This window comes from Cyprinodon tularosa, unplaced genomic scaffold, assembly GCF_016077235.1.
Source record: "Cyprinodon tularosa strain WSP-4 unplaced genomic scaffold, ASM1607723v1 ctg107, whole genome shotgun sequence".
NCBI lineage: Eukaryota > Metazoa > Chordata > Actinopteri > Cyprinodontiformes > Cyprinodontidae > Cyprinodon > Cyprinodon tularosa.
Window position 1 is genome coordinate 2,440,284 of NW_024037860.1, and position 72,089 is coordinate 2,512,372.

Consider the following 72,089-nt stretch of genomic DNA (forward strand, 5'->3'; position numbering starts at 1 on the left):
CCTGCATCAAGATAGGGATGTGGATCATCGCCAGTTTTTAATTAACTGCTCCATGGACTGGGATGCAGCTTGGATAAAAAGTTAATTTAAGTCCGTTCATAACTTTTAAGCTTATCCTGTACACAGGGAGATAATCACACAAACTTGGCTAAGATCATATCCTCCTTGGCGGACGTAATTACAAATTACACATGGTACGTCGATATATAATGACTATCACCAAGGTCGCTTTTACCCGTCCAGACGAAGCCAGTTTGGGTGTATCAGACAAATTTTTCGGTTAGATGGGGGCCTTGTCCAAGTGAAACAGCAAAAAAATGGCAATAACTAAAATTTGCTCCAAGAGTGGAAAGTTTAAACCCGTGCCCTAGGGTGGCTTCATGATGAAATGCCTTGACACATACCCGACTTGTATGTATGAGCCAATGCCAGACGCGCCTCTTTCTCAATCAGATGTGCAAACACAAACAATGTAGTGAATTTTATTGCTGTGGTTGTCCTTTAGAAGCTATTTAATTTGAAAAGGATTTTAAAAACACATATTTCGCTGACCTGCAGCATTTCCATTTGTGCAAAAGAACCACAGGTGAGATGTGTGTGGATATGGGTCCAAAGAAATGCCTTTTTTAATATGGTAGGTTGTTTTTTCAAAAACTTGCAAATAGAATAGTTAAAATACGAAAAAATACTCTCAAGCTTGGAGCAGCACTGTTAATCAAAATGCATTGATGTCACACTGAGTTTCACACAAGCTTATACCTAACACAATCCATGTTATCCAATACAGAGTCATTTGTAGCTAAGGGAGAGCTGGATTTATAATCAGCTAACATTCAGATTATGATTTAATTTTTTTACACCTAAACAAAGACCATGAGTTAAATGAACCTCGTGCCCTGTTGCCTTTGTTGGCACTTCAAACAAACTGAATTGCTGAATGAAAACGAAGATAAGGGTTTTGGTCAATCTTTGTAGTAAAGGGTGTCCAAGTTTAAAAAACTTAAACATAGCGTTTAAACCAAATGTCAATATAATGAAACCAATTATTATTGTTTGTTGTTCAGAAACTAGATTTGGACATTTCCATGCAACCAAAAAAAAAAAGAAAAAGACAGCTTTTTGAAACAGCAGAAATGTAGATTTACTTCATATCTTTCAGAAACAAAAGTCATTGTCTTGGTAGCTAACCATAATATTCACCCCCCACTATCGCGACTCAGAAGTGCAAGATAAATGCAATTTACAGCTTCAAGGAAACAACAAACCCAGCAGAATTTTTAGCGACAGATTATGTTTTTCTGCCATTTTAAGTTTCTGAATGCTGTAACTGTTTTTTTTTTTGCTTTTTTTTTTAAAGAAACAAAGATTCTCTGATATCTTAAACATGCAGGAGAGAATTTTAGAACATTGCCTCTGTTTTACCAATATACATAAATACGTTTAACTTGACAATACTACAACCAGTAATTAAAACATGCTGGGATAAAGCAGTTCTACTGTATAAATTGCATGAAAAAAAAGTGTTTGCTCTTCAGACACAGCAAAGCATTTGAAACTCAATCCTTATATTTCTGTGAAGCAAAAATTGTGCTACTTACATTGATACTAATGAAGTCAGGGGGTTAATTGACCTTATCTTTGAATGTTATAACAACAGAAATGCATTATGATGTGATACTCGATTATCTGCCTTTCTTACTAACTCTTCTCTTGAGTTTTAGACACTGCTGACTTTTCTTGAGACCAAGATTATGATCATCGGTAATAATCATCCGGATCAGAACACACACCAACTCATGTCTGATGACTTAGTCAAAGTGACTTATAGTGAGTTTCAGTGTACTGGCTCGATAAACGTTCATGTCACGCAAAACTGGTCAAACGTTGGTGCAGTTAGTCGACGGCGGAGTATCTGCCTTGCTGCGGATCTCCTTGATGTCGTTGAGGGGACAGTCGCCGTTGCCAATCTGGCATTTAAAGACTTGCTTGTAAGCCTTCCTGAAGTTCTCTGACAAGAAGGCGTAGATGACAGGGTTCACGGAGGAGTTGCTGTACGCCAGGCAGTGTGCGGCCACCCGAAACACGAAGGAGGCCTGGGTCAGCGGAAAGGTCCCGAACTCCACCCAGAGATGAACGACGTGATGAGGGAGCCAGGACAAGCAGAACACCACCACCACCACCAGCACGGTCTGAGCAGTCTGGGAAAATAGATGAGAAGAAATGATTTGTATGAGAAATAAAATTTCCTGTTATTAATTCAGCTTTGAGCCTTTTTTTTTTTATTTGCTGTACACACTGTACTAACTGTTATCAGGTGCTATTTTGTAATATCAAGCTAATATTTCATTTTCAGTAGGATACAATAAACGTTTTATAAAAGTGAAAATATGCTGCAGCGTAATGAGATGAAACCCCTGGAATTCAGATTTTCGGCTCCATTCAACATTCTAAATTGTTCTGACCAGTAATTTTAAAGGCATACAATTGTTTCAAAACAAAAATGTTTGACTTTAAAGTTTTTGCACCAGTTTTTAAACCAGTATCAACAAGACCTGAGGACTGCTGGACATGGGAACTAAAAAGGAAAAAGAAAATCACTAAAACAGACAACTAAAAGATCTCAAACCATACTGTATTGATCTTTTCTGATAAAATTTAATGACAGATGACATAAAAATTAATTGACATTTATCAGTATGTAATGGGGTAAAATTAGCCATCTCCAGCTCTTTGGGACCTCTCAGGGACCAGTTAACAACTCAAATACGGCATATTTGTGCCTCAACTCTACTGTATCTCCGCTCACCCAACAGTCAGCTGTATACTCGCTCAATCTCTGCCTTCAACCAAAAATACCTTAAACATCCTCACAACTGTAAACTGAGGAGACAAAGGTCAAGCTTCTTTCAAGGTGTGTATCCTGTTACATCTGATGTAAAATCTTTCAGCTTTGCTTTAATTACACATAAAACCAAAACAATTCTGCAATGAAGAGTGAGCCGGAATTCCTATCCAGTGATGTAAAGGCTCAGTTATCACGAACATTTGATGGGTTTTGTTTCTGCCAAGTGTGGGAGAGTGGGTTTAAAAATTTAGTAGGAAAACATAGGGTTAGTTTAGATAGCCTATTTCCATTAATACATGAAGTCTTTATTTGAATATGATATAATGTTTATCTAAGTGTGAGGGGAAAAAAAGTGAAAATAGAAGAAATAAGAGACACAGAAGCAAGAAGCCTCTGCCTGAGCCAGTTAAAAAGAAATGCTGGATCTCATTTAAGATTCTTTGTTTTAATTTTTTTTGTGACTTTTGTTTTATTTGAAGTTCCAACATTTTGAAAACTTGTGGCAGATGCAAAGTCCAGCAAACTTAATCTTTATCCTGTAAACAGGAACCGCGACACATTTAAAGCGAGTCCCAGTAGAGGAATCACTGAGGAGCCGGTCTAAAAGTGGCTTCCCTCCCTGGCCCCAAACCAGCTGTTTGTGGAAATGTTGCCTATAAGGCGGTCAGAGAAAGGGGTGTGGGAACAGCACCCACAGCAGTTCGAGTTTGGACCAAACTAATAAATCCTCCTATTAATTTCATTATAACATTTGACCTGAGCTGACAGGTCAAATGTGGCTAGCCTTATATTAGCCACATTTTCCCTCTTGCTCAAGTCGACTGTACATAAAACTCTTTTTTATACTTTAGATTTAGACTTGTGTACCAGACTTGTGTACCCTCTCTGTCAAAAGTAATGATGGTTGTCCAAAGGTGGACGCACAATAACTGGTTATGAAATAAAAACTTGTTTACTTAATCTTTTGAGTATTTGATTCTTAGGCAATTTATTCTTTCCATGTCAAATGAAAAACAACATAAATACGTTGTCTGGGAATTAGTAAAGAATCAAAATAACATCCTATTATAAAACTGTATTTATAAAACTGGAGCTCCTATAAGTAAATATGTTATAATCACATTTAAACTTCACGAATTGGGAACAAAATGTTTTCATCAAGACACCTGAGCTGCTTTGATGAGCTCCAATAGCTCAGTTTGAAAAACAGCTGATCCCAGGCTGTTCTCTACATCCAGTCTGTTCCTCTGCTTGGTTTGGATGTGTGTCACAGCTGAAGGTGAACTCAAAGAAAAACTTTCTTTTTGGTTAATACATGCTTGTTTCATTTTTTAAATTGGGTCCCGACAAAGCAGAACAGATCCCAGCCCTATTTGATCTTACTACCTAAGAATTAAAATGCTTATATATCCCTTGCAATGCACTCGCAGACCACTAGGGATACGAGTACCCCAGCTTGGGAATCACTGTTTTAGGCAATTATATCCTATTATGAGTACACTAAACTTTCATTAGCATGTCTTTTTATGTTTCATGTTTATATTAAAACACAGGAGACAGTTACTGTGATTGCTAATACAATTTTTAGTTCAAGTAAACTTTTTATTTTCAAGCTGTTATCGGGATTCTTAAAATAAATATATGCATAAGCTATACTATATTATATAACTATAAGATATAACCATATTAGGGCTGCAACTACTGATTACTTTACAAATCAAATAATCTGTTGATTATGTTTTTCGATTAATTGCTTAATAATCCAATAGCAAAAAGTCCCTTAAAGAAGAATTTTTGCAAAATTAGGCCAGGTGAAACTAACAGTTTTCCACTTGAGGAGTTCTGGATAGAGCATATTGAAAGACGAAAAAGATTTTTATCATTAATGCAAAATGTTTAAATATTTATTTTACAATTTTGGTATAATTACTGCTCTGAGTGGGTTTCTTTGCTGTCTAAAGGCGTGTTTTAGAGTCTCTATACTCAAGTTAACAATTAATTGATTATTAAATTAGTTGATGATTGTTTCAATAATTAATTAATCTGATTAATATTTTTAGCTCTAAACAATATATCTTTAAATTACAAAATGAATCAAGGCTTTCTCTGTATTTGTCATTGAAAAACATATTTTAGATTTATTAGAGAAATGTAATAATTATGTGATTTTCAAACAATATATGTAAATATATTCAATTCAGGCATTATTGGAATGAGAAGGGAAGGTGGTAGAAAAAAATGAGAAAATCCTCAGATAAATAAAACTAAACCTATATGCAAACATTTATTTTCTTGTTTTGTAGGTATTTCCTGATGTGGTACAGAGACAGCGATTGAGCTTCCACTCAAAGCTTTGCTGAAATATAAAAGCAGGTATCTAAATCCTGTTTTTCTGTATCTTGTTAGCTCTGTTTGGGTCTGCAGCCTTTGTGAAAATCAACTTTCTTGCTCAACATGCCAGCAGTTAGTGACTGCAGTGCTCCTGCTTTGTAATGAGGTTGTAACACAGCTGCTGGCTAGAAATCAAACCATAACAGCAAGCCACACAATAAAAGATGGATTTTAGAGCTGAAAGGGAGCAGACCTCTCGGCGGGTTTCTTCTGACTGCCCCCTTTTAAAACATCCTATAACTCTCAACTGACCAGCACTACAGCTTACACCATCATGTTTTATTCATAACTCATACCACAGATCCAGATCTGTAATTTTCTGAACTGTGGAGGGGAAAAGAGTCTGCTAACAAAAATTCTTATGTTCACATCTTTCCCTGCATGGAACAAAGAGGGTAAAGTTTACATGTTCTGTATGTACTAACAAAATGACACTGAAAAACATCCTCAGATAAATGAATATATCAATATTTTCCCATATGGTTCTAAACACGTAGGTTCGCCTTAGATGGTTTGTATACAGAGGCACTTCTTGCCTCTCACCCCCATCTTTGACACCTGCTTGTTTTTTCCCCATGACCTCATACCTTTTGGCTCTTATCAGCACCATGGGCCTGAAGTTGGGTAAAGAACAGCAAATCTGAAAGACCTCCAGTGCCAAAGAACACATCCCTGAGGGACCTCAGCAGCAATGACTTCACATCTCAAAAAAATCCTTGAGAAGTTGGTCCTCTACCATAAGGTTGGCTGCAGTTTGCCTACCAGCCAGCCATTGAGGTAGATTAGTTAAAGACTAAAATAACCGATAACTGCAGCCCTGGATTGAATAGAGCAGTCAAAGACAAGTCTAAACTAGTTTTTAACTGATTCAAATGAACTTGTTGTTCAGGATCTTTTAAGATCATTGTATCCAACAGTCAAAAGCAGTGTGTCACATCCATGCCAATATGTGCACAGTGTTTATCTGTTCAGTAAAAGGCTGGTTATACTCCCGCAGCAGTGTGTCGCAGTGAGCTTGTCGCAGATATTTCTGATTTATGCCCAATTTTGAAGTATGTTCTGCACTATGTTATTCCAGGCCTCAAAGCAAGAGGGACAATCAGGAACTAGCTGTGGGTCTAGATACGGCCGAGGTGGTAAGGAAGTGGGGGCAAGTTTGTGTGACAACGGAGGGACATGAGGGCGAAAAAGAGTGGGGATCCTGGTGGAAAAAGGGTCTCAGCATTCTTGCGCACCTCCCTCTTCTAGCTGGTCCATCTAAACGATTCGTTTTCCACAATGGCAGTCATACCAAACAGGAAATACGCATAGTGTAGAGCAGATGTAGATTTGACCAATCAGAGGCCTCCTGTGGGGCATATCTGCGTTAACTGCGACACACACACACAGACGGCCTGGTTTCTCAGTATATTCCAGCCTAAAGTGTCTACATCCTAGCTGGTATTTGCACATTTTTTATTTGTTTTAGTGGTGTTTCCAGTGTGCTCTATTTTGGACACTTAATTTAGTTTGCCACACATTTTGTCTTTGTGATTTGGATGTATTTTATTATTCTACAGTCTATTCTTATTTTTTATTTAGATGCGTACAGTCCTTTAACTTGTAAATATATTGTTTTTTGTGATATGGGAACTTATAAACTTTCATTTGTATTTTCCACCTCTAAGACAATAAAGGATATCATTACTCTATTCTGATCTTTTGTAATTATGAGCAACACTGCCAAAACATGGGACCCAGATTATTGCTTTTTATTTAGTTGCATTTTAATAAATAAAACACTATGCTGATTAGTTAATTAGATTCATCTTCAAGATAAAGTTGTTTTTTTTTTTACTTTCTTAATGAACTTCTGTATTAAATCTACTATTGTCTGTCTCTGTTTATAATTTATTACATCTCTCAGTCCTTACTTAAGCCAGTGATCTCTTATCACTTTAACCTCTAACCTCTGTCTCTCCTGAAAGGTAAGCAATAGGGGAAAACAAATAGTGGAAAATAATTCTTATATATTATCTAATATAATGTGACTGGCTTCCCTATTCTGCTATGTGTGTTCAATGCTGTGTCCGACAATGAGAGCCACGAAGAATGATGGACTGACAGGTGGAGAAATAAAGGACTGATACCAAATGGACAGCCTATCCAGTATAAAAAGAGAAGCCAGAGCAACATTTCACATTTTGGTTAATATAGTCTGATCTGTTGAAACGTTGGAGATTAAATGGGCCCATAGACAGACAAGACAGATGGAGGCAGAACAGTGGGTTTTCAGTTTTAATAAAACAAAACTAACTTAAGAAAAAGGCTTTCAAAACAGAGGATGGTTTCTTGCATTGGCAAAGCACGGCATGACGTGGCAGAATGGAGTTACTCAGCATGAAAGCAGTATTCTCCAATAAAGAGTAAAAGAAATCTGACAGCTATTAAAGTGGCTGGACATGAGAAAAACAAAGATGGATCACAGGTGATGTAATTTGGAGAATTAGTGGCAGCAAAGAACAAAAACAGGCAAAACTGAACGTCATTATACTAATGACACAGAAAAAACAAACAAGAAATCCATAAAAAAAAAAACTAGAGCGAAACTGCTGGACAGATCTAACAAATGAAACCAGACATGCGAGAAACTAAACTATGATAAATTAGAGAACAGAGACTAAATAATAAACTAGAGAGTATGAAAAACATCTAACTAATGTAAATTTTAAAAATTAACAATAAGGCAAGACCCAAATAACAAAAATTCTGTTTTGCTATAAATAGGATGCAACTAAAACAACTTAAGGAAACCCCCCCCAAAAAAGAGACAGGACACTCTTAAAGTAAGACTTAAAATCTATTGAGGAAAAACTCCAAACAGAAAAAATATCATAAAATATAAATAAAAACCAATACATGAGGCTCACAATAAAAATAGGAGACAAAAGAGAAAGCTTTGCATGTTTTGATATGAGCACCTTTGTTAGAGATTTAATTCAGTTTGCCACCAAGATCAAAGACATGTTTTTTCCCCCTTAATTTTAAAGGATTACCACTAACCCAAAGTACGGTTAGTGGTAATCCAGAGTAAACTCTGAGGTAAATTGCTGAATATCCTGGTTTTTCCAGTTCAGAAAGTTAGGACTCTGAGAAAAGTTCTGACAACAAATTAGTCCATGAAGTGACTCTGCTCAGTAGCTGCTAATCTGAAGATATCTTTGTCAGAAGAGGAGGATTAAAGCATAATTAGATCCTTTATCTTTCAAAAGAATATATCCCCCCAAAAAATAATTGTAATTATTTTTTTTTCTAGCAAGAACAAAATTAGATCAATTAGAGCGTTTTCGTGGTACTATTATGTGGGCAGTACATGGAAAGTGCGAAGATGGCCTTCTACACATAAAATATTTTTTGGGAATCATATCCTTAATAGCTGTTATGTTGCACCTACACATATATTCAATACTCATGAAAAAAAAAGATGAAAGAATTTAAATGCCCCCTTGTTATCATTACACTCTCTTGAAATGTAGTGATTTTTTCCTCACATTTAACAAACACTAAATATACATGTTAAATCTACATCTATCATATCTATATTTTGTGTAATAATCTATTTCTAAATCCTATATCTATATATAGATGTAATATCTATTTCTAAATTGTTTGTGAGGGATGTTTTTGTGTTTTCTTTTTAGTTTCTCCTCCTACCCACTAGATGGTGCCCTTTCCCCTGTTTGGCCTGGAGGGCCTCTTCCGGTTACCCCCCCCCACACCTGCGGCTCGTTGGGTCATCACCAGAGGAGAATTTGAGCAGCAGACTATCACCACCTCGTTTGCCAGTATTGAGTACTCTAGCCTCACTAAGTTTAGCTAAGTCTAACATTTGAGTCTTTGCCTCTCTGAGTCTAAGGTTTTTTCTAACCTTTTTGTCTCTTTTGTGTTCTCCGGCAGGATAATCCCCCGATCTGCTGGATAAGCCTGGTCCTTCTCCCCTTGGAAGGAATTATTTGTCTCACACTGATAAAGGGGAAACCTGCTCCTCTGGACCCATCATTAGTCTGCATGTCCGCCCTCCAACAAGGAACCATCATCTCTGGACAATTCCCCCACAAACTGGACCCAAGGATCAATCAAGAACCACACTACGTGAGTCACAACTGTTCCATTCATCTCCTTCGATCAATTTCCCTATGGGCCTTGAACTCATCACTGTGATCTCCCCCCTAGAGTTTCTGGTTCCACCTGACCACAGGATTCCCCCCATCTGAGAATAACCTGTTTTCTCTATCTCTCTCTGAGTTTTGTAAACCTCACCAATAAGCTGTTAACTTTTTTCATGCCTCTGAGTGGTTTTCTGCATGTGGGTTAGATCTTTGAGACCAATCATGACACTTTATATCTTAATCCATACATCACCCTTGATAAATATACTTTAAATCTAAATGGATATGTCAAATTTTAAACCTGGAATCCAAGTACATATTTTATATGATAAATGCAAATCTTAAATCTCAGACTGAAATGTACTGTAAAATATACCTATTAACAGTGAAACTTTAACAGCTCAATTTTTCACCACACCTCAAGGGAAAAGGGAACACGGCTGAAAACAGAAGCATCCTTGGAAGGTTCAGCCCATCTTTCCTTTTTATTAAGCTTAGTTACCCGCTTGATATCTCCTGTCCTGAAATAAAAAACTCTGATAGGAGACGAGAGGAGTAGAGCTACTCAGAGTATCTGCTTGCTACTCAGCGTATTTCCTCGAACAGACCCTGAAGTCTGAAGGAGATCTTTCTTCACAAACAACAGTTGTGAGTCTGGATATTCCCTGTTGGCAGCATCAGAGATGGGAATGTGGGAACTGCATCTACTGAGGTCTAAATTTGGTTCCTTGTGAAAGCTGACACCAGCTAATGACAACATGTGATGGACCTGCTTAAATCCCACTCTTTCCTAATGTACCTTAAAGTCAGCCCACATATTTAGAACTTCACATTATGAATTTAAACCTCAAAGTTTCAGTCTGAGAGACAGAGATTTCTATATACTTTATAGAGTTTATTATAATTAGCTGTACTGTAAATTTACTCAATCTTCTTTAGAATTTCTCTTTAAATAGTTGATAGTTTATGTTAATATAAGCTTGTTATTTCTTTGCTATCACATCTTTTAAACTTATTTTCAATATCTTTGGAACTTGCAGATCTAGAGTTTTTGATGTGCATATATGCTGTCACTAATTAATTTCTAAACATAATTGTCCACTTTCTATAACTTAATATTCATTTTCTATGGATGAAAATTCTAGTCTGCTTTCTTAGATTTCATCCCAGATTATTCCTTTATCTGATTCCTTTTTAAAGATTATTTTAAAAGTGAAGCCGTTCTGTGATTGAAACCAAACCAGCTGTGTCTCATAATATTTACTCTTGGTGTTTAACACAGAGGGGCCACCCATTCCTGTTTTACACACTAAGAAACAATACAACGCTTACTCAAGGGGCATCTGGGATATTGTTTCCTTTGTCGAGTGCTTGCAATGAATCCTTCCACACTGCGTCACTGTGGAAGGGGAGCCTTATCAACCAACCAACACAGGTTGAATTTATTTTAACTGCCAGTGTCTAAATATAGCAAAAACCTAAAGTCAAATACAAATGAAAGGAGTCCAGTAAATATTTTTTTAAACCCTCACACATTCAGAAGAAGATCAAGTCATCGTCATTTATATAAAAAGTGTTAAGCGCCTCGATTTGTATAAATATCAGAAAAAGTCAAGGCTAAAACTGAGAAGTGTTCATTAAAATATTATATTGCCTGATCTACCAACGGCCTCCTTGGTTTTTGTAGTTTTTCAATCAGTTTTTTAAAATCTTTTACTTAGCTCGCTGATAGCGTGATTCTTTTTTTTTTTAAAGAAAGGTTCTAAGCAGTGCATACAAAATGGATCAAAGAATTAATGAATTTTTTTGTTGTTATAACAGAACATATTGAAACAAGAAGCTGTTTGTTTGGGATGAAAAACTGCAGGGGAAAGTATAAAACATATTTTTAATTATGTTTAATATAGTCAGTTAAAAGTTCACATGGTGTCCATCAGATGGAGAATTTCACGAATTTGGGTCTTAAATTATCAACCATGAGAGAAGTTGACATTAAAGCTTTAGGGGATCTTAGGATCTGTATTGGATCCTATATAACAAAGGGGAGTGTGATGTAAGAGAAAGTAAGAATCCCATCCATCAGCCCTCACATCCCAATGAAACCGTTCACACAGAACCAGGCAGCAAGAAGTTTCATACCTGAAGTAATATGATCTCTCTTCTTAATGTCGGTCTACGTCGCCAGCACCAGCATTATGCTCAGCCTGTTAAACTATAATGGCTTCTTTTAAGCCTCCCATTTATGGGCTGATTTGTATAGTCTAGAGAAGCAGAAACATTTAGAGAGCAATGTTTCTGAATTTCTCTATGGTATGTCAGAAAGGCTGATTTCTTTGCTCTATTTAATCTAATAGTAAGGCCAAATTCACACAGGGGTCCTCATAGGTGTGCCGACGATGCAACAGTTATCCTTTGCTGAGGCATTACTAGGCAAAGCCTACAGTAGAACTTGCAAGTCATCATTTTCTGCTGTTTTCTGAATCATTGAAACATTCCTCTTTACCTTCCCAATGTCAGAATCACCTTCTAACATGATCTTACCACAGAAGTCAACATTCATTGCTCGCTGTGCACTGGAAAATCTCTCATGGACCAAGTCGGAGCGCAGGGATGCCATAACATTATTCTATCTCAACACACTAGTTTGTTTCTGTAACCTTGTAAATATCTGAATGAGTTCCTAGAGCTATTTCTACTCCTACACCGTCCATTTTTAGTCATTCTGTGCAGAAAGAATTCATTTGATTTTCAAGTTCTTATTCAAAGCATGAGAGGATCAAGATAGATGGGTTTTCAAAGCAGAGTTAAGTGCACTATCCTATAGCATGCATCATAATTGCATTTGTAAACATTGATGCAACCCTGTGTAACATTTGCAAGCATAATTCAACAAATTATCTGCACAAATTTCTATTTTGGGTGTTTGTGCAATACTCATTGTGAGCCAATCACACAAGCTCTGATGGCTTTAAAGTTTCTTTTATTCTTTATGAGACTAACAGGCTGTTATATAGCTCTTTTGTCAGGCTCTTTTCTCCACACTCCCAATCAGGAAGAGTAATGTTAAGGCTTTTTAAACTGACAGATACACGCTGCAATCAAGCCCAAAAAATGTCTTTTTCTGCTAATCTCTACGCCTGGGTACAATTTGCAGGCTCCAGGCCTAACTCAAGTGACAGGCACAGCACAGACTACCTCTTTCCCTGGAAGGACTTTGAGTGAGACTCTTTATTCCTTGGGATGAGGAAAATGTGGACTGGTTGGCAGGCAAGTCATGAGAGCTTGTCGTGATCATTTTGGCAGTAGCAAGAGTGTACTTGGCCCACCATTACTGTTCCTTTAATGATCTATTTAGGGTCCTGCTTGCTGGCTGTGGGCAGAAGAGGGTTATGGCATCATCATGAGGCATGAGGCCATCCTTGCTTTTTACGTTTTTTCCTGAAAAATCTACCGACTTTTATCCAATGTAAAGTATACACTTGCTGCCTCCCCTCTCCACCATCTTGATAAATTTCTCCTACTACAGTATAATAAACCCCCAGACCTCACTAACACGTTATGCACATAGTCCCAAATGGTTATGGAAATGTTTCCACTTTATTAAATGTAATAGGGAGCCATCTGTGGTCCACTGGGCCCTATAAGTACAACCCATGGAGAGAAGACTTTTAACAGCTTACATTTTACATCTTTAGTCCTGCAACATTGTTCTATTTCTAAATACAAATTCCTAAAATCTGACTTTCTAGTAAAGGCAGCTTTAATTACATACAAGAATAGTGCTTTAAAGTGATTGTTTTCCCTAATAATCTCTACATTTTTTAAAAGAGAGAAGAGGGGAACTGAATTTGTAAGCTTTGCATTATTTAAGTAGCAGTTTTATTGTTAAGAGGGTAACCAAAGATACCGAATTCCTGTGCAGAATTTGCAATGAGGAAGTTACATGAAGTTACTGTAATAAAGACCTCTTGAAAAGGTCAACTGGAGTGAAGGGGCTCATGCTAAGACAGAGTTATATAGATTACCCTTTAGCCACTGTGTCAAAGATGGTTGGGAGACTTGGAAAGGAACAGATCAATTCTGAGTAAATTTCACTGATTCTCAGTTGGGTCAAATATGTAATATCTATAATAAAATAGGTGTCATTTGCACATACTTTATAGAACACAAAGAGTTCAGAATTCATTATTAGCTTTAGACTAAAACAATATTTTTAAAGCTTTAAAGCATAGCTCCTCAACAGGGGGTCCGTGACAACTGGGGCATCCATGGAGGTTCTGCATGGGGGTCGCAAAAGTTTTGGTTGATTACACTTTTTTTTGTTATATTCCCCCCCTGCAATTTTTTCCACTAATTGAAATGTCTTTAAATATACATTAACATGAGTACAAAACATTGTAGTAAACAGATAATTGGAGGCAGAAGATGTCTTTCAGTCATCAATGTACACATTCAGCGACACACAGGAGCTCTTTCAAGCTGGGCACCGTTTCATTCACAACACCTGTCCCATCAACGAGGAATCAGAATCAGAAATACTTTAATAATCCCACAGCAAAATTACTTTCATTACATTATTCCATGTGTCATAAAGTGACTATAGGACCAGTTTGATATAACACAATTTCATACAATATGCATAATCCATCTCACCATCAGTTTGGGGGTCCTTGGCCTGGAAAACATTGAAGACCCCTGCTTAACCCTCTTAAAATCCACGTCATTTTGGGTATTCCTCATCTATTTTGCATTCCCAAATGGAAAAGCACATAACTTAAGGACTGTAAGACCAAATTACATGTGCAATACATTATTTGAAAGCTAACACCCTCTAGTTTCTGCTAGATGCTGGATTACTTTGAATCTGTGGACCCTTATGGGCGAATGGAGTATAAATAATTGAAGATTGGATTTATAAAAACGTCTGGATGCCTTCAAAGGTATGTAGTTGTGGCTGCTTTGTTTCTTTACATTTTGACCTGCTGCTGTATCTGTGTTAATTGTGCTTTGGTGCTTGCTGTGTCCATAAAATAATGTTGGTGGTTGAATTGGGGAGAATCTAAGCTTTCCCCTCATGTCTTACATGTCTATATTGGTAAAAATATTACTGGTGTAATTTTATGCATTCTGAGTTATTACCCCCACTTAACATCCACCGGGTTGCCGGTGACCCAGTGGGTTTTGAGAGGTTAAAAGTCTGGACAGCAAGGAATAATCAAAGGATAATTTTCTATACCTAAAACTAATATGTCAGCGGTGATTCAAGGAATTTAGCGTCAATTGGTAAAGAAAAAGAAAAATTTTGGGCCAAATATAGTAACACCTCACTCCTGACTAGGGGTGTAAATCACATCCATCATGGCGATTCGATTCAGTATCGATTTCCTGACCCAACGATTCGATTATTTTCGATATTCAAGAATACACCACGATGTGATTCGATTTGATTCGATTAATCGGTTAATTTTTATTTATTTTTTACACCTTACAGGCTAAAGAAAGTTTCAAGTTTGAAATAAATCAATGAAAGCTGTAATATTGTTATGCTTTTTTTTAAGAAACAACAGCAAATAACAGAAGTAGAAAAGTTCTATCAAAAAATACTGCACAAAATCAGTGCAATGAGTGCAATGCAATACCTCAGCTCCAGACGTCCCCGCCCCCTACACAGACGCTCCGCTGCTCCTCTCCCAAATTGTAGCTGACCGCAAACAGTGCCGCAGACAGGAGGCCGGCTTGTTTTGTTTTTATGACCGAAATTGCGGAAAACAACTCGTGAAGTTTGACCAGCTAGAAGAGCGAGGTGCGCGAGAACGCTGGGATCCTTTTTCCACCTGGATCTCCGCTCTTTTTGGCCCTCATGTCCCTCCGTCGTCGGACTAAACTCGCCCCCAGTTCCTCTCTGCCTCTGCTGTATCTAGACCCACAGTGTGTAGCACAGACCACGCTTCAATACTGAGCATAATTTAAAAATGTCTGTTTCAAGTTTACTGCAACACACTGCTGCAGGAGTATAACCAGGAAGCAAGATAGGAGGGCAAAATAGTTGTAGTGCCACCGCAGCACGGGAGGGAGAATTACGTCCAGGAGCAAATGGATAAAAATAGACCGGAGGAAAAAAAAAACATGAATCGATTCTCTTGCGGACGTGTCGATGCATCGGATCGTCGGCTGTTGGATCGATGCATTGATACACAGTGTTGTGCCTGAACGCGTTCATTGAACGAAAGTTCATGAACTCGTTCATATTTTGGGCGAACGTGAACTGAACGTACTGCATTACTGCCTGATGAACACTATTGTGAACTCGTTCATTCTGGTGTCTGTGAACGGCACGCTCTCTCAGTTCAACTTCGTTCAATAGGTTGCCAAATCTCTATAGAGCCCTCCAGGTGAAACCCCGGCTAAATCACACCATAAACTGGCCTTAATATGTAGCGGGAAAAACACCCAATCTGACAACACCAGCTACCAGTGTCGTGGCCTACAGCCGCGTGCGTCATCAAAACAAAATGCAGCGTGGAAGCCACAGCAGCGTGGAGGCGACCGTGGAGGCGACAAAGCAGCAGTATGGTCACTTAAAACAGGTTTATGACCAGGTGGTCGGTGAGGATGATGGCAACAATCTTATATTTCTCTGCAAACTTTGCCTGCCGGCTTTCAGTAAAAAAATCCGCATGTAGCAGGAGGACATCTCCTCATGCTCCTGGAGGCAGGAGTGTTGGCTGCAGGGGCAGTGTCAGCCAATTGCCTCTGGAGGGCACCCTATAAAAGGGGAGTGGTGGCATTATCGGTTACCCTCTTCCTCTGGTTCCTCCGCTTTGCTTCCGGGTCGCCTCGGCTGCTGGTTAACGGTACAGGTAGGTTGCAGTGGCTGCTAGTGCGCTCAATGGATAATTGTGGTGCTGATGTGCATGTTTGGTGGTTTGTTAGACAAGACGTTCCCGGTTACAGCGCTCGTGATCAGCGCGTCAATCAAACCTGGCCGTAATCGGCAGCTTTGCCTCCGTCCTCTTCCTCAGTGAGATTTCTCTGGTGGCCGGATCGGTATGTATGCTGTATGACAATCTGACACATTCACTTCCTGCTCCTCCACAAAGCAGTAATATTTTGTTGATAGGTCGGTGTGGGGTCTGGTGATCTGGGGAATTCCAGCGGCGTTAACTTGGGAGAAACAACACAGCTTTGACACGTTCCAGCTGCAGCTTTTTGATAGCTCACGGCAGTCGGACGCCTGAGCTGCGGCTCCACCTCGGTTCCAACTGTTGTTTAACCACGGCGGTGCGGTCGGAGACGCTTTAATCAGCCGGTATTGTGGCTGGTTAAACTTGGAGCCCGCCTGCAGCAGAAATTGCCTCTTCCAGCAGCATAGGCTGGGCTGGATTATTCAAAGGGCTGTTTATGTGACAACTGTTCAACCTCTGTTACTGGACTGGTTCTTGATTGTTATTATTTTTCTTATCCTGAGTTTATTCAGTTATCTGGGTTGCCTGAGTCCATGGGGAATTGCATTTTGGGTTCCAATTGTTCCTGTGACTCTTAATGTTTTTTTTGGGTTATTCTTTTTTTTTTTGTTCTCTCCCCTTATAGTGTGTGTGTGCGCGTGTGTGTGTGAAAAGCTATTTATGCCCCTCTTTGTCTTTTCAGTTGCTGAGAGCTGACGTGGTGGATCCTGGTGTCCTGGTGGTGGGGACTTCCCGTTTTGGTGTGCAGTGCCGCCCCCTTCTAGTCCATTGTTTTACAGAGTGCATGTGTGTAGTGGCTGCCACGAGTGATTTGGGGTGCCTTCCTTTTTGTTTTGGTTTATCTAATGGGATCACTCCTCACTTCGCCTCGACCCACTCCATCAGGTAGGCCTCAGCATCTGAATCAGGCTCTCCCCTCGCCTTCCTGTGTGTGTGGGTAGTATATTTTAACAAGATCTGTTATTTTAATCATGTTTAAATAAAGAATTGCTGTTTTTTCTAAATTATAACCACGTCTCTGACTCTCTCTATGGTAGAACGGATTTACGTATCTTACCTTTAAAATTAATTCTTTGGGTGAAATTCCCAAGGTGGCGTTGTTGGTCCATCAGAAATTGCTAGTATCAGGTTCTCTTTCCTGTATACACTACCTGCCTGCCACATTCTGGCGTTGCTGGTAGGACCAACCAAGAGCAGAGACGTGTGTTTCTCCTTTTTTTTTTTTTTTTTCTCTTCCCTTTGCTATTGTGTTTCTTATTGTTAAATATTTGTATTCTCTTGGTCCAGGTTGGGGTTGAACAGTTGTGTGTATTGCTGTGACTTAGACAAAAAAAAAAAAAAAAAAAAATCCAACTAGGTTATTTTTTTTTTTTTTTCCCTTCTCTTAATACGCCGCTGCCCCAGGTAGATTTTTTTTTTTTTTTCTTTTGGTGGGGGTGTGTAGCTATGGATACAGAACTGCAGGATTTAAGGAACTTAGTTGCACAGTTAAAGGCGGATAATGAGAGGCTGCGACAGGAGCAGATGGCGGCCATGCCTGCCCTTGATGCGGCGGCCTCCGGGTCTGCCGTGCCCGCTCCTGCCACCGTTGGTACTGTAACAGAGAGACTTGTTTTTGTGCCCCGAGATAGGAAATGCCCTATGTTCAGAGGAAAGTCAGGGATTGGCATTACTGAATGGATTGAGGAGGTGCAGGCGTGTATTAGAGCGCGTCATTTGGCTGCATCCGACCAGGCTTTTTTCCTCTTAGATCACCTTGAGGGAGAGGCACGTGAGGAAATAAGATTTCGGTCCGATGCAGAACGAACCGACCCAGCTAAAATAATCGCGATATTACAGGAGCTGTATGGTTGCTTTGACTCCTATGTAGGGTTGCAGGAAGCCTTCTTTTCTCGTCGACAGCAAGAAGGCGAGACTCTTCAGGAGTTCTCCCTTGCATTAATGAGCCTTATGGCATCTGTTAAACAGCGCGCCCCTAGTGACATGCCTAATGCTGAGGTCTTACTGCGCGACCAGTTTGTTGAACACGTAACTGATGGTGCTCTTCGTCGCGAATTGAAACAGTTTGTGCGTAGGCAGCCGACCGCTACGTTGCTTGAAGTCCGGGCTGAGGCGATCCAATGGGAGCGGGAGGGTTTGCCAGGAGGAGCCAGGGGCAGAAGTTATTCTGTCCCCTCAGTTCTTGGGTTTCAGTGTGGAGCTACAAGTGGCCCACAGTTGTCCGTCAAGCCACCCCTGGCGTCCGAGCTAAGTGAGATGAAGGAGATGCTTAAACTCCAGCAAGAGCAAATCAACCAACTTACACAAAGCATTTCTCGCTTGCCGGGCCCTCATTCCCGGGGCCGCCCCTCACAGTGGGGCCCAGTTATCTGTAAGCGATGCCACCAACCAGGACATTTTGCTAGGGAATGTGACGGGGTCCGTGTTCCTCGCCCGCAGCAGCCTTTGTCTGCACAGAAGACAAGTGTACAACATAGTCCTTCACGGCCTGCGGAAAACTACCACCCGCCGAGCTGTTGAGTCACAGTTCGGCGGGCAATGATATTGGCTCAAGAACAGGAGGTGGTTCAGAAATGCCCAACCTCATCTCCTCTTGCCCCCATATGTGTATTAATATTGGGGGTATTGCTGTTCCTTGTTTGGTGGATACTGGATCCATGGTATCTACCATCACGGAGAGCTTTTTCCATCAGCATTTTGAGCCGTGGGGCCCGGAGAAACTGCGCTTGTGTGACTGGCTACAGCTCCGTGCAGCCAATGGGTTAGACATCCCTTACCTTGGGTACATGGAACTGGATATTGAACTGTGCGGTAAGCTGATGCCAAAGTGTGGCATTTTGGTGGTTAAGGACTTGCCCAATGGTATGTCTGCACAGGCCCCTGGGGTGCTGGGGATGAATGTGATCCGCCGATGTTATGGCGAACTCTTCGGGCGACATGGTTTGGCCCTCTTTGACTTACCCTCTGTATCAGAGGCTCCCGAGTTAGTTCTGCAAGCTCTGCAAAAGTGCCATCAAGCTAGTATACGGCCCCCTCTGCCCGCCTGTGGAAGAGCCATGGTGCGGGGACGGAAGGCCTGGCGGATTCCAGGTGGTACATTTAAGATTGTGGCTGCTACCTGCTCTGAGCACTTCGCAAATACCACTGTGTTGTTTGAGCCACGAGGCTCTGGCCTTCCAGCCGGGCTACTTGCCTCACCATCTTTGGTCCAAGTGGAAAGGGGGACTGCATACATCCCCATTGTAAATGTGGGTTCCACTGATGTGCTGCTTTACCCGCGCACAGTCGTAGGGAGTTTGGAGGTGGTGAGCGTTGTGAGCCTGCCAGCAGGCGTTACAGAGGTACCCTCCTCTGTTGCCACAGTGGCTTCCCATGTAGTTGCCCCCTCCATTCCGGAGCAGATAGCGGCCATGGATTTGTCTCCCCTTCCTGCTGAGGAGCAGGATCGGCTGAGGTTGCTTCTCAGCAAGTATGAGTCTGTCTTTGCTTGTCATGACAGCGACTTGGGTTGCACTAATCTGATCGCTCATGGCATTCCGCTTCTGGATGATGTCCCAGTCCGTCAGCGGTACAGACGCATTCCTCCGTCGGATTACGACCTAGTTAAAGAGCATATTAACAAGCTGTTGGAAGCACAGATAATTAGGGAGAGCAGTAGCCCCTATGCGTCACCTATCGTGCTCGCCAAGAAGAAAGATGGTAGTCTGCGCATGTGCGTCGACTACAGGCCCTTGAACCGGAAGACCCGGAAAGATGCGTTCCCTCTTCCCCGCATTGAGGAGTCCTTGGACGCTCTGACTGGTGCTTGTTGGTTCTCCACCATGGACCTAGCCAGTGGATACAACCAGGTCCCGGTGGTTGAAGCGGATCGGCCTAAAACGGCATTCTGCACCCCGTTTGGCCTTTTCGAGTGGAATCGCATGCCCTTTGGGCTCTGCAATGCTCCCAGTACTTTCCAACGTCTGATGCAGCGGCTCTTCGGGGACCAACAGGGTCAGTCCTTGTTGATTTACTTGGACGACATTGTTGTGTTCTCTTCCACCATTGAACAGCACTTGGAGAGACTGGAGGTGGTTCTGGGGCGTTTACAACATCAGGGCCTGAAGGCCAAGCTTGCTAAATGTGCCTTTTTCCAGCAGGAGGTGCGGTATTTGGGGCATGTGATCTCGGACCAGGGTGTTTCCACCGACCCCAGTAAGGTGGAAGTGGTAACCGACTGGCAGCCTCCAAGCACCATCTCGGAACTGCGGTCATTCCTTGGCTTTGCCAGTTACTACCGCCGGTTCGTGAAGGGCTTTGCCAAGTTGGCCGCCCCTCTGCACCAGCTGGTAGCCAAGCTGGGGAGCACAAAATCTGGGAAGAGACCAGAGGGTGCAGTGGCAGGGAACTGGTCTGAGGAATGCCAACGCAGTTTTGAGGCCCTTAAGACCAAGCTCACCACAGCTCCTGTGTTGGCATATGCTGATTTTTCCCTCCCTTTCATTTTGGAGGTTGATGCCAGTTTTGGTGGCCTAGGAGCGGTCCTGTCACAGGAGCAGAACGGCAAGGTAAGGCCCATCGCTTATGCGAGTAGGGGCCTAAGGCCCACTGAGCGCAATATGGCCAACTACAGCTCCATGAAGTTGGAGTTTTTGGCTCTTAAATGGGCCATGACCGAAAAATTTAGGGAGTATCTGCTTGGTCAGAAGTGTATTGTTTACACGGACAACAACCCCCTCAGCCACCTGTCATCGGCTAAGCTTGGGGCCACTGAACAACGCTGGGCAGCCCAGCTTGCCACATTTGACTTTGAAATCAAATATAGATCAGGGAGGGTCAATAGGAATGCTGACGCTTTGTCTCGCCAGCAGCCTCCCAGTATGCAGGACATGGAAGCCATGCTCCCGGGTACATCACTCCCGGCCTCTCTGCAGCAAGCTCTGCGGGTTTCCAAAGCAGAGGCAGGACAGGCTACCATCATAGCCCTTCCTCACCATGCCCCTGCAGAGATCTGTAGGCTGCAGCAGACCGACCCTGTTATCCAGCAGTTCCTACAGTTTTGGGAGGAAAAGCGACAACCAACCCCTGCTGAGCGTAAATTGCTCACCCCACCCGCGCTGGCTTTGCTCCGTCAGTGGGATCGTTTGGTGGAAAGGAACGGCACTTTGTACCGCCAGACCCTCCGGCCAGATGGTGCTGAGTCCGTCTGTCAGCTGCTGTTACCAGCGGTACTAAAAGAAGAGGTTTTAACAGAAGCCCATCAGAAACATGGCCATCAGGGCATCGAACGGACCCTGGAGTTGTTGCGGCAGCAGTGTTACTGGCCGGGTATGTCCTCTGATGTGGCACATTGGTGCCAATCCTGTGAGAGGTGCCAGGTGGCCAAAGGCACTAACTCTGCCACCCATAGCTTCATGGGGCATTTGCTGGCTTCTCGGCCTAATGAAATCGTGGCCATAGACTTCACGGTCTTGGAACCAACCCAGGCTGGGGTAGAAGATGTTCTGGTCATGACGGATGTGTTCAGCAAGTACACGCTTGCCGTACCCACTCGTGACCAGCGAGCCTCCACTGTGGCTCAGGCTCTGGTAACTGAATGGTTTTGTAAATTGGGGGTGCCTGCCCGCATCCATTCAGATCAGGGTCGAAATTTTGAGAGCAATTTGATCCAGCAGCTCTGTAATCTTTATGGGATTACAAAATCTAGGACCACTCCTTACCATCCCGCCGGCAATGGACAGTGTGAGCGTTTCAACAGAACGCTGCATAATCTCTTACGAACCTTGCCAGTTTCTCGGAAACGAGACTGGAGCTCCTGTTTGCCTCAGCTCCTGTACTCTTACAACACCACTCCCCACCAGGCAACTGGTGAGTCCCCGTTCTTTTTAATGTTTGGGCAGGAGCCAAGACTCCCACTGGATTTTCTGTTGGGTCAGGTACAGGAGCCGAGAAGTGGAAGCATTCATGAGTGGGTCCAAGAACACCAGGCCCGTTTGCAGGTCGCCTTCGAAGGAGCACGTGAAAGGTTAAGGGTCGTGGCTGAGCGGCGGAAGAACCATCATGACCAGCAGGTCCGCGATGCCCCCTTACAGGAGGGCCAGTTGGTGTACCTCCGTAATATGAGCCACAAGGGACGTCACAAAATTCAAGATTTGTGGGGTTCTGTAGTATACCGGATTTTGAAGGCCCCGAAGGACGGTCACTCGGTGTACACTATTGTCACTGTTAATGATCCCACACAGGTTAAACATGTGCATCGTACGCTGTTGAAAGCCGTGGTTGGAGCTAGCGCTCTAGCCCCCCCTCCTTTAGTTCCTCCTGAGGAGCCACAGGTTGAGGATGAACCATCTGCTGATGGTGATTTGTTTATACTGAGGCAGGAGATTCCTCAGGCCAATGCCAGTCAGGCCCAGGCCACCCCGGAGCTGCCTCTTCTCTCCATAGATCCAACAGTACAAGGAACATCAGACGTTCCTTGTGGTGCGGTAGCTGAGTTGCTACCGGAAGAGCTGGTTCCTCTACCGGTAGTAAACTCGGGCTGTAGTGAAAGGGCTGTTCGCCGGACAACACGGTCTACTGCTGGTCAACATACCAATGTCCACCATCTCCCACGACCAACAATTTTCTCTGGTCCTACGTCTAATGCAATTGCAGGGTTCTTTAGGCCCTGGAACTAGCATGGTGTCTTAATTTGGTGGCATCGTCGGGGCGACGATGCATAAAGGGGGGGAAGACTGTAGCAGGAGGACATCTCCTCATGCTCCTGGAGGCAGGAGTGTTGGCTGCAGGGGCAGTGTCAGCCAATTGCCTCTGGAGGGCACCCTATAAAAGGGGAGTGGTGGCATTATCGGTTACCCTCTTCCTCTGGTTCCTCCGCTTTGCTTCCGGGTCGCCTCGGCTGCTGGTTAACGGTACAGGTAGGTTGCAGTGGCTGCTAGTGCGCTCAATGGATAATTGTGGTGCTGATGTGCATGTTTGGTGGTTTGTTAGACAAGACGTTCCCGGTTACAGCGCTCGTGATCAGCGCGTCAATCAAACCTGGCCGTAATCGGCAGCTTTGCCTCCGTCCTCTTCCTCAGTGAGATTTCTCTGGTGGCCGGATCGGTATGTATGCTGTATGACAATCTGACACATTCACTTCCTGCTCCTCCACAAAGCAGTAATATTTTGTTGATAGGTCGGTGTGGGGTCTGGTGATCTGGGGAATTCCAGCGGCGTTAACTTGGGAGAAACAACACAGCTTTGACACGTTCCAGCTGCAGCTTTTTGATAGCTCACGGCAGTCGGACGCCTGAGCTGCGGCTCCACCTCGGTTCCAACTGTTGTTTAACCACGGCGGTGCGGTCGGAGACGCTTTAATCAGCCGGTATTGTGGCTGGTTAAACTTGGAGCCCGCCTGCAGCAGAAATTGCCTCTTCCAGCAGCATAGGCTGGGCTGGATTATTCAAAGGGCTGTTTATGTGACAACTGTTCAACCTCTGTTACTGGACTGGTTCTTGATTGTTATTATTTTTCTTATCCTGAGTTTATTCAGTTATCTGGGTTGCCTGAGTCCATGGGGAATTGCATTTTGGGTTCCAATTGTTCCTGTGACTCTTAATGTTTTTTTTGGGTTATTCTTTTTTTTTTTGTTCTCTCCCCTTATAGTGTGTGTGTGCGCGTGTGTGTGTGAAAAGCTATTTATGCCCCTCTTTGTCTTTTCAGTTGCTGAGAGCTGACGTGGTGGATCCTGGTGTCCTGGTGGTGGGGACTTCCCGTTTTGGTGTGCAGTGCCGCCCCCTTCTAGTCCATTGTTTTACAGAGTGCATGTGTGTAGTGGCTGCCACGAGTGATTTGGGGTGCCTTCCTTTTTGTTTTGGTTTATCTAATGGGATCACTCCTCACTTCGCCTCGACCCACTCCATCAGGTAGGCCTCAGCATCTGAATCAGGCTCTCCCCTCGCCTTCCTGTGTGTGTGGGTAGTATATTTTAACAAGATCTGTTATTTTAATCATGTTTAAATAAAGAATTGCTGTTTTTTCTAAATTATAACCACGTCTCTGACTCTCTCTATGGTAGAACGGATTTACGTATCTTACCTTTAAAATTAATTCTTTGGGTGAAATTCCCAAGGTGGCGTTGTTGGTCCATCAGAAATTGCTAGTATCAGGTTCTCTTTCCTGTATACACTACCTGCCTGCCACATTCACTTAAACCTGCCTGGTATAATTTTCCAGGATTCCAGTATTCCTTTTTAGTATGTACTGAAATTAAATTTCAAATGGAAAAAATAATTAAAAAAAAAAAAAAAAAAACATTTGCACCTTAAAGACTACTTTCCTGTTTTTCTTTTAATAATTCCTCATAAAATAGACCATTCAAGCAGCACATTTTTCCTTATGTTTTTGAGAATATACTGTAGGGGTGAAAACTGCAGCTGCTACTAGTGTGAAGTGAATGGACAGCAACAAAGCATTAAAGCAACAATGGGGAAATGCTGTCCCCTCAATGCTAATGTAAACCCTGGTTGGATAAGGATTCAAAACTGGATATGAAGATGAAATCTGACGCACAGTTCAGTGTTAGAGTAGGCTATGATGTAGGCTATGATGTAATTGAGCAATATATAAAAAACAAAAAAGAACTATGAACTAGTTCATTTTTTGGAACTGTGAACTTAGTTCAAAATTTTGAATTATGAACTATGAACTGAACTAGTTCATTTTAAAATGTGTGAACTGAACTTTGAACTTTGAACTTTCCCAACACTGTCGATACAAAACGATTATTATTTACACCCCTACTCCTGACATCTTCCGGCAGTGACATCACGGTGTGGTAAGCCTAGCGCCATTTTCCTCTAGGCTTTTTACTTGAAAATCCATGGGAACTACTAGACACCCCTGCAATCAACAAAAATTACTTAACATTTCGAGAGGACTTCACCATTGAAATTTGCAAGAGCTATAGTTGAACTGACAATGCCCACGTGCATGGCAGTTGGATGTTGTAATATATCGGTAAAGTGAAAACAAAAAGTGTTATTTCACCTTTCCGAGTCATGATCACCCACGGATGGGTTCGTCGTTGGATTACCAACTTGAAGAGGGAAGATTTGCCATCTAACTTCTGGCCAGAGAAAAAACACGTAATATGTAGCCAACATTTAGAAGAAGAATGTTTTCAAGATGACTTGGATAATAGCGCGTTGTGACAAACACCAGATACAGCACCGGGACTTGCTCAACCGCCGATACCGCACCGTGACGTCACAAACTGCTGGGTGGCAGTAGTGTTCTTTGACAAACATGGAAGTCTCTGGTAAAGCACATTCAAATGAAATTACTCTTAATTTAAAAACACTTAATAATTGAACAGTATTTAATTATTTAATAGTTAAAGTACTTTCAGAAGTTTGAATTCTGAATATGATGGGACTTCTCTTTTAAAAAAAAACAAACAATCTGCCTCTTAGAGCTACAGACACAGATTGAAGTGAGGAAAAGGTGGAAATGTACCCCACAGTTTTACAGTAACCCTCAACCTCCCTCCCTTGATAAGGTGGGTTAACATTGCTGATAACACTGATGATTAATTTTCTGTATTTAAACTAATTTAATACATGCTGCATTAAGAGCATGACTTTTAAGTGAAACCACTAAACCCATACTTCCCTGTTTCCCCTTGAAAACGTTTTCCTCACAGACTATTTATGCAGTTTTTCCTCTATGTTTATAAGTCACAAACAGAACAGCACAAAAAATAAAGAAATGAATAAACTGTTTCCATTACCACCTTCTGAGTGGCTCACCCTCGTCTCAGGGAATATAAAGGAAGCTGATATTGGAGAATATGCTCTCAAAACGCATATTCTTATTCAAGAATATTATTTTAAGATCCAGTGAGACCCAAGCTTATACAGGTTTGGGCCTAATGGGTTAAAGGGGGGGATGCACGCAGTCTATGCCTGGTCCCTTTAGACAAACATAAAACATACAACAAACATAAAGCATCTGCTCACAGTGCCAGTTTTCCAGCTTTTTATTTAAATGGTCAATACACTGTCACAAGTACAGAGCAACAAAATTAACTCTCTGCATGTAACCCATCCCCTTTGGGAGCAGTGGGCTGCCATTGTGCAGCGCCTGGGGAGCAGTGTGGGGTTAAGTGTCTTTGCTCAGGGACCCAGAGAGGCAGTCCATGGGAGTGGGGCTCGAACTCAGAACCTCAAGTTTCCAAGCTCAACATCCTAACCACTAGGTTGCCACTCCCCATAGGAGGCATGCTGTCCAGGCTCCCAGTCCATCTTAGACAATGACTCACATCCTCTCCATGACACACTGGTCCAACAGACGAGCTCCTTCAGCAGAAGACTCCTCCTACCCAGATGCACCACAGAGCTCCACAGAAAATCATTCTTTTTGCACGCCACATATCACTTTACTTGGATTTTCACTTTACTTGGATTTAGTTTTTACATATCCATATAGATATACATACATACATATACATATATATATATATATATATGTATATATATATATATATATATATATATATATATATATATATATATACAGAAGAGCTATATGTGTATATACTTTATCTCTTTTTTATTTCTATATATAGAAATTTATATTTATATAATTTATATATATATATATATATATATATATATATATATATATATATATATATATATATATATATATATATATATATATATATATATATATATATGATTCTGATTAGCGTAAAGGGTCTTGCCTAAAGAACAACACTGGCAGCTCATGGAACCCAGGCCTCCTGTTTGAAGGACGGTGACTTACCAATTGAGCTAGCCATCCGCTTGTTTGAGTCAGTTTTCCACATGCATCATTACATGCTCAGAAGAACACTGTGCAACTGAGCAATACAGAGAAAAAATAACCTATTTTAAATGGTGACGTCAAAGATTGGAAACTTTAACAGCATAAAAGATCAAGAGAACAGAAGCAAAGGGACAGAAATTAGCAGCTTCATAATTTGTAATGATGTCGCATAACAAGCCCTGCCCTCCTCAAGCTCAACGGCAATTAGAGCTTGAGGAGTTTCAGCCTAGCGACAAATTAATGCAGACTCTGTTTCCCGAGCAGAGGCACCAAACTATAATACCAATAAAGTCAGTTAACAACGTCTTCCAGAAACGCTTCTAGGAGATTCTCTGAAAGTTGGACCTCGACTTTATCTTATTCCTTTGCTCAGGAGCTGGCTTTGGCTGTCAAAATAATCTGTTCAGCTCTGTGCCCTTTGATTGTAGATTTGAGGTATTTGCTGTTTAGAGAAATTTTTTGTTGTCTGCATCTCAGACTGAATCGATGGGGGTTTCTGTAATCTGCAACTTTTCTAAAAATACGGTCATACTCTCACACCAACATGAGGGTATCGTTCCCAGATTGTAAGGCAACATGCCTGTGTAAATTCCCAGTCATCCGGGTTATGGCAATCACACACAGCCTTAAAGTGGACTGCAACCAGACAGAGTTAATGATTATGCTTTATGTATATATACAGTATGTATATATATATATATATATATATATAGCTACTTAAAGAGTGTCTGAGAAGTAACTCTTGGTGATGGTTGACTCATTCATAAGGGATAATAACACTCAGCTTAGGAGATAAAGCATGACCTCTAAAGCATAAGCTGTCCATATCTCAATTTACAGATATTACTTTAAAATTTTGGGCAGACTGGGCCAAATATAAATTTTCCTAATTATCCATATCCATCTGTTTGCTCCATCTGGACGCCTGGATATCTGAGTGCTGATCACAGCTGTTTGTTGAACCCACTTGTACGACACATAAAACATCATAGTTCACCCATTATGTGTGAATCCTTGGACGAGTTTAAGTCTCTTTCGATAAAACACTTTTGTTTCTCTTTGATGTGTGGTTTCCCAATCAGCACTGGGAAAGACCTTGTTCTCTCCAGCTGTCATTCACATACGATTTCACAGAGCTAACAGTGAGCTGACAAGACTTTTTCCATCCACAAACAATGATGACACAATGATTTTTTTTCCCAACCCCCAACTTTAGACTAAGGACTCTACTCTGTGTGGCCCAAGAAACCAAATTATTTGTTTTTTATTGAATTCCTTTGCTTCTTTCCACAAGTCAATTTTTCACTTTGAGATAGAAGAAAAAAAAATTTGGATTTTGTTTCAGTGTAACTTTTCTATACATACCCGGCCTAAAGAAATAATTCAATGCTTTGGATAACTTTTTAACGAGGAGAAGTTGAAGGTTACTGAATCAAACTTGCTTCTTAATAATCTTTTTTATCTGTTACTGCTTAATAGCTTATATGTTCAATTTGCGCAAAAACATTACTTTAGTCTCTTAATAAGGAAATATTTCATGCTTCATGAATTGCTTTCAAGCACATGATAGTTCATTTTAGCTCTGTAAATAGCAAAGGGTGGCAGTTCCCTTACATTTTGATAATGCATGCCAATACAATTATATTTAGTGAAATTTAGTGATCTCAAAGATCTAACTGTCCAAAGGATTAAGTGTGGAAAATGAGAAATGACATTCACCCTGGAGAGTGCATTTGGAAATTATTCACAGTGCTGCAGTTTATCCACATGTTTCAGTTAAATTCATATTTGTCCTCAACATTCTACACACAAAACAGCATAATGGCAATGTGAAAACAATGTCTAAGAATGTTGTCAATTTTATAATAAAGAAAGCTGAGAATTCACACTAACTATACATATATATTCACAGCTTTCACCATCAAGCTCCAAATTGAGTTAAACTGCAGACTGTTTCCAAGGTTTTCTAGGTTTAAATGTAATCCATCTGAGGTCAATTGGATATCATCAAAGGCACAAGTATGTCTCTATAAGGTCCAACAGCTGACAGTGCTTGTCAGAGCACAAAGACCAAGCATAAGGTCATAGGCATTCTATGCAGTTCTCTGAGACAGGATCGTCTTGATGCAAAATTATGGGAAATTATATAGAAATTGTTCTGCACTTTTGAAGGTCCATATGAGCACAGTGGACTCCTTTCTTGGTAAATAGAAGTTTGAAACCATTAGGGCACTTCCAAGAGTGGGCCCACCACATAAGCTTAGCAAACAGAGATTAGCCTTAGTTAGTAAGTTGCTGAAGAACCACATCGTCACTTATTCCGAACTACAGTGTTCCTCTGTTGAGATGCTAAAACCTCAACAGAGATTTCTGTATGGAAGTATTGCCAGAGAAAAGCCAGTCGTTATTAAAATGCACATGGCAGGGCATATAAGTTTGCCAAAGAGTCCCAGAAGGACTCCTAGACCATGAAATCCAGCATTTACAATTTTTTTGTCTTCTCGGGTAAAATCTTAAATATTTGGTATGAATCCCTGGCATTGTGTATGGACGACACCAGGTACACCTCCTCACCAGACCAATATAATCCCTATAGTATGGTGATGGCAGCATCATGAAATGGGGATGGTTTTCACTAGAACACATTGAGGAATAGATGATTGCAACAATGTACAGAGATATTAAGGATAAAAGGCTGCTCCAGACTGCTCTTGGCCTCAGACTGGAATAATAAACCAAAAAGGCCATAGTCAGTATCTTAAAGAAGTGGCTTCAAAATACATATTTGAATGCCCTGGATTGGTCAAGTTGGAATTCAGATTTAAATCTAATAGAGATCTCTGACAGATGGGAAAAATACTCTGCACAGATGTCTTCTATCCAACCTGATGGAGCTTGAGATGCACTCCAAGGAAGATTGGGCCAAATGGCCTTAAGATACACTATATTGCCAAAACTATTTATCAGCCTGCGGTAAATCACATGAGCTTAAGGGACATCCCATTCTTAATCAATAGGTTTAATATGACGTTGGTTCACCTTTTCCAGATAGAACAGCTTAGACGTAGATTTTTTTAAATCAAATATAAGCCATTCTAGCATGATAAATACTACTGTCTGTGTTATGCTACAGCTTTTTTTGTTAATGATCTAAAAACCTTAACTTGGTCAAACGTAAAGGGGGTTATCTAAAATATTCATATATTCTTTAAAACAAAGCCTTTGAACTAAACAAGGATAAAGTATCCCTTATAAGCAAGTTAATCCTGGATTAATAATAGGCATGGACTGTTTTCTAAATTCAAGATATACCTTGATGTGAATAGTCATGGCTTAAAAACCATGGAAGTTTACCATCATATCATTCATGCAGTATACGTGTTGTTTTTTTCAATAACTGTAATAAGAGAGATTGCTCGAGGTTTTGTGCAGTTGCAACCTCACAACCGCTCTCCCTGTGCTCTCCTGTAGCTGCTCAGGTTGTATGATTGAGGAAGGAGGGGAGTGCCCTGCACTTTTGTCAATGTTTTTGGCCCTTACAGAGAGGGCGCAACATGCGCACCACTATGGCTGCACTGTGAAACATTAAAATAATTTATTCTGGAGTACCTCACTGCGGTTCTGCATTTGATTAGTTTAATCTTATCCCTTTGTTGCTGCACTGGTGTACATTTTGTACACTTGTCCACAGGGGTAGAACATGGGGTGGTGCGGTGGCACCCCTAGCCAGTCAGTTGCCTGTCAAATGATTGCTTGACCTATCTTTACATAACTCATCACATGTGAAACAAGTACTCCTATCTGAACCAGGGGGTGGCAGATAATAATTTGGCATATGGATTTTTGTTTTGTTTTTTTCTCCACCTATATTGCCTGCTTGCATTCAAAGCTGGATCCCCTGTCTGCTGATGGGTCTGTAGTGCAATTTCCGAATAATTTTGACAACTTTCAGCGTAACCGGTGTCTGTGCCAAAATGGGTAGGACAGAGCCCTGGAGGATGGAGCCCAGAAGTCAGTCATAGGGACAATACCTTTACTGCATAAGAAATGACCGTAGTGGCCTGAATTTCAGTGTAGCAGGGACAAATTTGAGCATAGTGCCCTGATACGCTGAAATTGGCTACAGAAATGCTGTTGATCTGAGAAAGCTTTGTTATTTTACGTGCATAATAAAAAATGGTTTTAGCCCAAGCTTTCTTAAAGATTTTCTCATCTCTATGAGACAAATAGGAGGTATTTTTACATTCCTAGCGAAATCCAAAGCCATACATGTAGATTGCAAATGAATGCCTCACCCTCAGCCTCACCAAAGCAACTTCACTACATCAGCAACATCAGTTTAAAAGCAAAAACAACAAAAAACATAAAAAGAGAGAGAGAAGAAAAGAAAACATGGTGAATGACCCAGCGGGCTCTTTGGTCAGAGTTGAGGAATGTGGGGAAGTTGTCTTGGTGTTTAGATATAAACTTTAAATCTTTCATCTCTTCTTGTTTTACATAACATATCTTTTCTATTTTAATAAGAAACAAACCGACAGATTAGATTTCTGAAAGGAACCCATCACATTTACTCAGGACCATAATGTGGTATTATTCACTCTTTCATACTGCTTTTACTTACTTACTTTACTACAATTTTTTTCTGCAACTTTCTATTGATTTATAGAGTTCAGCATGAAGATTGACAACATTAGTAGTAGGAGTGAGATTTTAATTGAAGGTGTCCCTGAACATTCAACTTCACAAATATGGCAGTTTGTGCCGCTTTAAATTTGCCATTTAAAAAAAAAAGCTTCTGCTCAAATTAACACAAAATCTGTAACTCTGGAATTTTCATCAGCTGGGTTCTAACCATTGGTAACATCTTCAGAAAGATTTGAACTGACATCTGACTCCACCAAAAAAAACGCATCTACAGGCACACTTTAAATGATACAAATGGGCAAAAGTGGGCATCTGATTTGTTTGCTTCCTGTATGTTCATGATTTGGTTTTCATTGATTCTCCAAAGAGTCTGGGATGCCTCGCTGTGCATTAATCTTCCAGAATGACACACAGGACAAAATATCAGAAGCACATTCTTGGAGACACATTCTGTTAGGAGAAGATACAAATGCATAAAAATAGCTTTTAAAAGGAGGAACACCCCAGTTTGACATATATAAACATCCTCTATTGTTGATACTCTGTGGAAACAGTCCCCTCTGATATTGAAAAGGCTTTAACACTATATCTTATCTCAGGAATGTATTTACTATAGTCAAGGCTTTATGCACCGATGCCAAATATTTCTCGGCAAACCTTCTCATATCCCCTCTGTGTATTCTCCCAACGCCACACTCAACAAGAACAGTAAATCACAAGAATATTTGACATTCCTACCTTTACCTCCCAGTTATTTTAAGCCTTGTGCAGTAAAACATACATGCAAAGAACTATGGGATCACATTAAAGCATATTTACATTCTCATCAACTCCCCCACTCAAGGCACATCTGAAGTCTGTAAACCCTGGCTTTATGGCACTGGGTGGACAGCAAATGCGTGCTGTTAACCCAACCAGCTGTGAAGAGCAACAGCCATACAGAGGAAAAGATCAGCTATCAGGCAGGCAACGGCAAATAACTGTCCCTTGGCAAAGCTGCAGTAATGACCTCCAACTAGAATAAAGAGGGCATGACAGCTAACCACAATGCTAATGATATTCCCTTTTTAAGCTCTAAAGAAAAGAAAAGGTTCTTTTCTCTGCGGGATTAGAGGTATAACAGTACGGTCAGAAGTGGGGCTGGATTAATGAAGAGGCCTGAGCGAGTCCCTCCTGCTGTCTCAATCATTCCCAAAGCTGTTTAAGTTGCTGCTGTTTTTTCTATCAATAAATCTTTCCAAGAGGAAGAGTAATCCATCAGATTTATAACCAGAACAAATATGTTTGATGTCTAATTTAAATGCATTTAAGACTCCTAACAAAAATATCCAAGAATAGCCCTTTACTTTAGCACCAAATCATCAAAGAACCAATCAAGCTCTGACTTTATCAGCCACCTGTGTCGATAACAAGGTATTTTCTTACAGCTATTACTCTGAGCATGCTAGACGATGTGGAGGGGAGCACAATCCCATCAACTGACATGAAAATAAAATCTCCTAAAATTCTTGCTGCAGGTTTTGCACATTTTATGATTTTGTTTGGTTGTCTTCTTTTCAGTACAAAATGGAGCCTTCCTCCATGAGTGTTTTCATGCATTCTATTAATATATTTCTACCCATCTTGAGGGAAACTAAAGACCTAATGTAATATTCTATGTTTTGGTCCTAATCCATTATTAGAAGAAAAGTTTTAAAACTCCTATAAAGAAACATTCTAAGCATGTGAACTAAATCATACTGGCGAGCTGAACATTTATCTGGACAAATAGGAGAGCCTCTGGATACAGTGATGTTCTGGCATGAATTGTTCTTTGATCAAAATGAATTTTATGACAAATCCACTAAATAACTGTCTTTCTAATCAATTCAAGCAAGTTTAGCAGTGAGAGCATTTTTTGAGTTCGAGGTCAGTTTATTAGAAATCAAACTTTGTATGAAGGATTTGGATATGGGTGCATTTGTCTTAAATTATGTCTGTCTGTCTGTCTATTATTTTCACAAAATGCATATTAGTTTATTTCACTAAATGCATTCCCTGTTATTTAGAAACCTGCTATAGCAGGATGTTGAATTTCCTGCATGTTTTTTCATTAGAACGGGGTTCCCAAAGTGGGGTCAGGACCACTGATCTCTATTTATTCACTGGACTGCTGATTGCCCGAAAAAAGTGAAGCCACAAGTCGCCATATTGGTACTCCCCACTCCCACGGAGATGCGTAGTAAAAATAGTAGTTAGTAGTAGTACTAACCAAGAAAATCTATATATACATCGATGTATCCCATACTATAGTATGTGGCATATCATTAGTCTGGATATCTTGGACCGACTCAAAGACATTGACAGTGTTAAGGCCAATTTATGCTTCTGACGTATAGCCTCTGCAACCGTCAAATCTGTCTCTGAAAAAAAATCCTGACCATGTGTCAGATGGTCGCAAAACCCGCGTAGAACTCAACTGGAAGTGCGCAGACAAAAAGCAGCTGTGATTGGTCCTTGGTATGCCTTTCCGGCTGTATGTGGGGTCGTCCTTCTCGATTCTGAGCCAGGGTGCGCCATTTTTAAAAACCGAGGAAAAACTACAATGGGCAACTACGACAAAGATTACTCGAAGAGGTTCGGAAGTACAACCACTTGTACGATGCCTCAGACAAATTATATAAAGATGCAAAGGTCTCTGCCAACTCCTGGAGGGAGATCAGCCAGAACCTGTTCCTCTTTGATTTCTAACAACTCTAGATCCATCTCCCTGACCGTGATATCTTGCAGACGCGCCATTGTTGTTTTGGAAGATAAGGACTCCCACCGGTGATGCCAAAGTCCTTGTGACCATCCGCCAAAGGTCTCGCGAGTTCTCGAATAGGCTAACCCTTGTGCTTTGGCAGGAGACTGCTGTGCGTCCCTAGAAATTCCAGACCGATGGTGCAGAAGCATACCAGCAAAATTGGTTTGCAACCAGACGCAAGCGACATTTGATGTGTGCGGATGCAGAAGTCTAATCTGTCCTTTAGTCATTGACATTGTGTCTAATGTTAGAAAATAAAAAGCAAAATAAATAGAAAGTAACTGATTGCGAACTGTCAATATAGTAATTCTTTACGTAGTTGTTTTTGCAATGCTGTGTTTTTCATTTGAAAAAGTCATGTGCTGAAATATATTGCATGTTACATTGATGGGAAAAAAAGCAACTCAAAAATGTTTAAAGGCTAATGCAGAGAGATAGCATACTGCAGCAATATCAGACATGTACTTGCAATTTAGTCTTGATGTAAAATCTTGAAATCATATGTTATATGTTATTACCATAACAATGAAATACAATAAAGTATATTACATTTACATCATCAACTTTTGGAACATCTGTATTATGATGCTCAATTAACACAGTAATTCTATTGTGATGGATTTGTATGATATGTTATATTACATGATTTATAGACTTCCTACTGACTATGCAATGGGATGAGTCTATTTTTTATTATAAGTTAGAGTAATCTACTCATGCTATGAAACAGTAAGAGTGTGTCAAAGTGAGACTTTATCTTTAATGTAAAAGTCTTAAGTTCCCCTGAAAATGAGAATATCGTCATTGTTCGATACTGTAAGACACATTATGTTTACATTGCGACTGGTCTCACTAGGGAGTACCAATATGGTGGCCGGTGGCTTCACTTAAACCCTGTACTACCAACGTGCAATCAACAATCCCGTGAATAAATAGAGATCAGTTTTTAGGACCCACTGGGGGTCACAAGACACCAAAGTTGGGGGTCGCAAGTTTTTTTTGACAACCATCGTGAGGTGATCCCTGAGATATATATTATATAAAATGACATAAATGTGAAAGAAATAAAGAGAAGTTGCATTTATCTGTTTATCCAAGACATAATTCAAATATTACATATGCTGTGAAAATGCAAAATGCACATATTTACACATCCCATTATATATTCTAAAATATGTTTTTAATAATAAATTAAATATTTCAATGTAGGGCTTCAGTATGGCCAGTTTGTAACAGTGTTGTCCATCAGAAAGTAGGTCCTGGGTTTGAATCTAAGCCCAGCGTCTTTTTGCATGGAGGTTGCATGTTCTCCCTGTGCATGAAATGGTTCTCTCCCGGTACCCCAGCTTCCTGCCACAGTCCAAAAACATGAGTGTTAGGCTGGAGAGCAGCTCTAAATTAAATCCTTAGGTGTAACGGTGTTAATTAGTGTGCACGGTTTTGTGTTTCTGTGTTGGCCTGCGATGGACTATCCAGGGTGTACTCCACCTTTCACCTAAAGAATGCTGGAGATAGAAACCAGCCCCACCGCGACTCTGATGGATGAAGTTAGAGAACATGAATTTATGAATATTTCAGTGTAGTTTTTTAATAATCAGTATATTTAAAATAAGTGTAATTACATAATTTGTATACATATATTGATAAGTAGGGAGTTTTATGGGTGTTTATCAGTAGGTTACATTGTTATTATTTTGGGTCACAGGCTGAAATATTTGTGAAACCGTAGAAGATCGATCCCCTTCCTTTGAACACCCCCACCACCCCAATGAAGCCCATGGTGATTCACACTTTACTGGTGATCAATATAGAAACAATTTCATCTAATGTTTATGCAACGTTGTTTGTATTTATACCCTAGTTAGGTATGATCAGGTTTTTCTAATTATTTCTTAAAAGAATGTTGGTTCTGTTGAAAAGTATTTTCAAATTAGATAAATTTGAGGTGTCAAAACAGGACTGCTGCTTTCTTAAGATTCTTACTGTGAACAACATGAGTGGTGGGGAGATTTTTAAAGAGGTCAACATGGAAAAAAGCACAAGACAATGTTTTCTTAACAACTCCCTGACTAAACTTATCTTTTTTCTTCTGCTCATGGTGCCTCCCATGCTTTATCACCCCATGTTGCTCTTATCAGAAACTAACACAGTGTGAAAATGCTGATAAATACCAAAACAATATATTAATAATAATAATTCGACGCTTACCTTTTTCTTTGAAGCCTCAGACTTTTTGGACATATTTCTTAATTTTTTGTGCAAGTGATTAATCACCTGTAAACAAAAAAATAAACAAATAAGACAATAGATATAGTTTTGGTTGATCAGTAGGTATGCATACAGACTAACCCGAGCAGCTCTCTTCACTACAAAAAATGTGAATCTGAATGAGATATTTTTTCTTAATTTAAGTGCATTTTTGCTTGAATTGAGGAGATAAATGAGACACAATGCCAATGGAATAATATAATTTACATTGAAAATAAGAAAAAAAACAATTGCATTGTCTTATTTCCAGTGCATATATCCAAGTTTCTTATTTTAACTCATTCCACTGGCAAATCATCTTATTTACCTCCTCAAATTAAGGGTAAATATACTTGACCTAAGACATATTTGCTTATTTCTAGGTCATTTTTGCAGTGTTTACCTTTGCGTAACAGAAGGAAATGAGGAGAAGAGGCAAGACGTAACCAAAAACAAACGTGCACACCACGTAGACCTTTTTCTGGCTCTGATCCGGCCACACTTCCCAGCAGAAAGTTTCGTTATTCACCCCATGGAAGAGGTTCTGGTAGTGCATGATGGGTGCTGCCATGGCCAGGGAGAGGATCCAGATCACCACCACGCCGATCAGAGCGTGCCTCGCCACGCGGATGGAGGAGGACTTTCTGGAGTGCACGATGGCGATGTACCGGTCCACGGACATGGCAGAGAGGGTGAAGATGCTCACGAGCATGGACACAGTGAAGAAGTAGTGGATGAATTTGCAGATGAAGGCTCCCAAGACCCAGGTGTTCATCATGTAGATGGTGGACTGGAATGGGATGCAGAAGAGCAGGTAGGAGAGATCAGCGATGCTCAGGTTGAGGATGAAGATGTTGGTGGTGCTGCGCGGCTTGCCGGGCTTACTCCGGGCGAGCACGGTGATCACCATGGAGTTACCCAGCACGCCCAGTGTGAAGATCAGCAAAAACACCAGCAGCGTGATGAAGTTATCCGTGCCTATCCCAAATAAACGTTTATTATCTCCATCCTCTTCCAGGTCGGTGAGGTTCCACTGCTCTCCAAGGAGCCACACGGGCTCTGACAAGTTCATGATCTGTTTTTTTCCTTCCTTCACACCACCGGCTCCAGGCGCGTCTCCATGAGCGCTCCTGCTGGGTTTCACTCAAGGTTTTCCACTTTATATCAAACCCACCGCTTTACTTTTGAACATCACTTTAAATCTATGAGGTTAGAAATCAATATTCCACAGCTGAACAGCTTTCTGTGCGGCATCAACTCTCTGCTGCCAGCGGCGGCACCTTGGAGCGTCTCCGTCTTCTGTTGCGCATCAGACGCGTCTGCGCTCCTCAGCATCTGGACTTGGTCTCTCACTTTAAATCAGGGGGGCTGGGCTGGGCCATCAGCGTCAGCACCTATACCACCAACCATGAAATGCTGCGATGAAGGGGGCTGGGGACGGGCACGGGAGGGGGTTAGGAGAGGAGGGAAAAGAAATGAGCTACTTATTCTAATGCGTTTTATTCCTCCAGTTTCTGAATCCATCCTTGTATAATTTGGATGCCAGAGGTCAAAAAAACTTTTTTTTTTTCAAGCAAACTGGAGCGTAGGAGCATAAGAGATGTTATGCCTGGAGGGTTAAACAAAAGGAGGATTTTACAATAGCTGTTATTCGAAATTAGCTACAAACGACTTAGGGAAGCTTCACTGCTTGCAAGAAAAAAAAAACATTTCCCACAGATTTTCATTAAATAATGCATAACCTACTCTACAGATTAAACTATTAATATGAATTTACCTGACTCACATGAAGAAAAACAGTAGTAGCATTTTCACAACTCACAAAAAATAATTAAATTACTTTAGACTCTCTGTTAAGGAACAGGGAAATACGGCTATTTTTTTCATGCGTCACATATATATATATTTTTTTATTATTATTATTTTATTATTATTATTTAGATATATATGTATAAGCACCAACACCAACAAAAACACTGTGAAATGTATAGGAAAAAATAAATTCCTGCGGCGCTAAATGAATAATAGAGAAGTTTGTCTTGATGGTTATATCTTGTTCTGTTAATCCACTGATATAGTGACTGTGGTAAAATGGAAGACTGGTTCTTGATAACTTCATTCTGGTTTAAAACTGTCCACAATTTTATGTCTTACCTGTCGGCAGTATTACTTTGTCTTCTATATGCTTTTTGTTCACTGATGTTATCTAGCAAATCTCTCAGAGATTAGATTACACACAGGAGGACTCTGCTTTCTAATCAGGAAAATGACAAAAACTAATTGACATTAGTGGTATCGGGTTTATGGAGTCAAAAAGAATGAGCACTACATGTGTTTTGGCTTTTATTTATGCAAAGATGCACAAAAAAATCAATAATTTATCTGTTTCCTTTTTCACACACTGAAAAAAGAGGACAGTTGATTCAACTTGAATAATCTGCAACAACTGGAAACAAATAATCGAATTAAATTGATCCTAGTTAATGTATTAGGTATACAACTTGAGCACTTAAAGTTAAGTGTGTTAAAGAAACATTTAAAGTCTTATTGACAAATATCGGGAATAGTTTTGCACCAATTAATATATATGAAGCATGTTTGCCGTCTTTTGACACTTAACAGGGAATATTGGTTTTCTCCTTAAAGTGTAGCTGTGTGGTGTTATTGCAATAGGCATAGTTAGTGTGAGGGGTTGCCTTGGAGTCAATGAGTCGATGCAATCAACTGGTTTTCCTTAGATAGAAAATTTCTCTAACTGGTTTAATTGTCTCTGTAAAGTGCCTTGAGATGTTTACTGGCATGATATAAATAAACTGAATTGAATTTGAAATGGTCAGCATTATTCTACCTTATTGAATCAGGGAGGTTTCCTGATTTAAAAAAAATGGGGAAAGTGTTTTTATAGATAAGTCATTACATGAAACATCTCAAACCTCATCAGGTTACCATGGATGTCTAGCACTAAACTACATGGGTAAAACCATACATAATGTGAAGCTTAACACTGTTGAAGTTCAGAATATTATGAAGACCACTCATTTTTTCCCCCCTTATTAAATGGTGATCATTTTGGTCCAACTTAATTTAAATTATGGAAATTTTGACATTTGTCATGCCTGCTTTCTAAGTAACCAATTATTAGCTTGGAGAACTGTCACAAATATAATTCTAATAAGGACCACATTTGCAATACTCACATATTCTTAACAAAGAAACAACACTTTTCTAAATCGTACCATTTACTCAGAACCCAATTTTAGACATAAAATGCGAAGCTCCAATCACAACTTTTAATCTACTAAAGACAAAACTAAAGACATGATCAACATTCAGTCAACATTACCAGTATGGAAAGATAAAAACATATAAATCACCTGTCCTCTAATTTTATGCCAAAGTCTGTAAAACATTAATACTTGAAAGGCTGTTAGAAGTAGGCACCAGCCACCTGGACCCCAAAGAAAAAGTGTTAGAACATGGATGAATGGATCGCTTTGAAACACGGTATATGAAGTTCTAGTCACATTAACCCTCTTTTAAAAACATTGGGTGGGTATTCTGGTAAAAAAAAAAAGAAAAAAAAAGATAAATAAATGTAATAAGAGCATTGTGTGCGAGTTAGACTTCTGCTGCAGCAACTGTCTTTAAATAAAATTTTGCTTTAAAATATCCTTTGTTTATACACAAAAACTGTGCGTTATTTATCCACAGGTGCAACAGCTTGTTCTGCATAAAGGAACAGCATCTTATAAAAGTATTTTAGAAAAAAAAACAAACAAAAAAAACAAGTCCAATAATGAAAATGCACAACGAAATCTCAGCAATAAAAATCCTTCTGGGTCAGAGCTCAAAACAGGAGGATGCAGTACTTTGAGCCAGACAATACAGTTAGATTTCTCAGAATGTTTTATTAATAACAGAATCGGGTGTCTCAGGCAGAATCTCTGGGGGTGGAGACAGCAGGTTAGTCACCACGTCTTTCTGGAAGTGGATGATCACAAACAAGTGAATTACTAACCTGGTTTTATAGTTCAGTTTGTGTCCAGATGATGAGGATGTTTCTCTCTAGCTCTTTTATTCAAGCAAAACAAATAAAAAATCTGAACTTAAGGAGACATCTCGTGCTGCACATGTTGCATGAGGCTTTTTTGGAAGACTTTAAATGTGAAGTGTAGAGACTTTTGATATACAAGGTTAAAAGCATATATTAAACTCATAAGTCAATCTGAAGATACTTAAGTCACTTCATGGTACACCTCTACTCCCCCAGTTATGATGCCTATGTCTTCTGGAGGTTCTTTTAATCTCTCTCTTTCCTTCCAAATAACAAACACTGCCATGGTGAATGTCCTTAGCTCTGTTTCAGCACCATCCACACTGTAGTGAGATAAGCCATGTGTTACAACTTAAATACTGTAACCTATCCTTGATTACAGAATTCTACAGTAAAAGCTAATGAATGCAAGAATCAAGTTAAAGATTATTGCGATCCCCCCCAGATGTCCCGGGTTGGCCCCTCCTGGGATCCTTTGCTCTTGGTGGTCCCTTTGGGCGTCTGGGGCTTTGGGTCCCCCGGCGCTCACCTCGGTGCTCTGGAGGGGCACGTATTCAGCTCTTCACAACCTATTAAAGGAGAAGTTCGGTTTTTAACACTTTTAGCCCATTTTCTGTAGTGTCCAGGATGAAATCGAATGATCGACACCAAAATTTTGACAATTGGTCCTGTCTCTGCTTTTTGGCTCATTTAGAATCCACCCCTGGCTGCTTTAGAATGGCTTCCATAGTGCATGTCCGATAATGTCCTTAAAACAACCTTAAACGTTCTTTTTTTTAAATATGCTACTCACCGGGTCGTCAGCGCTGTTCAATGACGTTCCAAAAAAAGTTTCGTAAAGAAAAAACGTTCCTGTAGTGTTTTATTTAGCATTTTGTAAATCCCATTGAGTTCTGTTGGAATAGTCAATATTCCGCTGCCACCGGAAACGGAAATGGGGCCTGTTTACACAGTTGTAGCCTTTTCGCTTCTCTCTGTGTACTCCGACGTCGAGAATCAAGAATCCACCTTTCGTATTCCATTTTCAGAGTTTTTTAAAGTGTTTAACAGAGACGTTAGCACCTCGACGTCGGAGTACACAGAGTGAAGCGAAAAGACTACAACTGTGTAAACAGGCCCCATTTCCGTTTCCGGTGGCAGGGGAATATTGACTATTCCAACAGAACTCAATGGGATTTACAAAATGCTAAATAAAACACTACAGGAACGTTTTTTCTTCACGAAACTTTTTTTGGAACGTCATTGAACAGCGCTGACGACCCGGTGAGTAGCATATTTAAAAAAAAGAACGTTTAAGGTTGTTTTAAGGACATTATCGGACATGCTCTATGCAAGCCACTCTAAAGCAGCCAGGGGGTGATTCTAAATGAGCCAAAAAGCAGAGACAGGACCAATTGTCAAAATTTTGGTGTCGATCATTCGATTTCATCCTGGACACTACAGAAAATGGGCTAAAAGTGTTAAAAACCAAACTTCTCCTTTAAGCATTTTTCCTTTGGATAAACTTAACATGCACAAGTGCACTCTTACAAACAACTACAAGTGCTTTGTTCCAGGTACTTAGAAATTGACTTCCATACAGAAAGCCCATATTCTTATCTTCAGCTACCACAGTATGCATGTCAGATTAAATAATACCAATTATACTTCAGCGATAGTATCAAGGTGTTACTTTATTGTATCTCTTATACTATATCGGTTGCTGTTCTTTATACATCTATTTGCAGGTCATGAAGCAGACTGAAGATGTTTTATCTTTATCTCCCTTTTATTTCCTCTCTCTTTCATCTATTCTTCTTTTTTTCAGTTTTCCCTTTCCCGTTCTACTCACATTGCAGTGTCCATAAAATCTGTAATACTCCCTACATGAATTATAATAAAGCTATTTATATGCATAAATCAAGCGGAACACTATGGCGATAGCACTACTGCTTCACTTATGAAAGCAAAATCTGTTGGGCTCTGTTTTTGGCATTAAGACAATTATTCTTATTGCCACATTGGCAGACAGGACACTGTAAAAAAAAACAAAAAAAACATTCTAAATTCGACACCAACGGTTTCATTCACTTGTTGGTGAACAGCCAATTGAGTTGATAATGGAAAAAATAGTTTTCAGCCCTTTGAATCAATACTCTATTGCTTTCCATCACCAGCTGCTATGTACAATTTGTACTGTAACTGCTTAAACATTTTTTTATTTTCTTTGTTTATATGATAACTTACATATTTGCTGCTGAAGATTCTCAGTCATCCAGGTCATAGTCATTCCAAAAAATGTTACAAAAAAATACTATATAAAGCTTCAAACTCAACACTAATTCTGAAATTTTGAGTTGAAAAAGCTTCCTGGATGGGAAGCGAAATGTCTTCAAACTACTTTTTGCTTTAACCCCCATAAGGATGGTGTTGTGTTATTTAAGTTTCCTAAGGACCCTACGCTGCTTTCAAAGTGGGTGAAGCAGTTCAGACAAGATCGGCATCTATTCTGTGCTTTAAATATTTCAGGATGTCTTTGTTTTGTTTTGTTTTTTGTTTTTTTTTGTTCCTTCATTGAAAGTCGCTTGTTTGTTCAGTGAAACCCTTACATGAGCAGCGGCAAACTGCAATACCTACGGAACCCCCCTGAGGGAGTGGGAGTAAAATGAGCAGGTATAAGAGCCAGACATGGACCTATTGTTATTAAGAACCTACCAATGTAGCTCCCAGCTCTTCCACTTCCAGCTCCACATACTGTATGTTAAAATAAGGAAACATGTAAAAATATTCAGCAAAGAACTGAAGGCTGATGTGGAGCTTACATTGTAGTTTGCTGCTGTCCCAGAAAACGATCCATAGCTAATTATTATTAGCTTCTGTAAAAATAAAGTCAGAGGCTAATTGATGATAATATGGTGGCTCTGTGTTCTTTATTGGTTCATAGGTTTGTGGTTTTAAAAGGAATTTCTGAAGAATTTATGCTGTTTTTTTTTTTTTTTATGGGGGTGATGGGCTTTCACATTGTTTTTGGAAACAGACAGATCTGACAACCCTGGGAGCAAAGGACATGTGGAGTTGCTAGCTATACCTTTAAGAAAATAACGGATAATTTCTTGTAACAGCTGTGGAGGATTTGTTTAATCAAAGTATTATATACTAATTTATAAATGAAGAACTGGTTTTACTATATGTACCAGAGGCATTGCAACCAGTGTTTCCCCGCTATATGTTTTCTACTGGGCTGCTGCAATCATATTAGCCGCCACCCTCCAGCTCAGTCTGTAGGCTAGAGGTCAACTCTGGATAGTTCTATCCTGTAAAGTGTGATGCCTCCAGATTCCTCAGCATCACTACCTTCTTCTGAGCTTGAACTGTCTGATCGTTAACCACACAAACCATTGCCAGACTACATGTTCTAGAAAAATCATCAATGTTTTCATCCATCTCATTATGTTCTCCCTTTGATGTCAACACATAGGGGTGTTTAATCATTCTTACAAATCCCAACAGTTTCAATGTAGAAAATTTTACTTTTTAAGATGAATCCAGTCAACAGTCAATACTCAGAAGAAGTTTGCATCATGGCGTTACATGTGGGATACTTAAGCTGTATCATTTTAACAGGCTCCCTTCCCCACTGCAGATCATAATGCTAAATTCCAATTTTTTTTATGTAATCTAAATCTTTTTGTGAAATATTTGCAAATCCAAACTGAGCTGCATGTGCAGAGGAAAAATTACAACACCCAGAACACTTTGGTCAAGAAAAAAATAGGTTTTCTAGTTTTGAGTGTCAAAATAAAGCCTTTTATTGTGTCAGCTTTTTGCACAAGGGAAACACGTGAATGTTTTAGGGAGCCTTTGCTGCCTGTCTTGCATAAAGGTCTATTTGAGTTCAGGGACACAGGCAAAATTGGAGGGGTAGTGATGCTAATATCCTTCAGAACTTTAGGATGTTTAAGTCAGGTTTTAATTATAAATGGCAGTGCCTCTACTGTGGACTTCTAAGGCGAACACTCCCTGGAATTCTGTGCATCCCTTGGCAAAGGGGACAGATCGCCACGTCCTAGGTAATCATCGGCACTGTAAAGTCGGCGCTGAAAAGTTTTCTGACTACATGATGTAGTCAAAGTGCCTTGAGGTGACATGTGTTGTGAATTGGTGCTATATAAATAAACTGAATGTGATTGGTCACTTGACCTCCTCCAAAGACAAAAAGCACATATTTGTACCAGATTTGCCTGCAGTGGGAATGGGGCATTTGACTCAACATAAAATGTAACTTCTAAATATAAATGTGTGACTTCAAGGTAATTGAACTCATAAATGTACATTTCCATTGCTATACTAAATCATTATATCATTATATCATTCTACTAAAAATAAGTTTCTGCAATTAATGTAAACAAGTCCAGATCATTAACCAGAAACAATACTCCTTTTGCAATGTAATTTTTCTATACTTTGTATTCTGTTGAGTCTGTGTGGTAAAATATGGATTATTGAAAGTACTGTACTTTTAGTGCAACATGGATGTGAATCCAGTAGATATGTGGTGACAAGAATCTGAGCGATTAATTTTGATGGCCTTTAAAGAATGAAAAATTCATAAGGGAGCTTAACATCACAGCAAGGACTGCAGGTGCTGACCACAGGAATCACCTCAGTATTTCTTCTTCACTAAACAAAAACATTGCATAATAGACAGTAAGCAATAAAACTCTAACAAAGAGCAAGGTTTTTCTTTTTCCTGTGGGAATAAAGCAACAACGAAGCTTCACAATATTGCAAATAGTCCATTTTCTGTCTGCTCCATGGAAAGACATTGAAAGATATAATATAACATAAAGATAGTATCTTGCCAATAACAGAAGCGAAGATAAACCAGAATGGTGAAAATAGTCTGTGATAACCCTAAATAAAAGTTATAACGTCAAGAAAAAACTTTACATTTTATTATCCCTGCTGCACATTCTCATTGTTTCCAACTATTAGATTGTTTTGAGATTGGACCCACTTTTAGACAGGTCTCTTAATGTGGAGGCCAACTCAAACTAAAAATCAAATTCAGTTAATTTTTATTAATCATTTATAAAAACTCTAAAATCTATTTTTTTGTTTTTAGAGATAGAAGATACCACATGGAATTTAAACTGTAAGGGAATCTATCCATCTTCTGCACCTTATCTGTCATCATTATGAGGAGCTGATGCTGATCTCCAGCAGTCTGTGACCAAATGTGGGGTACACCCCTGACAAGTCGCCTGTCCATCGGAGGACACACGGAGACATATCAATGCACACAGACCCACACCCAGGTGTAGATTAGAGACATCACACTGGAAAAAAATTTAATCTAGATAAGTCTTTTTTTCTTAAAATAAGTGCATTTGTTCTTGGATTGAGGAGGTAAAAGTGGCATTTTGCCAATGGACACAAGACAATTCATTTTAAAATAAGAAAACATAATTCTATTGTCTTATTTCAAGTGCATTTTATCTAATTATCTTACTTTTAGAGTAAAAATACTCATTCCATTGGCAAACTATCTCATTTACCTACTCAAAATAGGGGTAAATACACTTAATTTAAGATATTTCTACTTATTTGTAGCTCGTTTTTCCAGTGCAGTTAACCTAACAGTCATGTTTTTGGACTGTGGGAGAAAGTCAGAGTACCCAGAGGGGACGTACGCATGCACAGGAAGAACATTCAATCTCCATGCAGAGAGACCCTCGGCTGGGAATCAAACCCAGGATTTTTGTGCTAAAAACTGCATCATTGTTCAGCCATATTTTGAAAACCGTGTATGTTTTATCCACTTTTTGGCTATTTTGTGTTATTTCATAGCATACAACCTTGATTAAACACTTTAATGTTTGTGGTTATGAACCCAAAATATGAGAAGATTGAGGGAGTGTCATGATTTTTATGGAGGTTGATATAGGACCCAAATGCAGAGACCAGAAGACAGAGGTGAATCTTACAATTTCAATTAAGTAACTGCCAAAAAAATCTGGGAAAATTCATGTGGGAAGCCAAAGATGAGGGGAAAAAGCAAACAACAACAAGGAACTAGCACTGAGATCAGATTCGTATTGGACTCAGGACCACATAGCCAAGTGGCCTGGGTTGTATTAGAAAAAATCAGATCTGTGTTGTTCAGACAGCCATGAAAAGATCAGATACAGGTCGCATATTGGCAAAAAAATTGGATTTGGGTCACTTCAGATTGCAGTGTGAATCTAGCCAAACTAGAAGGATGCCAAGAGGAAAGGAAACAAGCACAAGGGGGTAACAGAGAATAAGTAAAGAATGCTTGAATATAATGGAAAATAAACCAAAGATCAAGAAAACAAAATAATTAATAACTGAAAACTAAAAACTCAGAGTCCCAAAAGAGGAGAACCATGACAAGGAGTATGAATGTCAATGTCAGAATTGTCTTTATGAATCATGTATCTGCTGGTTAAATCCTTATAACACCCGTCTGCCATGTATTAATGCTAAAGTTTTCCCAATTAATTTATCCAATTAGGATAGAGTGGATCATTCTTAACAGACAGCTTTGTCAGTTTGCAATGTTATTCTGGCTACTGACTTTCTGAAGAATCGAGTCCGATGGTATAAAGCGCTGCCATTTTGTAACCTGAGCCATTTTCTCTAGTCTGAGTAAGATCAATTCTGTTAAACCTGTTAAACTATGTGTTATAGTCATTTAATACATATACATTATGAAGTGTTTTTTAAAGTGCTTGTTCTGAGTGATCTCTTCACAGAAAAGAATCGGGGGAGAGGAAAGCAGAAAGGTGCAAACACTGAGCTTCCCATTACATCAGTTTATTAAATACTGTATATTGGATTCTAGTGAATCTCAGCAGGAGTGTTTTTGTGTGGGTGTTGCATGTTCTCCCACAGCCTGTGTTTGGTTTTCTCTTGGGTATTCTAACTTTCTCACAGAGTCCAAAAAAAAAAAAGAATTTTAATTTAGAAAAAGAACCCATAATGCATGTGAACTTTAGTTAGACATGCCTAATCTCAACCCACGTCAGATACTGGGAATGACCAGATACAGGAAATCCAGAGAGATGGCTTTTCTTAAATTTGTCTGCGTTGCTTGCCTCATATGTCTTTGGAATAGAGTATTCATCAGCAGGAATAATGTTATTTTTACACTTCTTTTTCTTTTTTTATTTCCCCTTTAGATATTCCTTTGTTTTCTGAAATATATCCACCACAGCGCTGGATGAAGTATCAACCCAAGAGGCCGGCCTTTGCATTGCAGTGTAAGAGATGTACTTTTTCTTCCCAACCCTTTATTCTTCAAACATTCTTTGTTCTCTGTAGCTACTGGATGCCTTTATTTCAACAGTCATTGGCTATCTTACATTTTATTTTATAGTTACTATAGGAAGATGTGGGGATAAAGAAATATTTCCTCTGATGATTTTACCAGATATGCAGAGGAGGCAAGGCATCCTCCTCTCAAGGTAGTTAGTTTAACCTTTCAACTACCTGAAAACATCATAGCATTTCTACAGTCGCCTTTGTAGAAATGAGGTACCATAATTTTTCTTACCAATGGAAAATATTTTGATGAGGTCAAGAGAAGGTTGTTCCCAGTAAAAAAAATGAATTTCAAATGTTCCTCCTTTACCCTTTACTAATGACGATGTGCATAAGCCAAGGACACAGAAAGCAACTTAGAATCTGAGAACGTGATTCATGTTCTGCTTAATATTTTTTTGCACCCACAAGGGTCATTGTGCTCTTTCTTTCTCTGTAATTTACAAAAAAATGTACAAATTACCTTTTGTTTAGTGTGGAAAATCATTCTAAATCAAATGAATTCACAGTGTTTGCTTTTGGTGCTATAATATATACACAATAAGTTTTGTGTATTAGTAAAGCCAATCCTTCTGATGGAGAGTTTTGTTTTTTTATGCGGGATATGTGTGCTCTTTAATGTAGGTTAGAATAGGGTCACCTCTGATGGATGATTCCTCTGGCCAAATGAGAAATCACATAACATGGTGTGCTTTGTTGGGTATCAGAACTGATATCTGAGCTGCATTTTCTTCTTTATGCCTGTATATCCCCATGGCTATAAATCCAGATCTAGCTGTAAGTCGTAGCAAGATGGTAATGAATATCTTCCTATCTAGAAAAAAAAACATATGAAAAAACCTTGTGACTTTTATTTATTTTTCCAGCTTTTATTGTCAATACACTGTCACAAGTACAGAGCACGGAAATTAACTCTCTGCATTTAACCCATCCCATTGGGGAGCTTTGGGCTGCCATTGTGCGACACTCGGGGAGCAGTTTGGGTTTAGGGGTCTTTTGCTTAGAGAACCAGAGTGGCAGTCAGTGGGAGTGGGGCTTGAACTTCAGGAACCTCAGGATTCCAAGCTCTATGCCCGAACCACTAGGCCGCCATCATTATTGCGTTACTCCCCCGCCACTAATCCTGGGGTGACAAGACGTCCTCTTTTTTCCGGACATGTCCTACTTTTCATAACTAAAAAAATTTCTGGGGGGAATTTCAAAATAGTCCGGGATTTTGGTCAGCTACAGTGCAGCCGACCGAGCCGTGAGCACCGCTGTGAGGTTGGTTTGAAGTTGGATATTGGATATTCAAGCTCCGCGGAGTCAGCGAGATCTAGCAAACGGTTGATCCGACTGAGGGACTCCAATGTCGGCCAGCGTTTCTCATCTGCTCCCTCCTCCCGCACGTGGTGGTGCAGTAAGGGACCGTCAACATATCCTTGAACCAAGCAATCTTGACAAACAAAAATCAATAAATTCCTTATCTTATGACCAGCTAAAATTAAACTAATATAAAATCATGCCAATAAATAAAATATGTAACATTTGCTTTTATGCAATTTTAAGCTATTTTAATTTTTAAGATATGTTTAAAGACAAAAGTTGGGACTTTTCTTCAATAGCTTCCACATCATGTGACCTAATGACTCAAATTCATTGTGATATTGTTTTAGCCTGATGAGGCACACTCATTTTATTCCATTTTAAGCCTTTGCATATTTTTTTTTTATTTTTATTACAAAAATAATTGATATTTCTTCAATAGCTTCCAGGTCATGTGACCCACTGACTCCAAATCTATGTCAAATTGTTCTTCTACTTTAGCCAGATGGGGCACACTCATTTTTATTCAATTTCAAGCCTTTGTATATTTTTGGGCAGGAGGGGGGATGCATACTGTCACCGGGTCGGGTTAGGTTGCTTCATCCTCGACTGGCTCCAGACCTGGACCCCGGAGCTGATGGCTGGTCCCCCCATAAAAAAAAAAGTATCCTTCTTTTCAGAAACCCAAATCTGGTCACCCTAAATAATCCTGAAGCATATGTCAATGTTAAAAGTTAAACTAGAAGGGACTACCAACAACCCACCATGCAAATACGCTGATATCAAAAGCTATTTGCTTGCATGTCTAATGACCTGTAGAACCAGTACGGCTGGTAAGGCCTTTTATTGATCATTAAGTGTAAAAAAAATAATTTTATAAGTAGAAGGTACAACACAAAAGATGAAAAAGTACATACATTCATTGATTAAATGTACCAATGTGTCATAAGAACCAGTCAAAATCAACTTGCAAGTCATTTTAAAAAGGTTCAGCAATATAAATGAGCACATCTTCCTCATGTAGCTAACTTCCAGTTTATAGCTATTTCCCCAGAGGAGCAGCGCTGCTCCCATTCAGTGAATTTGTGACTGGAAACTCAGATTCAGCTTACAGGATCCTCTTTACAGACCAGACAGCGCTTCGTGGGTCTGCTTCGGCAGAAACACGTTCACTTTAAAATGCCCTGGTTGATTATCTGCCTGAACACAGTCCAAGCATCCTGAGGGTAAACGATCATCTGAGAGGCCCCATGTGAAAAACATGAACGGATTGCAAAATTTAACCAACAAGATAGAATTCCCAACAAAAAGCAGAATCTCACTGAATCAGTTTGGTGGACAGGGAACAATAAGTCGTAGTTTCTGGCTTCCTATACTCGTTATCACCGGGTTAAGGCGAGGGTCATATTGCGACAGAAAAGAAAGTTAATTTATGGTGAAGAAAAGGGTCTAAAACACGATGCAAATCTGAAAGCTTTGTATACATTTTGGAAAATAAATAATTCATTAAATGAGGCTGTACTGTAGAAGAAAGGTGTGGATTAGGTATGTGTGTTCTGAATGCATTCATTTCAAATCTGAGTTTTTGATGGGGGGCAGAAGAGCTAAGCACAATAAGACTAACAATTCTGTACTTTACTTGATATTTCTGTGACAGGTGGAAGAAATCAAAATGAACATGGGTTCTGTGAATTATGCAAGAGTGCAGTAATTTTAAATGTTTTTTTTTTAAAACATTAATTTTGCTGTCGAGTTGTATTTTAAAGCATCTTCAAAGGGAAGACTTTCTTTTAAAAATGTTAAATGCATCAGGTTTTCTGTTTTATGTGTTCTTTTCATCTTTTCAAAAAAGAGGGGTTAATCTTTTTAAATGTCTTACAAAAGCTCCCAGTGTTCTGCTGAACCACAGCATATTCTTATATTCGTGAGATTTAAATAACACTATATGTGGATTTCTTTGCTTTATGTTTCTTGTGTTTCTTTCTAATCATTTTATGCTTTTTGGTTTGATAGGTATGGGTAAATTGGATATGTAGATCTACATTTTGAACACCTGGAGCAACAAGGCTGCTCCCAGAAGATGCCCAAGCTTATAAAGGTATTCTCTACCACATTAGCAAACCTCAAATGACACAGATGGATTTAACACTAACATATTTTTGTACCATTATATTAAACCATATTAAAGTCTCCAATTTTCTAAATGAAAACATAAAGAAATATAGAAAGTATAAGATGATATTTCATGCTGTTAAGTAAAACCCATATGGATTGATTGTGAATTTTCTTAAAGCTGGGTTTGTGCACTCTTAATCTTTGTGACCATTTCAACTAATTTTGATATCTTGCCTTCACAGAGACAAAGAACTTTGCTTGACTCATTTGTTTGCACCTTCTATTCTATATCTAAAATACTGCTCTAAAGTTTAAGTTCTCAGATGACTATTTTTATCCATCAGATAGCGTATCAGTCAGTTAAAAGTGGTTTCAAAAGGAGATGATAGTGAATACCGGGTTCATGAGAAAAGGCAAAATTTTGGGGGGAAAGCTACTGTACACTTTTTCCCACTAATAGAATGATGGTTTCACAAACTGAAAACTTATTTTTGGTTTTCTAAAAAACTGTAGAATATTGTTTTTTTAGTCCACTTACTGAGCCTCTTATGCATTTCTAATACTATCCACTTTATACTATCTTTAAAGAAACATTAACATATTGCCTTTTTGGTATTTTCAATAAATAGAATATATTTCCTAAATCTTGCAAATCTCATCTATTGTATTGTAAGCATGAAATTGTAAGGTTGCCTTGGTGTTCTTGCAGTGTTTAGTTTACAATCACTCTGTTTCTACCACATACCTAAAATACTTCTAAATAAATTATTTAAAAACCAGCCTATATCTCTTCAGTCTTTGAACCGGTGATTTCAGCCCCTGCTTTGCTGTCTGCATTAGCCAAATTCAGTAACACAACAGAACAACTATAAAACAATTCACTTTTTGCATTAAAATAAGCATAAACAGGCTTAAAACTCTCACCTTCACATCTGGAGGTTACAACAGCTCACGCTTACACCAACATATGCCGAGATCAAGTGGAAGACCAATAATGACTGATGAGAAATACTGGACACTGCGAATGGGAGGCACCTGGACCTTGATTGCATGCAATCTCCCACTCATACACAGACCATACTTCTAAACTTAAGGGTATAGTGGAGGATGTAATTTTTCCGGGTGAATCATCTAAATACTGTAAGTGGTCCTACTAATTGTCAGTTTCAGTCAGTCATTGAGGCCCCGTCCACACGAAGTCAAAACGAACACGAAACGCTGATATTTTCCAAAACGTTTGTCTTAAAGACGGAGACGTAAAATAAATGCATGAAAACGCTGCAAAATGTATGCCAGGCCTGTAAGTGGCGCTGTGGTGCCAAAGCAAAAATAAGCAACGAAATGTTGGGCATGCGCACTAATATTTATACATGGTTGCCCTGCGGGTCCATTTTCGTGGTTAAGTCAAATTCAGGTGCTGAACTATGTCGTCGATATTGCTCTGTTCTTCCTGGAGATATTGCGTGTTTAGAGGCGACGCTATGACGCATGCGTGTAAAAAAAAAAATGCGGTTAGAGCTTAAAGATGGAAACGCGAAAACAGCGTTTCAGAATCTTCCCACTCTGAAGGCTGAATAAAAAAAAGATTGTTTACAGACTTCCGAAACGCCGGCTTCGTGTGGATGAGAGGCTGGTTTGGTGAAAAATTTGTGCGTTTAGGCCAGGGTTCGGCTGTGTGTATACGGGGCCTGAAGCTCACCTTTTTTACCGAGGTTATTTGAAAATAGCCAGGGGTCGTAAAAGAAAAAGAGTCTACAAAGTGTATGAGAAGAAAGGCCTCAGAAAAGAGAAACAAGACCAGAGTGTTTTTGGGAGATTCTTTCACTTGATGGCGTACACTGAAAGCACAAGTTGGCTTCCCACTAATGCCTCAGTTGCAAAGTGTTTGTACTCGACAGGTAAAGTTTGGTATGCTATTTGGAGAAATCCATCTCACATCACTAGTAAAACAAGGAGAAATGGGGTCGTGCATCAACAACCCAATGGAGAGAGCGGGTCTTTTCAAAAATTTGTCGTAAAATAGCTGACATAAACAATACACCCACACATGTTCATGTTTGAAATACTTACTAAGGACCTTTTATCTATTATTTGTCATAATTTATTTATCCATTTATTTATCCGCTTATTTATCATATGTATATAAAATCCATATCCTAACTTTCCTGTATAATCTGCATATAGCTTCCATACTTATTAATTTTACAGCCTCTTACAATTACTCTTTCTTTATATATACTATTTATAGTATAAACACATACATACTGTAAGACTGATATGATACATTTTATTTATATAGCACATTTCACAAAATAGAATTTGAAGCAACTGATTTTAATTGTCTTTTAGTGATAAACAACGAGGCCTAGGTGATTTATATAGAAAAACTGCACACATTTGCTGGTAAGAATTACTTTTATTGTGAAAAATTGTTCACAAGTCAAATCAGAATATTATTTTTATTCAAATGACATAACAGTTTAAACAGCAGAACTACTTTATCTGTGAAATAAATACATCTCTGTAATGGTTTAAGTGTTTGCAGGCTGGTGCCAGGACTCCTCAGAATTTGCAGCAGGTTCACAGCCGATCATGTTTGGACAGCAGCCACAGCAGAAACGGCAGCGACGACGACGGCGGCGCATCTGGACCAAGTCATACTGCGCCTGTGTGTGAAAAGAGTAATAACTTTTTGTTAATAAACCTATTTTGACTCTGAGATTATTTTCAAAGCAGTGGACTAAAAATCTTAACGTGCATTCCAGGATTCTTCTGGCATGTCGTGGTCTGCAGTGAGTGTTCCATCATCAGTCAGCACCTCCGTCACCTCAGTTGCAGTGACAGCTGAATTCTCCTGGATACAGATAAAAGTGAACACGAGGGCCACAGCGATGGCAACGGTGAACGTCTTCATGTTAGGAGAGCTGGACAGGTTGAAACAATTCAATCACCGATTTGCTCTGATCTGGTCAGTTTGATGACTGAATGTCTGAGATGTTCTGTATTTATAGCCACTTAAGCAGCTTTTGCATAATTACTGACACTATGATATGAAGCAACTTTGTGTTTTCCCACTATGTGATGACAGGAATGGAGGTAGGATAATGATTTTGGACAGTGTGCGAAATACCTGTCAATATTTGGGGGGGTACCCATCTCCCGATTGTTGCGCAATACCGATCTAAATTTTCTCAATATTTCAAAGTCAGCTTTAATGTCAATTCTTCAGATTCACCAGACATACGGACTGGAGAGGACGTTTCTATTTCACCAACAGTGAAACCGATAAAGTGCACAGGCACAACAGATAAGATCAGTTCCTAATAATAAAATTTAAACATTCAATTTCACAATAAAATATAAAATGTACAATAATATAAAATATGCAATACTTATGCTAGTGCAAAAAGGCAGATGGTAATGGCAGCAGAAAAATTATTATTATTACCAATTATGTAAGATGTAGCATTTGTTACAGTAACAGTGCAAAAGAACAGTAAATAAATATAGCATTAATAGTAGTGCAGGAGACAGTTTGTCCAGAGTGATTTTTTTTTGAGGGGGGTTCAGCTTCCTGACAGCTTGGTGGATGAAGCTTTCTGTGAATCTGGTGGAGCGGGCAAGAGCCTGAATAGACTGTCTATGAAAACACACACATGCACAAAGACTGTCTGTCTCTCTCTTTCATGCACGCACGTCCTGCTTTAATCCAGCTTCTGACGAATGGAAATGGGTTGAATTAGTCCAGAGGAGGTCCGTTAAGGTCCACAAACAGGAGTGAAGACCTGCTGTCTTCACGCAATCTGTATCGTTTGTTTCACCTGACATTTCAGTCCTGATGGAATGTGGAATGACTCAACTTAAGACTTCAGTGGAAAACGGACTCTTCCTTTCCGAGTCTCTGTGCTGTCAAAAACTACTAAATGAATCAGAATGTCCCGACGGATGTAAAATGGAAGGCGACACCCCAGGAGACATGCTCTGCATTGGAGATGTTACTCACAGCTACAGCTTTGGGGAAATAGTATGCATTGACCTGGAACTTGACAACGAAACCGATTTTTCTTTGAGGGAATTTCCATCCAATATGGCTCTACAAGAAAAGACATTCACATTGAGAGGTGTCATCGCTTTCAGGGGCAGCTCGACCGCAGATTATATTGGACATTATGTTGCATACTGTCGAAGAGCTCCAGATGTGTGGGAGCTTTATGATGACCTGGAAGAAGCAGTGAAGACAGTATCTGAAAACAAAAGAATAATACCACATGCAGCGTTATACACAGCAGATGACAAATCTGACCAGAAAGATATTTTTGCTATCAATGACAAGAAGAATAAACCAAAAAAAGAAAAGTCTCCTGCATTTGCTGCATCCAAATGCATTTTTGGAAATATTGTTCAAGGTGAATGTAGTGCAAAGGTTTCACCATCATCATCATCATCAAATGTGCCAGACGTCTCAGAAACTGAAAAAAGACCAACAGAAAATATTCAAGTTGGTAGTGGGAAATGTAAGGTAAAACAGGAGATTTCATCCACTCAAGACTTGAAAACCAAGCAGAAACCTGCACCTAAACCAAAGGAGACGCTTCCAAGTATATCTGCTGACTTTAATAAGGAAAAAGCAAATAAAAAAGAAAGGGTTAATGAAATGACTACATCAAAGGATGGCAAAGCCAAAGGGAAATGCTCCGTTCAAAAATCTGAATGTCATGCAATAGTTTCAACCGCCGCATCAGATGTGCTAAAGGTCTCAGAAAGTGAGAAAAACGTATCAGAAAAGATCCATCAGAATTCAGGTCTGGAAGGTCATTCAAAAGATACAAGAATACAGGAACAAATAAAAAACAATCATTCAAAAGAAAAAGGTATGGTTGACAACAGTAGGGATCCAATTCTTCCAGCCCAGAAAAAGCAGGAAACTTCACGTCCGCCTCCCTGCACTGAACGGCTTCTTGCAGATCCATCATTTGAGGCAAAAGGATTCAAGTTGGGACTATTACAAAACGGAAACAAGCTTGGACCTTGTAGATTTGACCAAGAAAATCTCTCTGTGTTTAACACGTGTGGATTTGATGCACTTTGTCAGTGTTTATGCAGTGCTTTCTGTGACAGCTCAGCTTTTCAAAATGTTGTAAGGAAGAACAGTGACACTCCCATCTTGCAGCTGGTAAAATCTATAGCTACAGATGGGGTGACCCCAGATATATATTCACAGAGGGCATTGCTGCTTAGTACAATGTTTCAAAACCTCGAGGTGTGGCCTGGTGACTACCATATCGATGCTCAGTGCTCTATCTCTGGGCTCATTGGAAGATCAATGACAAATGTACCCAGCGCTTACCTCTCGAAACACTGTTCTTCACAGTACTGCCAGCTAAACAAGGGAGATACAAGGAAAGTATCGTTTGTTTCACCTGACATTTCAGTCCTGATGGAATGTGGAATGACTCAACTTAAGACTTCAGTGGAAAACGGACTCTTCCTTTCCGAGTCTCTGTGCTGTCAAAAACTACTAAATGAATCAGAATGTCCCGACGGATTTAAAATGGAAGGCGACACCCCAGGAGACATGCTCTGCATTGGAGATGTTACTCACAGCTACAGCTTTGGGGAAATAGTATGCATTGACCTGGAACTTGACAACGAAACCGATTTTTCTTTGAGAGAATTTCCATCCAATATGGCTCTACAAGGAAAGACATTCACATTGAGAGGTGTCATCGCTTTCAGGGGCAGCTCGACCGCAGATTATATTGGACATTATGTTGCATACTGTCGAAGAGCTCCAGATGTGTGGGAGCTTTATGATGACCTGGAAGAAGCAGTGAAGACAGTATCTGAAAACAAAAGAATAATACCACATGCAGCGTTATACACAGCAGATGACAAATCTGACCAGAAAGATATTTTTGCTATCAATGAAAAGAAGAATAAACCAAAAAAAGAAAAGTCTCCTGCATTTGCTGCATCCAAATGCTTTTTTGGAAATATTGTTCAAGGTGAATGTAGTGCAAAGGTTTCACCATCATCATCATCATCTTCATCATCATCGTCAAATGTGCCAGACGTCTCAGAAACTGAAAAAAGACCAACAGAAAATATTCAAGTTGGTAGTGGGAAATGTAAGGTAAAACAGGAGATTTCATCCACTCAAGACTTGGAAACCAAGAAGAAACCTGCGCCGAAACCAAAGGAGACGCTTACAAGTATATCTGCTGACTTTAATAAGGAAAAAGCAAATAAAAAAGAAAAGGTTAATGAAATGACTACATCAAATGATGGCAAAGCCAAAGGGAAATGCTCCGTTCAAAAATCTGAATGTCATGCAATAGTTTCAACCGCCGCATCAGATGTGCTAAAGGTCTCACAAAGTGAGAAAAACGTATCAGAAAAGATCCATCAGAATTCAGGTCAGGAAGTTCATTCAAAAGATACAAGAATACAGGAACAAATAACAAACAATCATCCAACAGATAAAGGTATGGTTGAAAACAGTAGGGAACCAATTCTTCCAGCCCAGAAAAAGCAGGAAACTTCTCGTCCGCCTCCCTGCACTGAACGGCTTCTTGCAGATCCATCATTTGAGGCAAAAGGATTCAAGTTGGGACTATTACAAAACGGAAACAAGCTTGGACCTTGTAGATTTGACCAAGAAAATCTCTCTGTGTTTAACACGTGTGGATTTGATGCACTTTGTCAGTGTTTATGCAGTGCTTTCTGTGACAGCTCAGCTTTTCAAAATGTTGTAAGGAAGAACAGTGACACTCCCATCTTGCAGCTGGTTAAATCTATAGCTACAGATGGGGTGACCCCAGATATATATTCACAGAGGGCATTGCTGCTTAGTACAATGTTTCAAAACCTCGAGGTGTGGCCTGGTGACTACCATATCGATGCTCAGGCTCTATCTCTGGGCTCATTGGAAGATCAATGACAAATGTACCCAGCGCTTACCTCTCGAAACACTGTTCTTCACAGTACTGCCAGCTAAACAAGGGAGATACAAGGAAAGTATCGTTTGTTTCACCTGACATTTCAGTCCTGATGGAATGTGGAATGACTCAACTTAAGACTTCAGTGGAAAACGGACTCTTCCTTTCCGAGTCTCTGTGCTGTCAAAAACTACTAAATGAATCAGAATGTCCCGACGGATGTAAAATGGAAGGCGACACCCCAGGAGACATGCTCTGCATTGGAGATGTTACTCACAGCTACAGCTTTGGGGAAATAGTATGCATTGACCTGGAACTTGACAACGAAACCGATTTTTCTTTGAGAGAATTTCCATCCAATATGGCTCTACAAGAAAAGACGTTCACATTGAGAGGTGTCATCGCTTTCAGGGGCAGCTCGACCGCAGATTATATTGGACATTATGTTGCATACTGTCGAAGAGCTCCAGATGTGTGGGAGCTTTATGATGACCTGGAAGAAGCAGTGAAGACAGTATCTGAAAACAAAAGAATAATACCACATGCAGCGTTATACACAGCAGATGACAAATCTGACCAGAAAGATATTTTTGCTATCAATGACAAGAAGAATAAACCAAAAAAAGAAAAGTCTCCTGCATTTGCTGCATCCAAATGCTTTTTTGGAAATATTGTTCAAGGTGAATGTAGTGCAAAGGTTTCACCATCATCATCTTCATCATCATCATTAAATGTGCCAGACGTCTCAGAAACTGAAAAAAGACCAACAGAAAATATTCAAGTTGGTAGTGGGAAATGTAAGGTAAAACAGGAGATTTCATCCACTCAAGACTTGGAAACCAAGCAGAAACCTGTGCCGAAACCCAAGGAGACACTTACAAGTATATCTGCTGACTTTAATAAGGAAAAAGCTAATAAAAAAGAAAAGGTTAATGAAATGACTACATCAAATGATGGCAAAGCCAAAGGGAAATGCTCCGTTCAAAAATCTGAATGTCATGCAATAGTTTCAACCGCCGCATCAGATGTGCTAAAGGTCTCACAAAGTGAGAAAAACGTATCAGAAAAGATCCATCAGAATTCAGGTCAGGAAGTTCATTCAAAAGATACAAGAATACAGGAACAAATAACAAACAATCATCCAACAGATAAAGGTATGGTTGAAAACAGTAGGGAACCAATTCTTCCAGCCCAGAAAAAGCAGAAAACTTCTCGTCCGCCTCCCTGCACTGAACAGCTTCTTGCAGATCCATCATTTGAGGCAAAAGGATTCAAGTTGGGACTATTACAAAACGGAAACAAGCTTGGACCTTGTAGATTTGACCAAGAAAATCTCTCTGTGTTTAACACGTGTGGATTTGATGCATTTTGTCAGTGTTTATGCAGTGCTTTCTGTGACAACTCAGCTTTTCAAAATGTTGTAAGGAAGAACAGTGACACTCCCATCTTGCAGCTGGTAAAATCTATAGCTACAGATGGGGTGACCCCAGATATATATTCACAGAGGGCATTGCTGCTTAGTACAATGTTTCAAAACCTCGAGGTGTGGCCTGGTGACTACCATATCGATGCTCAGTGCTCTATCTCTGGGCTCATTGGAAGATCAATGACAAATGTACCCAGCGCTTACCTCTCGAAACACTGTTCTTCACAGTACTGCCAGCTAAACAAGGGACATACAAGGAAAGTATCGTTTGTTTCACCTGACATTTCAGTCCTGATGGAATGTGGAATGACTCAACTTAAGACTTCAGTGGAAAACGGACTCTTCCTTTCCAAGTCTCTGTGCTGTCAAAAACTACTAAATGAATCAGAATGTCCCGACGGATGTGAAATGGAAGGCGACACCCCAGGAGACATGCTCTGCATTGGAGATGTTACTCACAGCTACAGCTTTGGGGAAATAGTATGCATTGACCTGGAACTTGACAACGAAACCGATTTTTCTTTGAGAGAATTTCCATCCAATATGGCTCTACAAGAAAAGACATTCACATTGAGAGGTGTCATCGCTTTCAGGGGCAGCTCGACCGCAGATTATATTGGACATTATGTTGCATACTGTCGAAGAGCTCCAGATGTGTGGGAGCTTTATGATGACCTGGAAGAAGCAGTGAAGACAGTATCTGAAAACAAAAGAATAATACCACATGCAGCGTTATACACAGCAGATGACAAATCTGACCAGAGAGATATTTTTGCTATCAATGAAAAGAAGAATAAACCAAAAAAAGAAAAGTCTCCTGCATTTGCTGCATCCAAATGCTTTTTGGGGAATATTGTTCAAGGTGAATGTAGTGCAAAAGTTTCACCATCATCATCTTCATCATCATCATCAAATGTGCCAGACGTCTCAGAAACTGAAAAAAGATCAAAAGAAAATATTCAAGTTGGTGGTAGGAAATGTAAGGTAAAACGGGAGATTTCATCCACTCAAGACTTGAAAACCAAGAAGAAACCTGCACCTAAACCAAAGGAGACTCTTCCAAGTATTTCTGCTGACTTTAATAAGGAAAAAGCAAATAAAAAAGAAAAGGTTAATGAAATGACTACATCAAAGGATGGCAAAGCCAAACGGAAACGCTACGTTCAAAAATCTTAATGTCATGCAACAGTTTCAACCGCCGCATCAGATGTGCTAAAACAACGAAAACTCAAACTTAAAATGGACCCAAACCGATACAGCACCCCCCTCCTAAGGGCAGATCCAAAAGCCATAAAAAGTAAAAAAACAAAACAACACAAGTAGAGATCTGTCTGTCTGTCTGTCTGTCTGTCTGTCTGTCTGTCTGTCTGTCTGTCTGTCTGTCTGTCTGTCTGTCTGTCTATCTGTCTGTCTATCAATCTATCTATCTATCTATCTATCTATCTATCTATCTATCTATCTATCTATCTATCTATCTATCTATCTGTCCTTCTATCTATCTATCTATCTATCTATCTATCTATCTATCTATCTATCTATCTATCTATCTATCTATCTATCTATCTATCTATCTATCTATCTATCTATCTATCTATCTATCTATCTATCTATCTATCTATCTATCTATCTGTCCTTCTATCTATCTATCTATCTATCTATCTATCTATCTATCTATCTATCTATCTATCTATCTATCTATCTATCTATCTATCTATCTATCTATCTATCTATCTATCTATCTATCTATCTATCTATCTATCTATCTATCTATCTATCTATCTATCTATCTATCTATCTAGTTGACCACCTCTACAGCTGAGCTGTTGATGACCAGTGGAGTGTGGTTAGGCCGATTCTTCCTAAAGTCCAAGTTTATCTCCTTCGTCTTCTCCACGTTCAGGATCAGGCTGTTATCTTTGCACCAGTCCACCAGCTGCTCCACCTCCACTCTGTAGTCTGTAGTCCTGGTCGTTGTCTCTGATTAGGCCTGCCACCGTGGTGTCGTCTGCACGTTTTTCAGAAAATATACATATCTATCTATCTATCTATCTATGTATATTTTCTGAAAAACGTGCAGACGACACCACAGTGACAGGCCTAATCAGAGACAACGACCAGGACTACAGAGTGGAGGTGGAGCAGCTGGTGGACTGGTGCAAAGATAACAGTCTGATCCTGAACGTGGAGAATAGATAGATAGATAGATAGATAGATAGATAGATAGATAGATAGATAGATAGATAGATAGATAGATAGATAGATAGATAGATAGATAGATAGATAGATAGATAGATAGATAGATAGATAGATAGATAGATAGATAGATAGATAGATAGATAGATAGATAGATAGATAGATAGATAGATAGACAGACAGACAGATATCTGAAAAACGTGAAGTTTGCAGACGACAACACGGTGGCAGGCCTCATCAGAGACAACGACTAGGACTACAGAGAGGAGGTGGAGCAGCTGGTGGACTACAGAAGCACCATAAAGAGCATTCTGACCGGCTGTCTCACTGTGTGTTGTGGAGGCTGCAGCGCCTCAGACAGGAAGAAGGTGAGAAGAGTAGTAAGAACAGCAGGGAAGATTATTCCCTCCATTAAAGACATTTCATCCCAGCGCTGCGTGTCCCGAGCCTGTAACATTATCAATGCCCCTCAAACCCCCACCATGGACTGTTCTCCCTGCTGCCCTTTGGAAAAAAGGCTTTGAAGCATCAGATGCAGGTCCAGCAGCTTCTGCAACAGCTTTTTCCCTGCTGTCATTAGACTTCTGAATGTTTTGTAAAATGGGTTATTTTATTTACAAGAAAAAAATCAATATTAGAACTGTAAATGTACAGTCATATGTTTATATTACTATTGTTTTTATGTATTTATTATTTTTTTTAAGGCTGCACTTTAAAAAATGAAATTGTCTAGAGCTTTTTTAAGCAAGCTTTCTTTTTACACGTGTATACAAAATGACTAAATAAATCTAAGTCTAAGACATACTATACTGTCTTTCTGGTTTCACATTTGAACAACTTTTTAGCAACATAGCTAGAGCAAAATTTCTACTGGGGATGCAGAAGTAAAGTTGGCTGATAGCGTCCTGATGTCAACCTCATTATTTCCCTAGGCACCCACACGTCAAACACTTCTCTAGAGAGGGGAATAAATAGGAATGGACCTTTGCTTTCTGTTTCACCAGGTTACTTCATGTTTACCTTTTTTAAATGAATATGACTTTCCGTCCAAAATAAAAATAATGGAAAGCAGGTAAATCTCAATGTAGCTGAAGGATGCAAACACCCTGCATATACATGGATTTACAGCAAATACAAAAACGAGGCATGAGAACATAAAAATAAGACTATCAAGCAGAACACACAGGAAAGAAAAAAACACTACAAAGCAGTAAGGCTGCAATCACTGACAATAGAGAGCAGCTCAGTGCAAACAAACAACACAAACAAAACCTGCTGTGAGGAGATAAATGATGCTAACTCACAAAATATAGGGAAAAGGAAAATACTGCGAGTAGCAAAACATTTGCAAGGTGAGATAAGATTCAATTCAATTCAGTTTACTTATATAGCGCTAATTCACAACACGTCATCTCAAGGCACTTTACCGTTCACCAGATCATCCAGTCAGATTGAAAGTTTTCTAAGAAAAACCAGTTGATTGCATCGACTCGTCTGGAAGGCAGTCCCTCTAAGCATGCTTTTAGCGACAGTGGAGAGGAAAAACTCTCTTTTCACAGGAATAAACTTCCTGCAGAACCAGGCTTTATTTCTGAAGAAACTGATTCAGTTTTCTATCTAAGGAAAACCAGTTGATTGCATCGACTCATTGACTCGAGGGTAATCCGTCACACCAAGCAAGCTTATAGCGAAGGTGGAGAGGAAAAACTCCCTTTGAACAGGAAGAAACCTCCAGCAGAACCAGGTTCAGTGTGAGCGGCCATCTGCTGAGGACGACTGGGGTTCAAGGAGACAGAAGAAGACAAAGAAAAAGAAGCAGAGATAGAAAAGGCAGATTAAAGAAGGAAATGTGAAAACCTATCCAATATGGGTTTAAGTGACAAATCCAGATCAAAAATAACACCAAGGTTTTTATAGTAGTATAAGACCAATTTGATGCCATCCAAATTAATAGACTGAATTATAAGCATCTTTTTAATCACCTGTTTGTCAGCGTAATTTTCTATTTGAGGAACAAGGTGATTTACATTTAAAATAAGAAAAAACAGTTACATTGTCTTATTTCAAGTGCATTTTATCTAATTATCTTATTTTAAGAGTAAAAACATTAATTCCATTGGTAAATCATCTTATTTAGCTGCTCAAATGGAAGGCAAATACACTTAATTTAAAAAGTGTTTACGTAGCTTCTGTACATATGTAAAAAAAAATCTATTTACATACTGTATAGCACTTCTGGATAGATGCAAACTACATTTCATTGCTTTCTACTTGTGACAGTGTAGTGACTTCCATCCATCCATCCATCCATCCATCCATCCATCCATCCATCCATCCATCCATCCATCCATCCATCCATCCATCCATCCATCCATCCATCCATCCATCCATCCATCCATTTTCTGTCTTGCTTATTCCAAGCAGGGTCGCGAGGGGTGCTGGTGCCTATCTCCGGTTCTCCATCGGTGAGAGGCGAGGTAAACCCAGGACAGGTCGCCAGTCCATCGCAGGGCAACAAAGAGAAAAACGGGACAAACAATTATTTGCACACACACTCACACCTAAGGAGAATTTAGAGAAGCCAATTAACCAGTTGTGCTTTTGGACTGTGGGAGGAATACCTGGAGAGAACCCACGCATGCTCAGGAGAACATGCAAACTCCATGCAGAAAGACCCTGGGCTGGGAATCGAACCCCAAACCTTCTTGCTAATAATCACTAGCTAAGTACCCTTGGACAGTAGAAACATACATTTGTATCTGTAGGTATTTGGTGGAAAAAAGGCAAATACACTTTTACTTAATACCTGGTGCCAAATTTGTATATATAATTTTGTTGCACAAATAAAATATTATTTTTGCATGAAAAACTAATTCTAATAGATGTTTCTGAAGACCCGAATTAACAATTTTCCACAAACAGCTAGAAATATTGACTGTTTTCGACCAAGAAGTGCAAATTCCCCCAGCAGACTAGCAGGGTAAAGTTCAAGTTCAAGCTGAGTTCTTGATGAAAATTTCATATGTGAACTGTTGACTTATTGTCCACTGAGATGGGAAAACTGTTTGAGTGAGCATATCATGCCCCAGTTCACAGAAAACAAACTAAAAGGCCCACTGTAAAAACATTTAGCTCCAGAAATAGGCTGGCAATTGTCACCATAACAATATATGCTCAGCTGTTTGACAATAGCTGACAGGAGTCAGACTGTAGTATGTGAACACATTTTTAATGCAGTTTTTATTTATTTATCTTTTCTATTGATCAAATTTTAGGGCCAGTAATAAGGTAAAAAATCCCAGCTCTGTCTATCCAACAACAGTCAATAACTAATTTTATGAACACTTCAGTAAGCTGAATATATTGAATTTAAGTCCATAAAGTTGATGTTTAAGATTTATTTTATACATTGTTATGGTTTTGGTTCTGTTTAAGTTTTCTTTTGAGTTTCAAGTTTCCCTTTGATCCATGTTTCTTTTTTTTCTAGTTTTATTGATTTAATTCTTATTTTGTGGTGTTTTCTGGATGTATTTGAGTTCTTAGGTATTTCTTGATTGCCCTCTGTTGCCCTCTTGTTGGTCTCCTTTTCCCTAGCTCCTTTCTAGTCTCCTCTGTTCACACCTGCTCCCAATCTGCTCATTAGTCCTGTCTTTGTTCTGTCTCCTATATATACTCTCCCTGTTCAGTTCCTCAGTGCTGGTTCCTCGTCTTTTCCTGGCTTCTCACATATGTTTTCCCCAATGTTTCCAAGGTTCTGTTTTTGTTTTTTTCCTGTATTTGTTATGTTGGATTTTTGGATACCTGCCTCAGTTGCCAGTGAGTACTTCATTAAATTGCCTCCTCACCTCTGCATTTGGGTCCTGAAAACCTCAACCCAACCGTGACATACATTCTATTTAAAATAACAAATCTTTATAACTAATAAGCAAATATATGGATTACTTGCTCAAAAACCCTAACAGCCAAGGGTGCATTTCAGGGAAAAGGACTTCAATAAACCTTTCTGCAGCTTCTCTACTATTACTCACCCATTACCCAATCTAGACAGTGTCTTGCTCATGGCCTTAATCAAATAGATTAGAAAAGAATCATAAAAGAGTAAATCACGATAATCTAATAAGAATGAACATGATTCAAACGGAGGTAAAACGTTTTAAAAAATGAAACGGGGTTCATTTAAAAACAAGAAGAGAAGTTAATTACTTGATTGCAACAATCACATTGATTTATGTGTTTTACAGAAACCTGGCCTACAAGACGATTATGTTAGCATAAATAAGGCAAATGCCTCTGGTTATTTAAATTTTCATGTGCCCAGAAATTCAGGATGAGGAGGGGGGAGTTGTCTTCTGCCTTGATTCACTTTGGACGCCTGAGTAGTTACCAACTTTGCATTTTTTAAACACCACAGCATGCCTGCTGACCATGCTTTCCGATGGTCACCTCCAGCAGGATGATTTACTTTGCTGCAGCGCTATAATAAATCATATTGAATATCAGAATGAGCTTGTTGTCATCAAATCGCCTTCTCAGCCATCAGATCTCAATTTAAGACATACACCTTTGGGATGTGGAAAGTGATAGATTCACTTTATGGAGCTGACAGATTTGCAGCAACAGATAGAATCAATGAACCAAGATCTCTGTTTCCAACACTTTATTGATTTAAACAAATAATAAGGACTTTTTAAAAGCAAAAATAGGGCAAACCTGGTATTAGCAAGATATAGGGTGGATGGTGATGGGTCTATTTGGCACATGAATACCACACATTGTGTATAAATATTATAATATTATAAATTATAGATTTACATATAAATTTATATTATAAATATATTTTACATCCCTTAGAGATAGGGTGAGGAGCTCGGTCATTCGGGAGAGGCTCAGTGTAGAGCCGGTTCTCCTCCACAACGAGAGGAGTCAGTTGAGGTGGCTCGGACAACTTCTTCGGATACCCCCTGGAAGCCTCCCCTGGGAGGTGTTCCAGGCAAGTCCCACCAGGAGGAGGCCCAGGGGACGACCCAGGACACGCTGGAGAGACTATGTCTCTCGACTGGCCTGGGAGCGCCTAGGGCTTCCCCCAACAGAGCTGGAGGAGGTGTCTGCGGAGAGGGATGTCTGGGAGTCTCTGCTTAGTCTGCTGCCCCCGCGATCCGATTCCGGATAAAGCGGGAGACGACGAGTACGAGTACGAGTATATTTTACAGTGATGACATAAGACACAGAGATTAGAAGAAAAATTTGCCCACTTTTAATTGGTTTGAGTGGCTCTAAAAGCCAGGCTGTCTGACCTATTTCCTTAGTTATTCACTTAATTAGCTGAATATTTGGTGGCACTCATACAAATATAGTATTTCCTTTATTCAAAAGTATCCATTGGTCATTACAATTAGAAAGCAACACTTTCTGATTTGAGGCATATCGGACAATCGACATATTTCATGACTTTGCTCACATACAAAAATCTTGCAGTTTCTGCAATTTCAACAATGAAAAATAAATAATTGTATAACACATGCTTGCCTGTTTGTACATGTTATAAAAGAATATCATATGGTTCTCTATGAATACAGTTTCCCACTTCAATCTGGCTGTGAATCCTCAAAGCTCATATTTTAGTCTAACATTACAGTAAGATATTTATAATATTCAATGGCTTTTTGATGTATCTTAAGTGAAACAAACCATTATAAAAGTAGCCAGCTGTGCAGCTTAATAATGAGCTGTTCACCCTATAAATCTTATAAGCCTCGAAAAATGGCTCTTTAATGCAGTTTTACTTTTTCTGCCCTCTTTGAAGAATGTTAAACACCCCCTTTGAATGCTTGGCCTTCACTGAGGCAAACATGAAATATATTTCTCAAAAACAGTACCCTAAAGGATTTATGGTTGATTTTTTTTATTTTTTTTGCAGATCCTTTTGAGTATCCTTTTCTTTCAAAAAAAACCTAAAGCAGGGGGAAGCTATTGCAAAAACCTTTCCTGTAATTATTGATAAAGGGTACTTACTCAACAAATTGCTGTACTTCCTTTGAATGTCAGATACCTCTTTATTTGTCCATTATTTCGGTTTAGTTTTACCTCTTTTTGTTTTGAAAAAAATTTTTTTATTCACTTTCAAATTTATGTTATTTTTTATTTGTGTGTTTGCATTAAGATGGTCTAGTTAAAAAAAAAAAAAAAAAAAAAAAAAAAAAAAAGCATTTTCTTGTTGGCTACAGTTATTTAAACGCCAAAATAGCACAGTATTGCTCTCTGACTGTTATGTGCATCTGCTCCTATTCTGACACCCAACGTTTCTGTTCTCATCCTATTGGACTATGATGAAAATATGAGTGCTTACAGCTTTACTGAGATCTGCTCAACAGGTATAGCAGGGAGACAAAGATTAGGAAGGGTCAGGTCAGAATAATTCATGTGCTCCATAGCCCACGAGTGCAGCATTGTGCTTGCGGTGCTTTACCTTCCAGCAGACAGAATAAAAACAATTGGCTGAGCAACATGCAGACAAGAGAGCACACACATCTCAGCAGCTATTTATCTGTCTATATTAGATGGTAAACAATCTCAGTTTATTCTTGTGGTTCAGAGGTCAGACATGGCAGCACATTTGTTTGCAATACAAACAGATGGAAATAATCTCTACTTTCTGGCTTCAAGAAACAGTAAAAGGAAAAAAAAAATATTATGCTAATTAGCAATAGCCATTTCTTTCTAGGCAAGGCAGAGGGGGAAATGGAGTCACTTAAAGGTACACTATGCAACGGGTGTTGATTTTCCAGCGAGGCTCCCCCCAGAGGCCGAAAGTAAAAGTGCACTGTCGTAAATATGCACAGCTGTTCTCCTGGTTTCTCCGTCAAGCCAGGCGCAGTTGTTTTGAGCTTAGCTGACAGGCGAACGCAACGCATCTGACGCGCGTGACGCGCCGCAAACGCGCTGCTGCTCGAGATGGAAAAATGTGATTTTTGCTGCTCAACGCGCCGCGTCAACCAATCAGAGAAGCTGATCTGGGAGCAGGCAGGGAGAGAGACACAGTGCTGATGATCAGAGCGCTATGATCACTCCTCTTAAACAGTTTATTGACGCCTAAATTAACTTAAAATGCAGAAATCTGCCGGCAGAATATGTTTGCTTTTATTATCCTGCTGCCTGCAGTTTGGATTAGTTAGATGAAAAACACCTACCAGCTGCCGCCGTGAACCGCGAGGAGGCGACCTGGCCAGAGGCTGCTGATGAAGGGATTCCTACTGTCGGCGCACCGCTGGTATGTGGGGGTCTGAGCGGCTCCGACAGAAAAAATATTGTAAGGCAGGATGATAATCTGAATGAACTGACTGCACTGATTACCTTTTCAGGTGTATTTTCTCACTTAAAAACATATGAAAACTACTTTATTCCCACTGATCACAGCAAATATAGCTGCAAGGCAGAGAAAGGATAGTGAAGCTCCGCCCAACGCGCGTCAGACACACTTTTGCACCGCAGCCAGAGCAGCAAACTGCTTCAGCCGCGCGTCAGAACTAACTGGTACAAGCAGTAAAAATGAAGCAGCAGACGCGATTTTGCTGCTTTTGCTGCGTCCGGTGTGAAAGCAACACTGCACAAAGATCGCCACGGTGCTAGCAACGAGCATGCTTTTAACTGGGGGGTGTAGCAGTTCTCGCCGTAAAGCAAGACCGACTCTCGCGAGACTTTTGAGCCTGTGGGTGCGGGTCGGTGCTCCTGCAATTGCAAGTGCGGTATTTCCCCCACAGACCACCAGGGTGGCCGAGAATACCTTTGTTCAACCTGAAATGACTCATTTAATCATCCAAAACGTAATGGAACACATTAATTAACTGAAAAATGTTGCATAGTGTGCCTTTAATGCTGAGGTGAAAAAATTTTGTAATAAAACCAAAAAAAAATAAAAAATAAAGAACATTTCAACACACCAAGAGTTAGTAGTTTTCATCAATCTTTCTTAAACTTTCTCTGATTGAGGTGGAAGCCTTGTCGTTTACTATTTTCATCAACTTTTCTTCAAGGGTTGGCATCACAGCTTTTTCTCTACGGCAAGATTCTTTATAATCCAGAAAATCATTTAATTATCCCTAAACATCCTTTCAATTGACTTGGTACGAAAAGTGTCCACAACATCAACAGAAAGGGGTGCATTTATTGAAGATGTAATGACAGCCATCTCACCGGTGCCTTTTCCTGACATGCAGCCCTATATCATCAATGACTGTAAATGTGAATATTTTTTTCAGGCAGTCAATCTCACTGGAATGGCTCCAAACAACAGTTGCAGTATCATCACCTTGCCCAATGCAGATTAGAGATTTATCAATGAATATGACTTTCATCCAGTCATCCACAGTCTATATATGCCTTTCCGTAGCCCACTGTAATATTGATTTCTGATGTTTAAGTGTTAATGATGGCTTTCTGTATTTAAAACCCCTTTTCTTTAAGTGGTTTCTAACGATTAAGTTACAAAAATTGACTCCACATTTCTTCTACTTCTTTTGTTCTGCATTCTCTGTTTTCAAGACATATTGCTTTAAGTTTTCTGTCCTGACGTTTTCTAGTCTTTTTTTAGCTCATCATGTTTGTACTTTGTCCACATTTTTGCCACAGCTGAATGTCAACAACCAGCATCTTTTGCAACATTTTGTGGTGACTTACCTTCTTTTAGAAGTTTGATAATCCTCTCCTTTGTTTCTACTTTCATGTTTTAGCCATAATTCCTATCAGTCTATCTGCAACAACTCACTTCTTTTCAACCATAATCTAATACAGGTGTTAGTTTTAGGAATGAAGATATCCAAGGTGATTCTGAATTTCTTCCCCTTAACTGAGCTACAAAAGTGACTTTTCTAAATTGCTTTAGTTTTTCTTATGGCTAGAAAGCTGCCAATCAGAATGACTGTAGTGTTGTGCCATGTTTGTTACAGTATCTGCTTTTCTGAATACAATTAAACCACTTAAGGACCTTCCTCCAAGAATGGTGAATCCATAATTTTTACCATAGTTTGTATGGTGAAAATGGGGTAAAAGCTAAAATAACTTTTTCCTTATTTGTATTTCTTTTAAAATACTGATACATTTAAATGCAAATGACTCTATCACAAGGCTGCAGGTAACATCCCATATTAACCATAACCTTGAAATGTGGCCATATTTCCAGGTTGCAAAACATTCATTTTGAAGCTGAGAGCTTTGCTTTTGTTCACACATGTTTGTTTTTCATGAAATCCATTTTGTTTTTTTTTTATTTTGTTCAGTGTTATTTTACTATGCCAGATTTTGATCCCTTGTTTTCCGATTTCCGCCTTCTAGGCCCCCCTCCCACTAAATCTTTGATAAAAAAAAATTTCAGGTTTAACTTGCCACCTCAGAACAAATATTTCTGTGTTTCTCCTAGTCTGTGCAAGATCTTGGTATTTTTTAATGTCATTCAAAGTGACAAGCCATGACTTAGCCGGTCATGGTTTGGTTTGCTTTTGCCTTCCTGCATCTAAATTCCTTTATCAGAACCCAAACCTGTTTTCCAGTTTCCTGACATATTGTTCTTTCAAATTATTTTAATAAAACTATCTCTATGGAATCCAAAGTTAAAATGGGTAAATGACCTTAAACATAAGTCATCAACTTTCATCAGAATTTTCCAGAAACTGACAAACACAGATATCAGCAGTTTTATAGTGGAGGCAGTCAGAAACTTAATGGAAATACATTATATCAACCTTTCTAAAATGAAAAAGAAGGTCAGGAATCAATGAAATAATGATGTTAAAAGGAACCATATCATCGATAACAACTTTTTTCCCTACCAAACTATTCCTCTTTATGTCCACTTTCAGATATGCCAGTCTATGCAGTCTCAGTG

At 39.6% G+C, this 72,089-nt stretch overlaps 1 protein-coding gene, 1 long non-coding RNA gene and 1 pseudogene across 2 annotated transcripts; 1 reads left to right on the plus strand and 2 right to left on the minus strand.

Moving 5' to 3' along the window:
• Positions 1–602: 602 nt before the first annotated feature.
• Positions 603–38,290, minus strand: LOC119786121 (galanin receptor type 1-like). Its single transcript, XM_038289230.1, has 3 exons — positions 37,259–38,290; positions 36,817–36,882; positions 603–2,198 (listed from the first exon to the last, which is right to left on the minus strand). Exons 1-3 carry the CDS (start codon positions 37,925–37,927, stop codon positions 1,878–1,880), a joined length of 1,056 nt encoding a protein of 351 aa, XP_038145158.1. The 5' UTR covers positions 37,928–38,290; the 3' UTR covers positions 603–1,877.
• A 13,257-nt stretch (positions 38,291–51,547) lies between these two features.
• LOC119786139 lies at positions 51,548–55,445 on the plus strand. The gene is made up of 3 exons (XR_005281152.1): positions 51,548–51,638; positions 54,192–54,336; positions 54,421–55,445. It is a non-coding gene; the product is annotated as an uncharacterized LOC119786139 (long non-coding RNA).
• Positions 54,069–54,711, minus strand: LOC119786130 (annotated as a pseudogene).
• Positions 55,446–72,089: the final 16,644 nt, after the last annotated feature.

Coding starts and splice junctions, on each gene's coding strand:
- LOC119786121 (XM_038289230.1), bottom strand. CDS start 37,927: ATGAACTTGTCAGAGCCCGTGTGGCTCCTTGGAGAGCAGTGGAACCTC. Junction 36,883..37,258: donor TTTCCTTCTGTTACGCAAAG/GTAAACACTGCA, acceptor TTTTGTTTACAG/GTGATTAATCACTTGCACAA. Junction 2,199..36,816: donor CTGAGGCTTCAAAGAAAAAG/GTAAGCGTCGAA, acceptor CTATTTTCCCAG/ACTGCTCAGACCGTGCTGGT.